Genomic DNA, 72,089 nt, shown 5'->3' with positions numbered 1-72,089 from the left:
GCATACATATGGACTTTCCATTCTTCCCACACCAATGGTCCAGGCTTCCCTGATAAAAGAAATTAATTCACAGGTCATCCAGCTGCGATGTAAAAGACATGCAAGCACTGATCATGAATCATTGAGTAGACACAGTATAATTAGTGCCATGCATCATCATTTCAGAGAAGGATACAGAAGCTTCCATTACAACACAACAAGCTGCAGATATAAATGGTCTGCAACTTTAAATTGATGACTTTGACAATAGGGACTGTAGAGACAATATCAGAATATGTGGGCTTCTAGAAGACATCCTTACACACAACTTGATTCATGCTCTTTGAAAAAGCTTTGGAGTAATTCTTGAGCTGGATACCAATGACTAAATTGAATCTGAGCAAGCATATAAGGTCATGACACCAAAGAGGTGCTCTCTAGTTAAAGACCAAGAGAAATGATTTGTAGACTACAGTTTTACTTAAAAGATTGTCAAGACCTAATACTTTTTTCAATTTCACTGTGGGTCCCATATTTGAATTTTGGACTGTTTTACTTAAACTCTTTCATCAGGATCCTGAAACATTGACACACCACGGGAGTGTACGAGTAATTTATTCCAGTGCCGCCGCTTGTCCGGCATATCTGCTCCACCTCTGGTCCAGAGAGTGGTAATCGGAAGGCACCGATGCAAACAGTCTTCATAAAGGTGGAGTGCCGGCTCCCAACATACATATATATATATATATATATATATATATATATATATATACCAACAAATATAAAACCACAGCACTCACCACCCCAGAAGCGGGGTGCAGTGTCTGCCCATGGCCACCTACTTACAAATATACAAACAGAAAGTTCAGCACTCACCAAAGTGAGCTTGCTTTGGTGAATGCTGAACTTTCTGTTTGTATATATATATATATATATATATATATAGTGGTAGCAGTAGAGTATGCACACCGGCTCATATACATGTGGCGGTATAGGGGTGGTGGTGCAGTGCTACTAACAGAGTCACTGGACTATAACTCTGTCTCTCATATACTTCTGTGTGGAAACGCAGATCTAAGGAGAACGTGCAGCATTTCTTGAGGGAGGCTTCCAAATGCAGCATTTTAGAGTGATTGGGGTAAATTTACTAAGATGGGAATTATGTTTAAGGTGGGATGCTGCCCATAGCAACCAATCAGATTCCAGGTATTATCTTCTGGAAGGTGCTAGATAAATGAGAAGTAGAATCTGATTGGTTGCTATGGGCAACATCCCATCTTAAATAGAACTCTCATCTTAGTAAATTTACCTCCTTTTCGCCAGCGCATGAAGGATGCATAATCAGCATGTAACAAGCTATAGTTATGTAACACAGTACTTCACACATATGCAGGCCCAATGATCACTGTAAGTCACTTACCACATTCTCTCTATGGTACGATGATTGAGCACTCAGATCCACAGACACACACAGCAGACTTGGTAGGATAACCTTCTGCCACTGGGCATGTGCAGCAGCTCCATTCCACCTTTTATACACCATGTAGTGGCTGCTGGTGATTCCGTAGGGATAGGGAGTTTCTGGGAAATTTTAACCCCCCTGCGTTTGCTTATGAGTCTCTCAGGAGCACATTTTATCTTATTCAGGGGATATTTAAGTTCTTCTCCCTAGAGGTCATACCCATTTTCTTTTCTTTTTCACTTTTTATAGTCTTCCGGTCTTCACATGGGCCCCTTCTATAATTGTGGTTGGAAGTTGGAGACTTGACTTATCTTACTCTGTAGTTATAGGTTCCCATACTTCAATTACCATACCTATCTGAATTCCTTATGCATTTGCCCTCCTTTCTTATTTCTTGTTAATGTGTCTTTATTTCTGCATTATGGGCCTAATTCAGCATGGATCGCTCGCTACTCAGGGAAATTGCATTTGTCTGTGAGTAGAAAGGCAACACCCCGACAGGAAGAAAATGCGCCCTTTGCAGATCGCTATCCATACGCAGATGCATACGCAATTCCTGGAACATTGAAGAAACTTTTACGTATGAGCAAATGTGAGGAGGTCTGAGACTGCCACTAATCTGCAAATGCGATGGCCTGGAAGTGGTCTGCGGTGACGTCAGGGACCCTTCCCAAAAAACGCCTGGGCACGCCTGTGTTTTTTCTGACACACCCAGAAAACGTCAGGTTCTGCCTAGAAACGTTGGCTTCCTGTCAGTCAAACAGCGGCTACATTGCGATTACGATCTGTACGCATTTTCTATCACTTTTACCCCTTGCGCGTGCAATTTCTCTGAATAGTGATCTGTGCCCTATGTTGGTTATTGTACCCTATAATTACTCGGGCGGCATTTGATATGCCGGCTGTCGGGATCCCGGCGCTCACCATACCGGCGCCGGGATCCCGACAGCTGGCATACCGACAACTATTCTCCCTCTTGGGGTGTCCACGACAACCCTGGAGGGAGAATAACTGAGCCCTCAAGGGGTTCTTCTGCGCTCACCCCACTGACTGCATGCTGGCGGTCGGGATCCCGGCGCCGGTATGCTGGGCGCCGGGATCCCAAGCGCCGGCATAATGTACTACACCCAAAAACTCTATCTATAGCCTACTGCAAGGTGGACATGTTTCTCTACCATTCATACATTCTGGATCTGTAAGCTGCTTTTCATTCACATATTTTCTGCTGCTGCATATTGTGATGTATGATATCGTCATATTCCTTGAAACCCCTGTTGCTGTTGCGTGCTTTGGTTTTGGAAACTTAATAAAGAAAGTTTACTAACATATTTTTAGCTGCAATTAAGAAGTTCCCCAGTAGAGTAAATAATACAAGCTGTCATAAGTAACTTTGTTCAATTACTACTTTATTCAGGAACAAAACTATTAAAGGCTTAGTCACAAACTAATAGAATGTAAAGTACATGCTGTATATCAACATAATAGCTTACTAAGAACATCAGAACAACCTACAGTAAATTCTGCATTGTACTCAAACACTGTGGGGTTAATTCAACTGTTATCGCGCCCTGATCGTCCTTCTAAAGTGACGGGAGATCGCAGGGGTCATATTCAATTGACCCCCCGTTATCACGATGATTGCGGCCATTAGTGTCAGGTTTAGCCACATAAAGAGTTAAACCCCACTAAACTAATGGGCACAATCTCAAAAAGTGCTGTTTGGGCTCCCAGACAGGTCACTTTTCACCAGTGACGTGTGGTGAGGTGAGGCAGGTGTAGCAGAGCCTTTCCTGTCATACTAACGTTTGTGCCAGAGTTTTGACTGTATAAAGTATATGAAAAATACACAGAAAATGTTAGAAAATATCTACTTTGTATTATTCTAATAATTTTTATAGTCAAAACTCTGAAGTAAAAAGTCTATGGTAGGTGAGGCACTGCCTATCTTTTTCGCACATCTCTGATCAAAATTCACCAAATTTCCAGGAGTTTATACTGCTGCACCTGTGTATAACGTCCACATGAATCCTTGGTTTAATATATTGTGTGTAAATCTGGCTCTGGTGCTAGCCAACGCCTCCTCAGCCTTTTACCTCACAGCACGTCCCTGCTTTTCCCACATTTCAGCTAGTACTGGGGAGGGGGGGGGGGGGGCGATCTGAAATGTCAGCACTGGTAGCCAATCGTGCCCAAATGGAGGTACAATTGAATAGCTTCATTGGGCGCCATCTGCTGGCTGCCGGCGAAAGTTGCGTTTGAAATCCACCCAGAATGTATTGAAAGTGCTGTACAGGAAAATTGAAAATGAGCTAATAAAAAAAGAAAAATAGACTGCACAGGATTCATACATCATAATAATAACCATTTTATTTTAACCAACGTAATTGCTAGATTTTCCTATATACGAATATAGCTTATAATTGGTGGTGCTCCCAGAATTAAGAACAAGTACATGATTCCAATTCCCACCTGACTCCTTCTAAGTACTACCTGTTGTTGACCTGTCCCTGTATTCTGATTTCTTGTAATTTCTGTTCCGTTTTCCTGGATGCTTCTGGGGATTACTGATCTGATCTATTTCTGCCCGTTAGCCTCTAGTGTTTCCTGATACATCCAGTGACATCAATCTCATACTGACATACTCTCCCGAAAGTTGCAGGAAACTCAGGATTTTATGACTTGTTCCCATCACCCCAAAAGATAAGCGGATCTCCTGCTTCTTGCCCGCTGCCTTATGAAGCAGGCAGTATGCAGATATAATCATGGGAATTGCAGCTGCATATGGAGATGGTGGGGCTAAATGACATGATATCAAGTCTTTTAGTCCCACCCCTTCCATGCGGATAGACAAATCGTAGCATTCTGATGCTACAGAGGTGTCAGCCCCGCCCCCCCAAAGTGGCCAGCATTGTCTCCTCTCTAGGCTGCTCATGGAGAGGAGACCTAAAAGTAGGCAAGTACGGCCAAGCAGGGATCTCTCTCTCAGTTCTTAACCTGACTCTCTGACAGCTTTCATCTTTCTCAGATTGTTGTCATAGGTGGTCTCCATCAGGATCCGGTCACGATCCTGACGACTGGGATCTCGGCAGTCGAAATACCAACCCCGGAATCCTAACACAGCTCCGAATGCCGGCAACAGCATCCTGAATTGGATCACAATCCCAGCACCAGAATTCCAACTGCCGGGATCCCGAACGTCTGTTTGCCAGGCCACCTGAGAGGTAAGCCGAGGTTTAGGAAAGGTTAGGTTTAGGCTATGCGGGAGGATTAGGCTGCGGGGAGGGAGGTTAGGTTTAGGATGCAGGGACGGGGGGGGGGGGCGGGTTAGGTTTAGGCATCCCTAGGGGAGGGTTAGGCTGCAGGGGGAGGAAGGTTATGTTTATGCTGCGAGAAGGAATGGTTAGGCTTAGGGGGTGAGAGTTAACATATGGTATACTAACCATTGGGATGTTACGGTCGGTATTCTGACCGCTGCATCCCGAATGCTGACATATCAGCCCCAACCCTCTTCATCTCTCTCATCTATCAACCTACCTACCTCACAAAACTGACTCTCTTAACCTATTTCTCTCTTTCTAAGTCTTTTTATCAGCTCTCACAAATGCAATATTTCCAGACAACTGCATGTCTTTATTCTTCTGTGGTACTGTCTGTTATCCAGTCAGAATGTGAAATTACCATGTCGACATTCATGTTGAAACCACAATGTTCACTCTAGAGAGTCGACATGGTTCTGACAGAGGAGAGTTTAGGGTACAGTATCCCTTGCATCCCCCCTTAATCTGATTATACTGCCGAACACAGCTAATGCAGAGACTAGCCCTACAGGTAGTGTGATTTCTATGTGGATATCTAAATAATATTAATAAGCAATGCGGCAGGACATGTGTCATGTGCAGCACTTGTCCTGTTACCTTGGGATCACAACAAAACACGAAAGTTGATAAAACTCTTTTCACTGGTCAGTATTTTATTTTTTTTGTTTACTGTTTTTTTCCTATTTTTCTTCCAGTTCTACTGGCTGCACAAGTGGGAACTGGATAGTTAGGCTGAGTATCCATACACTATACGGTGCAAGGTGCCCAACGCGATTGAGATGCACAGAGAAGAGTAGAGTACTGGATTTTATTTAAAGTTTGCATCTTATTCGCATTCCAGATGCATCGAAAAGCCACTCACAGTATACTGTGACTTTAGCCATGTATGAATTGGTTTTACAAAGTTGCAGATGAAGCATAATGGAACTTGGGGGGTCATTCTGAGTTGTTCGCTCATTATTTTTTTCTCGCAACAGAGCGATTAGTCGCTAATGCGCATGCGCAATGTCCGCAGTGTGACTGCGCCAAGTAAATTTGCTATGCACTTAGGTATTTTACTCATGGCATTACGAGGTTTTTTCTTCGTTCTGGTGATCGGAGTGTGATTGACAGGAAGTGGGTGTTTCTGGGCGGAAACTGGACGTTTTATGGGTGTGTGCGAAAAAACGCTACCGTTTCTGGGAAAAACGCGGGAGTGGCTGGAGAAACGGAGGAGTGTCTGGGCGAACGCTGGGTGTGTTTGTGACGTCAAACCAGGAATGAAACTGACTGAACTGATCGCAGATGCCGAGTAAGTGTGGAGCTACTCAGAAACTGCTAAGAAGTGTCTATTCCAATTCTGCTAATCTTTCGTTCGCAATTTTGATAAGCTAAGATTCACTCCCAGTAGGCGGCGGCTTAGCGTGTGCAAAGCTGCTAAAAGCAGCATGCGAGCGAACAACTCGGAATGACCCCCTTGGTGTGAGGAAAAGCCACGGCTGCTTACTGCTCTCATCAGAACCCTTCTTACACTGATTCAGACTCAGATCAGTGGGGGTAATTCTGAGTTGATCGTAGCAGCAAAGTTGTTAGCAGTTGGACAAAACCATGTGCACTGCAGGGGAGGCAGATATAACATGTGCAGAGAGAGTTAGATTTGGGTGGTTTATATTGTTTCTGTGCAGGGTAAATACTGGCTGCTTTATTTTTACACTGCAAATTAGATTTCAGATTGAACACACCACACCCAAATCTAACTCTCTCTGCAAATGTTATATCTGCCTCCCCTGCAATGCACATGGGGGGTCATTCCGAGTTGTTCGCTCGGTATTTTTTTCCGCATCGCAGCGATTTTCCGCTCAGTGCGCATGCGCAATGTCCGCAGTGCGACTGCGCCAAGTAAATTTGCTATGCAGTTAGGAATTTTACTCACGGCTTTTTCATCGTTCTGGTGATCGTAGTGTGATTGACAGGAAGTGGGTGTTACTGGGCGGAAACTGGCCGTTTTATGGGTGTGTGCGGAAAAACGCTACCGTTTCTGGGAAAAACGCGGGAGTGGCTGGAGAAACGGAGGAGTGTCTGAGCGAACGCTGGGTGTGTTTGTGACGTCAAACCAGGAACGACAAGCACTGAACTGATCGCAGATGCCGAGTAAGTCTGGAGCTACTCAGAAACTGCTAAGAGAGGTGTAATCGCAATATTGCGAATACGTCGTTCGCAATTTTAAGAAGCTAAGATTCACTCCCAGTAGGCGGCGGCTTAGCGTGAGTAAATCTGCTAAAAGCAGCTTGCGAGCGAACAACTCGGAATGAGGGCCATGGTTTTGCCCAACTGCTAAAAATTTTCCTGCTGCGATCAACTTGGAATTACCCCCAGTGTATGCTAGCAATGTAGTAATGTTGCTTCTATGTATTTTAAGTATGCGAATAAGACGCACATGTTGTGTGAAACAAAGATACTTGGCACAGCCTTGTCACCCAGGACCTGGCTTGACAAGAGGAGTGCGACTGAAACAGCAGTACGAAAGGGCACATTTGTATTTTCTAAGACTGGTCTGGTTATCCCATGCTACTCTTTCATCGAGATTTTAACAAACCATTACAGTGTTAGGTGTTTTCCACATTAGACCATGTTGTTACTTAAAGGTATTGCTTACAACTGCCATTACTGCTCTTTTATTACGTGTTGTTATTGTCATTTGTTGTTTCTTCTAAGGTAATTGTTTATTTAATCTTTTTCAACTGCAATTTGATATCATTATCATTGTATTACCAGGTTACAGGCCTTTTAACAAAGTGCCAACTGGTTTATGGTATGCTCTTTTTCTGGTAGATGGTTGGACAGGAATTCCCCAAGTCTTCCTCTTGTAAACATCTACAGCCGTGAAGAGAGAACAGGAATCGGGTGAAGGCACTGGGGTATATTTACTAAGGTCCCGATTTTGACCGAGATGCCATTTTTTCTTCAAAGTGTCATTTTGGTAATTTACTAAGCAAAAATCTCGGCAGTGATGAGGGCATTCGTAATATTTTGGAAGTCTTAGGAATAAATCACGAATCAATACACCATCGGTCAAATACGCCTGCAATTTGGTAGAAATCGGTAATTTACTAAAGTGCAAATCACAAACACTGCCGACAATAGACAAACACTGCCGTGCAGAAATACAATTCGTGAAAAAGTGCTAAAAAAAAACAGACCTGCTTTTTTATCCCGTGTTTGGATAGGCATGCACGGATCCATGAGATCCGTGCATGTTTATCAGTGGGAATGGGATGGGAAAGTGTTTATTTTTTGAAAAAAAATTGCGTGGGGTCCCCCCTCCTAAGCCAAACCAGCCCCGGGCTCTTTGAGCCGGTCCTGGTTGCAAAAATATGGGGGAAAAAATGATAGAGGTTCCCCCATATTTAAACAACCAGCACCGGGTTCTGCGCCTGGTCCTGGTTCCAAAAATACGGGGGACAAAAAGCGTAGGGGTCCCCCGTATTTCTGAAACCAGCATCGGGCTCCACTAGCCAGATACATAATGCCACAGCCGGGGGACACTTTTATATAGCTCCCGGCGGCCCTGGCATTACATAACCAACTAGTCACCCCTGGCCGGGGTACCCTGGAGGAGTGGGGACCCCTTCAATCAAGGGGTCCCCCCCTCCAGCCACCCAAGGACCAGGGGTGAAGCCCGAGGCTGTCCCCCCCCATCCAAGGGCTGCGGATGGGAGGCTGATAGCTGTTGTGTAAAAAAATGAATATTGTTTTTAGTAGCAGTACTACAAGTCCCAGCAAGCCTCCCCCGCAAGCTGGTACTTGGAGAACCACAAGTACCAGCATGCGGAGGATAACACACACATTGAAAGTATAACTTTAATACATACATACACACCTCCATATACACATACTTACCTTATGTTCACACGAGGGTCGGTCCTCTTCTCCATGTAGAATCCATGGTGTACCTGTGGAAAAAATTATACTCACAAAATCCAGTGTAGAAGCCTCTTCTTCTTGTAATCCATTTGTAATCCACGTACTTGTCAAAATAAAAAAACGGATACCCGACCTCGCACTGAAAGGGGCCCCATGTTTTCACATGGGACCCCTTTCACTGAATGCCAGGAACCCCCTCTGACTTAAGTCTAAGAGGGTTCCATCAGCCAATCAGGGAGCGCCATGTTGTGGCACCCTCCTGATTGGCTGTGTGCTCCTGTACTGTCTGACAGGCGGCACACGGCAGTGTTACAATGTAGCGCCTATGCGCTCCATTGTAACCAATGGTGGGAACTTTGTGGTCAGCGGTTGACCGAAAGTAACCTCACCGCTGACCACAAAGTTCCCACCATTGGTTACAATGGAGCGCATAGGCGCTACATTGTAACACTGCCGTGTGCCGCCTGTCATACAGTACAGGAGCACACAGCCAATCAGGAGGGTGCCACAACGTGGCGCTCCCTGATTGGCTGATGGAACCCTCTTAGACTTAAGTCAGAGGGAGTTCCTGGCATTCGGGGAAAGGGGTCCCATGTGAAAACATGGGGCCACTTTCAGTGCGAGGCCGGGTGTCCGTTTTTTTATTTTAACAAGTACGTGGATTACAAATGGATTACAAGAAGAAGAGGCTTCTACACTGGATTTTGTGAGTATAATTTTTTCCACAGGTACACCATGGATTCTACATGGAGAAGAGGACCGACCCTCGTGTGAACATAAGGTAAGTATGTGTATATGGAGGTGTGTATGTATGTATTAAAGTTATACTTTCAAGGTGTGTGTCTTTTATGTTTTTATTGGGGTATTTTTTTAGTAGTAGTACTACAGGTACCAGCGGGCCTGGTTTTCCTCCGCATGCTGGTACTTGTGGTTCTCCAAGTACCAGCTTGCGGGGAGGCTTGCTGGGACTTGTAGTACTGCTACTAAAAACAATATTCATTCTTTTACACAACGGCTATCAGCCTCCCATCCGCAGCCCTTGGATGGGGGGGACAGCCTCGGGCTTCACCCTTGGTCCTTGGGTGGCTGGAGGGGGGGGACCCCTTGATTGAAGGGGTCCCCACTCCTCCAGGGTACCCCGGCCAGGGGTGACTAGTTGGTTATGTAATGCCAGGGCCGCCGGGAGCTATATAAAAGTATCCCCCGGCTGTGGCATTATGTATCTGACTAGTGGAGCCCGGTGCTGGTTTCAGAAATACGGGGGACCCCTACGCTTTTTGTCCCCCGTATTTTTGGAACCAGGACCAGGCGCAGAGCCCGGTGCTGGTTGTTTAAATATGGGGGAACCTCTATCATTTTTCCCCCCATATTTTTGCAACCAGGATCGGCTCAAAGAGCCCGAGGCTGGTTTGGCTTAGGAGGGGGGACCCCACGCAATTTTTTTTAATTTTAACACTGTTTTTTTTTTTTTACAAGGTGCACAATGAAGCCCAGCACGGATCTCTCAGATCCGCCCGAGATTCATTGTATTAAAGTCGGCAGTGTTTTACAAGTCACTCACGTAAAACACTGCCTAAAAAAACGAATGACATCGACATCGGTAAAACCGAAAATGCAGAATACGGCAGCTTAGTAAATTAGTCGTACTAATTTCAAAAAGTTGCATATTTACACTTTCGATGTCATTCGTGATTGAACTTTGACCTCAAACGGGAAAATACGATTTTTAGTAAATATACCCCACTGTGTGAGAAATTGAGAAAAAAAGTGAGATTACTGTACATGCTGTATGTGGTTGGTGGAAGTTGCATCATTGCCATTCACTTATTATACAGAAAGTGTTATACAGAAAGTGCATCTGCTGCCATTTTTCCACATGTATGCAGCTAGTAAAAACAAACTTCTGCAGGTCTACAGAATCCTGTGTTGATTTCATGGTTGCTGACTTTCTGGTTGCCACCTGCAGGAGGGGTGAGCCAGGTCAGCACAGTAACGTGCAGTGTGGGGGCATGGCTTCAAATAGGGGGCATGGAGGGGGTGTTAAACGATGGGAAAGGCAATTTATGGGGGTGTGGCTGCGCTATTGCATCCTCGTGACCATGTCCCCCACTATGCAATTCCAAGGTTGTACAGGGGGACGTGGCTACGATGTCACAATTCAGCGTGAATAGGATTCAGAGGATCATCAGTCACCCGGTTCGTCCACTTTACTCAGTACGTGGGCGGCTTGGGGGCAGGGTGTGGCTGGATCCAGGAGACTTGCTTACTTTGCCAAGGGAGAGGGGGGGCGGGGGCTGGGAGCTTCACCCGATTTTCAGGAGCCTCCTGGCCATTCTGGGACAGTAATACCCCTTTTCCACTAGCGTAGCACGGGTCACAGCCGTGTCGCCTGACACGTCTGCGACCCGTGCTACAGCCCCCTGCAGACAGCGCTCACCAACCCGGCAATTACACGGCTCCCGTTCACACTAGACAGCTAGCCGGGATGAACACGTGTTCAACCCGGCTAGCTACCAGGGTAGGATTCCCGGATCACTTGATCAGGGAATTTGCCGGGGGACCCGTTCCCACTAGGGAAAAACACGGGTAAATGCGCACCCCCGTGCATTTACCCGTGTTTTAACTAAGGAGCTAGTGGAAAAAGGGTATAAGTAAGTATGTGTGATTTGTATACAGACATTTTACAATTTCCCTGTCAAATGTAGGGTTCCTCTTCCCATCAGCTGCAAATGTAACCGGCAGCACAGGTGCTCCAAATGTTTAAATATTTTTTTTCATGCAATATTTGTAATTTATTTTGAACTTTAAGTATGGTACTGAAAGCCTAAAAATGAGCTCTCGTTTCTACACCTTGCTTGTTCAGAATTTAGAGACTGGTTTGTCAAATTGGTAATTTAATATTGTACTGCACACATAATAAGCCCGCACTATTATACTAGTTCCTGAAATACACAATACACATTAAACTCTGGCAACCCTATTCACCCAGACATAAATTACTCGCAAGTGCCCAGAATAGTCTTATCCTCTGACTACAGTGTGTGATTGTATAGTTGTTAACGAGATAGAAAAAATTATTCTGTGCCGCTAGAATGACATGGTCCTTATAATGCAAACAAAATTTATATGAAATACAGAGGGCCGGCTCCAGGCATGTTCCTTAGGAGTGGCTGCGGAGGGCGCTGATTCCGTCAGCCAATCAGAGCTCACGGACCAGCAGCGGAAGCTGCTGCTGGACCGCAAGCTTTGTCTGGCTGATGGACCAGCAGCTTCAGGCAGGGGGCCACCATAGATGGGAGTGAGGGGCAGGAGAGGCACACGCTGCGCTCTCCTCCGCTCACACAGGCACTGGGGTGGGCATGTGGATCTGGCATTGTGGTGGGCACATGTATCTGGCACTGTGGGGGGCACGTGTATCTGGCACTGTGGTGGGAACATGGATCTGGCACTGTGGTGGGCACGTGTATGTGGCACTGTGGGGGGCATGTGTATCTGGTACTGTGGGCACGTGTATCTGGCACTGTGGTGGGTATGTGGATCTGGCACTGTGGTGGGCATGTGTATCTGACACTGTGGGGGGCACACATCTCTGACACTGTTGTGTGCATGTGGATCTGACACTGTGGGGGGCATGTGTATCTGGCACTGGGGTGCACAGGTGTATCTGACACTGTGGGGGACATGTGTATCTGGCACTGTGTTGCATAGTATGTGTATCTGACACTGTGGGGGCATATTATGTGTATCTGACACTGTGAAAGCATATTATGTGTATCTGGCACTGTGGTTGCATATTATGTGTATCTGACAATGTGGGGGCATATTATGTGTATCTGGCAATGTGGGGGCATATTATGTGTATCTGGCACCGTGGGGGCATTTTATGTGTATCTGGCACTGTGGGGACATATGTGTATCTGGCACTGTGGGGGCATATTTTGTGTATATGACACTGTCGGAGCATATTATGTGTATCTGGCACTGTGTGTGCCTATGTGTATCTGGCACTGTGGGGGCATCTTATGTGTATCTGACACTGTGGGGGCATATGTATATCTGGCACAGTGTGGGCATATGTGTATCTGCCACTGTGTGGCATATGTCTATCTGGCACTGTTGGGGGCATATGTGTATCTGGCACTGCTGGGGGCATATGTGTATCTGGCACTGCTGGGGGCATATAATGTGTATGTGGCACTACTAGGGGTGTATGTGTATTTGGCACTATTGGAGGCATATGTGTATCTGGCACTGCTGGGGGCATATAATGTGTATCTCGCACCACTGGGGGTGTGTATTTGGCACTACTGGGGGCGTATGTGTATCTGGCACTGCACTACTGTGGTCATTATGTGTATCTGACACTATACTCGAACATTATGTGTAAGGAACACTACTGTGGATGTTGGGGGTCATTCCGACCCGATCACTCGCTGCAGTTTATTGCAGCGCAGCGATCGGGTTGGAACTGCGCATGCGCCGGCGCTGCAGTACGCCGGCGCATGCCGGATGGCTGGAGGCCGTCGTTCCCTAGCGATCGCCTCTGCCTGATTGACAGGCAGAGGCAGTCACTGGGCGGGAGGGGGCGGCACGGCTGTGTTTGGCTGCCGTTATTGGGGTGCGGTCTGGCCAACGCAGGCGTGGCCGGACCGTGCGGGGGGCGGGCCGCAGCGGCTGTGACCAGGGGCAGCGAAGATGAACTCCTGGCCAGCCGCAGGAGCTGCGCTGGCCGGGAGTTACTCCACAAGTACAAAAGCATCGCCGCTGTGCAATGCTTTTGTACTTGTGCGGGGGGAGGGGGGGGCGGACTGACATGCGGGGCGGACTGACATGCGGGGTGGACTAGCCCTGTGTTGGGCGTCCCTCTGCATGTCAGGGAAGATGATTGTAGCTACGATCAACTGGGAATGACCCCCGTTATGTGTAAGGCTGCTAATTGTGTTTGTAGAGGGGGTGTGAAAAGATATTTATATACAGTTTGATAATATAAAGTTGAAAGGCTATGCCCACTTTTCCAGGAGCACATGGGGGGGGGGGGGCACTGCGAAATTTTCTTGTTCGGGGCGCTAGTATGCCTGGAGCCAGCCCTGGAAATACATAAAATATTGGTAAAATATAAACAGCTGTACAATAGTAAGAAGGTAAAGTTGCCTAAAAATAGGATTTTAATTACCTACCGGTAAATCCTTTTCTCGTAGTCCGTAGAGGATACTGGGGTCCATTTAGTGCCATGGGGTATAGACGGGTCCACAATAGTGTGCGCTGGTTCCTCCCTCTATGCCCCTCCTACCAGACTCAGTCTAGAAACTGTGCCCGAGGAGACGGACATACTTTGAGAGAAGGATTTAAAAGGACAGTGGTGAGATTCGAACCAGCACACACAACTAGAGGAAAGCCATGCTGACCGAACTTGAACTAGAACAGCAACAGCTGAACCAACAATAACACTTAACCAAGTAACAGTGCAGGAAAACATGAAGCACTGGGCGGGCACCCAGTATCCTCTACGGACTACGAGAAAAGGATTTACCGGTAGGTAATTAAAATCCTATTTTCTCTTACGTCCTAGAGGATACTGGGTCCATTTAGTACCATGGGGATATACCAAAGTTCCCAAACCTGGTGGGAGAGTGCTAAGGTACCTGCAGAACTGATTTATCAAACTGAAGGTCCTCAGAGGCCAAAGCATCAAACTTGTAGAACTTAGCAAACGCGTTCGAACCTGACCAAGTAGCTGCTCGGCAGAGCTGTAAAGCCGAGACACCCCGGGCAGCAGCCCTGGAAGAACCGACTGACCTGCCGTAGAATAAGCATGTGTTACGCACACCAGTGCTAACAGGAGTATACCGGTGTATGAACAGAGAGGGAAGCGAAGCAAACGAACTCACAGACAGTATAACATAACATACACAGGAGGTGATGGAATAACTAATAAACACAAAGTGAACGGAGAAGCCCAAAGGCTCAGGAATTGGGTGTCTCCCTAGTGTCAGGAATGCTCAGATGGAATAGAACGGACAATGAAGTGAGGTGTAGTGATTTAACATGTGGAGCACCTGAAATGATGTTGCTAAGAGCAACAGAAAAAACCCCAAAGGGTTACCAACGGGTGTGGGAATAAACTCCTTGGTCAGAGATAGAAATATAGACACAAGGAGAGTATCCACAATCCTAACCCCCACTTGCAGGGCACAGGTTCAGCTTACTGCCACTAAACTGACACCTGGACGCCCTGCACAGTGAGGGAGGATTAAGCAAGCATGTCTGAGAGTACTGCCGCAAACCTGCTGGGTTCACAGAATAGCAAAAGAACCCCAGCAGGTCAAACAACTGACTCCAGTCTTACTGCTAGGTCCGGATTGGCAGAATGAAGTACCGAATCCCAAGGCCTATTCGCAGTAAGCAACAAGTAAATACAAAGTCACACAGTACTAGCTAACTCTCTGGAACTGACTAACAAACAAAGATTCAGCAGCATTTGCCTAGCCTGAGAAGATGGTTTATATAGCAGGTGCTGTCCACGCCCCACTCAGACCTCACAGACTGTGAGCACAAAACCAGCGCCGGATTCCCTGCCTTGCACAGAGCCTGTAACCACTACACAGTAAAAACCCGGACCGGAGTATCAGCTGCGCTCAGGTTACTTCGCTAACACTTGCCTCCCGGTTGCCATGGCGACGTGGCAGCACAGAGCAGGAGATCCTAACAGTACCCCCCCACTGACGAGGGGTCAAAGAACCCCTACCACCGGGTTTATCGGGGAACTGCGAGAAGAAAGAGCGTATCAGTCTGGGGGCATGAAGATCACAACTGCGCACCCACGACCGCTCCTCCGGGCCATACCCCTTCCAGTGCACCAAAAATGACAGCCGACCCCGAACCATCTTGGAGTCAAGAACCCTTTCAACCACAAACTCCCTCTGACCCCGTATCAGAAGAGGAGAAGGTCTTCCACTGGAAGAAGGATTACTAACCGCCAGTTTTAAAAGGGAACAATGAAATGTTTTATTGATACCCAATGAACGGGGCAGATCTAACTGAAATGCCACCGGATTGATAACCCTGGTGATCTTATAAGGGCCGATGAACCGGGGGCCTAACTTATGAGATGGCTGTCTCAACTTCAAATTCTTGGTGGACAACCAGACGAAGTCTCCTAATTTGAAGCTGCAGGGTCTTCTCCGCTTATCAAAAACCCTTTTGGTAACTAATGACACAGACACAAGGGCTTTCTTCACTTTCCTCCAAATATCCCTAAGGACCGAAACAACAGAGGAACCACCAGGCGTGGAATCCAGGGGGTCAAAAGAATTGGCCTTAGGATGATGCCCATACACACAAAGGAAGGGAGAGATCCCTGTAGCAGAGTGAGCCGCGTTGTTATAGGCAAACTCCGCCATGGACAGATGAGCAACCCAGTCAGTATGACACTTGGAGACATAACACCTAAGGAACTGCTCCAAGGACTGGTTCACCCTCTCAGTCTGCCCATTAGACTGTGGATGGTAGCCTGACGACAAGCTCACAGAAATCTGGAGATCAGAACAAAATGCCCTCCAGAATTTGGCCACAAACTGGGATCCACGGTCAGAGACCACATCAAGTGGCAACCCGTGGAGGCGCACAACATGCTGCATAAATAACTCAGAAAGGCGTCTGGCCGATGGCAACCCAACCAGTGGAACGAAATGCGCCATCTTCGAAAACCTGTCAACGACAACCCAGATGGCTGTCATCCCCGAGGATTTGGGCAAGTCCACCACAAAATCCATGGAAATGTGGGTCCATGGCTTAGACGGAATAGAGAGTGGATGTAATGGGCCGACAGGAACCCCTCTAGGAGTTTTATTTCGGGCACAAACGTCACATGCCCGAACCCACTGATCCACATCCGTAGCCACCGAGGGCCACCACACCGCCCTAGACAGCAACTCCCGAGTTCTGGCAATACCCGGATGCCCTGCTGACCTCTTGGCATGGAATTCCAGGAACACTCGCTGTCTTAACCTAGGAGGCACAAACAAGAGACCTACCGGAAGGTCTGGAGGAGCCTGCTCCTGTGCTCTAAGGACTAATGACAAGAGGTCCTGGGTAATGCCCACTTTAATACATGATGGGGACACAATGGGCAATGGCTCCTCGGTGGTCTCTTGAACTGGAGCAAAACTCCGCGAGAGCGCATCAGCCTTGATGTTTTTTGACCCAGGGCGATATGTTATCAAAAAATTAAAGCGAGCAAAAAACAAAGCCCATCGTGCCTGCCTGGCATTGAGCCGCTTCGCTGACTCTAAATATGCCAGATTCTTATGGTCGGTGAGAATTGAGACCACAAACTTAGCCCCCTAAAGCCAGTGTCTCCACTCCCCGAGTGCATCCTTTATAGCCAACAATTCCCGGTTACCCACATCATAATTCATCTCGGCAGACGAAAATTTACGGGAAAAGTAAGCTCAGGGATGAAGGCGATTATCAGACACCCCCATCTGAGAGAGCACTGCCCCAATACCCATCTCAGAGGCATCCACTTCTACCACAAAAGGACGCTCTGGATCTGGGTGTCGCAGCACCTTGGCCGAGACAAATGCCCTTTTGAGACGGGCAAAGGCCGCTTTGGCCTCACAAGACCAGTGAGCAACATCCGCCCCTTTCTTAGTGAGTGCCACCAAGGGGGCCACTATAGACGAAAATCCAGCGATAAACCGCCTATAAAAATTTGCAAAGCCCAGAAAACGCTGAAGCGCCTTCAAACTAGTGGGCTGCACCCAATCCAGGACTGCCTGTACCTTAGAACCCTCCATTTGGAAACCTTCTGAGGAGATAATATACCCTAGAAATGCGATTTGCTGGACTTCAAACTCGCACTTCTCCAGCTTCGCCCCAAGCTGGTGGTCTCTGAGTTTCTGGAGGACTAAGCGTACATGCTTCCGATGTTCCTCTAGGGAATGAGAGAAGATTAGGATGTCATCTAGATAAACAACTAAGAATCTATCCAAATATTCCCTGAGCACATCGTTCATGAATTCCTGGAAGACTGCCGGGGCATTAGAGAGCCCAAAAGGCATCACCAAATATTCATAATGCCCTGAGTGGGTATTAAAGGCAGTCTTCCATTCATCCCCCTCTCTTATTTGGATTAGATTGTAAGCACCGCGTAGGTCAATCTTAGAAAAAATGGTGGCAGTACGAAGCTGGTCAAACAAAACCGAAATGAGAGGCAGTGGGTACGAGTTTTTAATCGTGATACGGTTCAATTCCCTGAAGTCGATGCAGGGTCGCAACGAACCGTCCTTTTTACCCACGAAGAAGAACCCCGACCCAACTGGGGACTGTGAAGGTCTGATAAATCCCTTAGCCAAGTTCTCCTGAATGTACTCTGCCATAGCCTGAGTCTCAGGACGTGACAGGGAGTACAACCTGCTCTTGGGAAGCTTAGCATCCGGCAACAAATCAATGGCACAGTCATAGGGGCGATGGGGAGGTAGTACCTCCGCAACTTTTTGGGAGAACACATCCGCAAAATCTGCATAACATCCTGGCAATCCTGGCAAACTTAGCTGCGAGAGCCTGACTGGAAGGCTCAAGCAACTCCTGAAACAATCACTACCCCAACTAAGAATCTCCCCAGAGACCCAGTCAAATTGAGGGTTATGGGCCCTTAACCAGGGTAACCCCAAAACCAATGGGGCAAAAGAACAGACAGTCACATAAAAAGACAATTTTTCAGAGTGTGTGGCTCCAATAAACAAAGGAATTTGGCTGGTGCAGGAGGTAATTTTACCCTGGGACAATGGTTCCCCGTTTAACCCACAGATCTCAATCTCTGATGCCAAAGGTACTGAGGGAACAGAGTGTTCCAGGGCGAATTGACGGTCCATGAAAACCCCATCGGCCCCACTGTCAACAAAGGCCTCAGTCTTGACAGTTTGACCGAGGATCTCCAAAGTCACCGGAATGAGAAAAGTCTTTTTGGGAAATTCTGACTTCTGGCCTGACAGGATATTTCCCATCACCCTCAGGCCCTGAAGTTTTCCGATTTTTCTGGGCATGATACTACAACATGACCTTTATTCCCACAGTACAAACACAAACCCTGCTGTCTCCTTCGCGTCTTCTCACGCGAGGAGAGGCGGGTAGCCCCAATCTGCATAGGCTCCTCGGAATATTCCTCAGAGTCTGAGGTTCCCTTGGGAAAAAAGGAAACTGCGGTCTCCCTTTCAAGCCTACGCTCTCTCAGCCGTCTATCCATCCGGATGGATAACTGCATGAGCTGATCTAAGCTATCAGGCGAGGGATATTGTACCAGTTGGTCCTTTATCTGGTCAGAAAGGCCCCTTCGGTACTGGTTTCTCAGGGCTGGGTCATTCCACTGGGTATCATGAGCCAACCTCCGAAACTCCGTACTATAAACCTCAGCTGGCCGTCGCCCTTGCTTAAGAACCGTAATCTGAGCCTCGGCTGAAGCCATCTTGTCAGGGTCGTCATACAAAATGCCCAGTGCCGTAAAAAAAGCATCAACACTTTTAAGCGACGGACAGTCAGGCTGTAACCCATATGCCCAGACCTGTGGGTCTCCTTGTAGCAAGGAAATCACCATGCCCACCCGCTGAATCTCCGACCCAGAAGACTGGGGCCTAAGCCTGAAATATAGCTTACAGCTCTCCTTGAAACAAAAGAACTGCGAGCGATCTCCAGAAAAACGATCCGGGAGATTTACTTTCGGCTCCTTAACCCCTGAACTTGCCGCTGCTGCTGCGGGAGCTCCGCTAGCGGCCTGCGGGGTGTTCATTTTAATGGACATCTCATTAAATTGTCGAGTCAGGACCTGCACCTGATCGACCACCTGTTGCAAAGTATTTTGAGGGGTATGCTCCATATTCCCACAAAATTTCAACAGGAGTAGGGCTGCTGAATATGTTATGCACACCAGTGCTAACAGGAGTATACCGGTGTATGAACAGAGAGGGAAGCGAAGCAAACGAACTCACAGACAGTATAACATAACATACACAGGAGGATATGGAATAACTAATAAACACAAAGTGAACGGAGAAGCCCAAAGGCTCAGGAATTGGGTGTCTCCCTAGTGTCAGGAATGCTCAGATGGAATAGAACGGACAATGAAGCGAGGTGTAGTGATTTAACATGTTGAGCACCTGAAATGATGTTGCTAAGAGCAACAGAAAAAACCCCAAAGGGTTACCAACGGGTGTGGGAATAAACTCCTTGGTCAGAGATAGAAATATAGACACAAGGAGAGTATCCACAATCCTAACCCCCACTTGCAGGGCACAGGTTCAGCTTACTGCCACTAAACTGACACCTGGACGCCCTGCACAGTGAGGGAGGATTAAGCAAGCAGGTCTGAGAGTACTGCCGCAAACCTGCTGGGTTCACAGAATAGCAAAAGAACCCCAGCAGGTCAAACAACTGACTCCAGTCTTACTGCTAGGTCCGGATTGGCAGAATGAAGTACCGAATCCCAAGGCCTATTCGCAGTAAGCAACAAGTAAATACTAGAGATGAGCGGGTTCGGTTCCTCGGAATCCGAACCCGCCCGTACTTCAGCTTTTTATACACGGATCCGAGCGACTCGGATCTTCCCGCCTTGCTCGGTTAACCCGAGCGCGCCCGAACGTCATCATGACGCTGTCGGATTCTCGCGAGGCTCGGATTCTATCGCGAGACTCGGATTCTATATAAGGAGCCGCGCGTCGCCGCCATTTTACACGTGCATTGAGATTGATAGTGAGAGGACGTGGCTGGCGTCCTCTCCGTTTAGAGAAGAAATAGATAGGAGAGTGAGAGTGAGACAGTGACACTTCATTTACTGGAGCTTAGGAGGAGTACTCAGACAGAGAGTGCAGAATTTTGCTGATAGTATTAGTTAGTTATACTAGTGACTGACCAGTGACCACCAGTGCAGTTTTATATTATTTAATATAATCCGTTCTCAGCCTGAAAAAACGATACACAGTGACTCAGTCACATACCATATCTGTGCTCAGCCCAGTGTGCTGCTGCATCATCTATGTATAATATCTGACTGTGCTCACACAGCTTAATTGTGGGGGAGACTGGGGAGCAGTTAGGTTATAGCAGGAGCCAGGAGTACATATTAAAATTAAACAGTGCACACTTTTTTTCTGCAGGAGTGCCACTGCCAGTGTGACTGACCAGTGACCTGACCACCAGTATATAGTATACTATATTGTATTGTGAATGTCTGCCTGTAAAAGTTAAACACACGTCGTGTGACTTGTGTGGTGTTTTTTTATTCTATAAAATAAAAAACTCATTCTGCTGACAGACAGTGTCCAGCAGGTCCGTCATTATATAATATATACCTGTCCGGCTGCAGTAGTGATATATATATATTTTTTATATCATTATTTATCATCCAGTCGCAGCAGACACAGTACGGTAGTTCACGGCTGTAGCTACCTCTGTGTCGGCACTCGGCAGTCCATCCATAATTGTATACCACCTACCCGTGGTTTTTTTTTTCTTTCTTCTTTATACATACTACATCTCATTATCATCCAGTCTATATTAGCAGCAGACACAGTACAGTACGGTAGTCCACGGCTGTAGCTACCTCTGTGTCGGCACTCGGCAGTCCGTCCATAATTGTATACCACCTACCCGTGGTTTTTTTTTTCTTTCTTCTTTATACATACTACATCTCATTATCAACCAGTCTATATTAGCAGCAGACACAGTACGGTAGTCCACGGCTGTAGCTACCTCTGTGTTGGCACTCGGCAGTCCATCCATAATTGTATACCACCTACCCGTGGTTTTTATTTCTTTCTTCTTTATACATACTACATGTCATTATCATCCAGTCTATATTAGCAGCAGACACAGTACAGTACGGTAGTCCACGGCTGTAGCTACCTCTGTGTCGGCACTCGGCAGTCCATCCATAATTGTATACCACCTACCCGTGGTTTTTTTTTCTTTCTTCCTTATACATACATACTACATCTCTTTATCAACCAGTCTATATTAGCAGCAGACACAGTACGGTAGTCCACGGCTGTAGCTACCTCTGTGTCGGCACTCGGCAGTCCATCCATAATTGTATACCACCTACCCGTGGTTTTTTTTTCTTTCTTCTTTATACATACATACTACATCTCTTTATCAACCAGTCTATATTAGCAGCAGACACAGTACGGTAGTCCACGGCTGTAGCTACCTCTGTGTCGGCACTCGGCAGTCCGTCCATAATTGTATACCACCTACCCGTGGTTTTTTTTTCTTTCTTCTTTATACATACATACTACATCTCTTTATCAACCAGTCTATATTAGCAGCAGACACAGTACGGTAGTCCACGGCTGTAGCTACCTCTGTGTCGGCACTCGGCAGTCCATCCATAATTGTATACCACCTACCCGTGGTTTTTTTTTCTTTCTTCTTTATACATACTACATCTCATTATCATCCAGTCTATATTAGCAGCAGACACAGTACAGTACGGTAGTCCACGGCTGTAGCTACCTCTGTGTCGGCACTCGGCAGTCCATCCATAATTGTATACCACCTACCCGTGGTTTTTTTTTCTTTCTTCTTTATACATACATACTACATCTCTTTATCAACCAGTCTATATTAGCAGCAGACACAGTACGGTAGTCCACGGCTGTAGCTACCTCTGTGTCGGCACTCGGCAGTCCGTCCATAATTGTATACCACCTACCCGTGGTTTTTTTTTCTTTCTTCTTTATACATACATACTACATCTCTTTATCATCCAGTCTATATTAGCAGCAGACACAGTACGGTAGTCCACGGCTGTAGCTACCTCTGTGTCGGCACTCGGCAGTCCGTCCATAATTGTATACCACCTACCCGTGGTTTTTTTTTCTTTCTTCTTTATACATACATACTACATCTCATTATCATCCAGTCTATATTAGCAGCAGACACAGTACAGTACAATAGTCCACGGCTGTAGCTACCTCTGTGTCGGCACTCGGCAGTCCATCCATAATTGTATACTAGTATCCATCCATCTCCATTGTTTACCTGAGGTGCCTTTTAGTTGTGCCTATTAAAATATGGAGAACAAAAATGTTGAGGTTCCAAAATTAGGGAAAGATCAAGATCCACTTCCACCTCGTGCTGAAGCTGCTGCCACTAGTCATGGCCGAGACGATGAAATGCCAGCAACGTCGTCTGCCAAGGCCGATGCCCAATGGCATAGTACAGAGCATGTCAAATCCAAAACACCAAATATCAGTAAAAAAAGGACTCCAAAACCTAAAATAAAATTGTCGGAGGAGAAGCGTAAACTTGCCAATATGCCATTTACCACACGGAGTGGCAAGGAACGGCTGAGGCCCTGGCCTATGTTCATGGCTAGTGGTTCAGCTTCACATGAGGATGGAAGCACTCAGCCTCTCGCTAGAAAACTGAAAAGACTCAAGCTGGCAAAAGCACCACAAAGAACTGTGCGTTCTTCGAAATCCCAAATCCACAAGGAGAGTCCAATTGTGTCGGTTGCGATGCCTGACCTTCCCAACACTGGACGTGAAGAGCATGCGCCTTCCACCATTTGCACGCCCCCTGCAAGTGCTGGAAGGAGCACCCGCAGTCCAGTTCCTGATAGTCAGATTGAAGATGTCAGTGTTGAAGTACACCAGGATGAGGAGGATATGGGTGTTGCTGGCGCTGGGGAGGAAATTGACCAGGAGGATTCTGATGGTGAGGTGGTTTGTTTAAGTCAGGCACCCGGGGAGACACCTGTTGTCCGTGGGAGGAATATGGCCGTTGACATGCCTGGTGAAAATACCAAAAAAATCAGCTCTTCGGTGTGGAAGTATTTCACCAGAACTGCGGACAACATTTGTCAAGCCGTGTGTTCCCTTTGTCAAGCTGTAATAAGTAGGGGTAAGGACGTTAACCACCTCGGAACATCCTCCCTTATACGTCACCTGCAGCGCATTCATAATAAGTCAGTGACAAGTTCAAAAACTTTGGCCGATAGCGGAAGCAGTCCACTGACCAGTAAATCCCTTCCTCTTGTAACCAAGCTCACGCAAACCACCCCACCAACTCCCTCAGAGTCAATTTCCTCCTTCCCCAGGAATGCCAATAGTCCTGCAGGCCATGTCACTGGCAATTCTGACGAGTCCTCTCCTGCCTGGGATTCCTCCGATGCATCCTTGCGTGTAACGCCTACTGCTGCTGGCGCTGCTGTTGTTGCTGCTGGGAGTCGATGGTCATCCCAGAGGGGAAGTCGTAAGCCCACTTGTACTACTTCCAGTAAGCAATTGACTGTCCAACAGTCCTTTGCGAGGAAGATGAAATATCACAGCAGTCATCCTGCTGCAAAGCGGATAACTGAGGCCTTGACAACTATGTTGGTGTTAGACGTGCGTCCGGTATCCGCCGTTAGTTCACAGGGAACTAGACAATTTATTGAGGCAGTGTGCCCCCGTTACCAAATACCATCTAGGTTCCACTTCTCTAGGCAGGCGATACCGAGAATGTACACGGACGTCAGAAAAAGACTCACCAGTGTCCTAAAAAATGCAGTTGTACCCAATGTCCACTTAACCACGGACATGTGGACAAGTGGAGCAGGGCAGGGTCAGGACTATATGACTGTGACAGCCCACTGGGTAGATGTATGGACTCCCGCCGCAAGAACAGCAGCGGCGGCACCAGTAGCAGCATCTCGCAAACGCCAACTCTTTCCTAGGCAGGCTACGCTTTGTATCACCGCTTTCCAGAATACGCACACAGCTGAAAACCTCTTACGGCAACTGAGGAAGATCATCGCGGAATGGCTTACCCCAATTGGACTCTCCTGTGGATTTGTGGCATCGGACAACGCCAGCAATATTGTGTGTGCATTAAATATGGGCAAATTCCAGCACGTCCCATGTTTTGCACATACCTTGAATTTGGTGGTGCAGAATTTTTAAAAAAACGACAGGGGCGTGCAAGAGATGCTGTCGGTGGCCAGAAGAATTGCGGGACACTTTCGGCGTACAGGCACCACGTACAGAAGACTGGAGCACCACCAAAAACTACTGAACCTGCCCTGCCATCATCTGAAGCAAGAAGTGGTAACGAGGTGGAATTCAACCCTCTATATGCTTCAGAGGTTGGAGGAGCAGCAAAAGGCCATTCAAGCCTATACAATTGAGCACGATATAGGAGGTGGAATGCACCTGTCTCAAGCGCAGTGGAGAATGATTTCAACGTTGTGCAAGGTTCTGATGCCCTTTGAACTTGCCACACGTGAAGTCAGTTCAGACACTGCCAGCCTGAGTCAGGTCATTCCCCTCATCAGGCTTTTGCAGAAGAAGCTGGAGACATTGAAAGAGGAGCTAACACGGAGCGATTCCGCTAGGCATGTGGGACTTGTGGATGGAGCCCTTAATTCGCTTAACAAGGATTCACGGGTGGTCAATCTGTTGAAATCAGAGCACTACATTTTGGCCACCATGCTCGATCCTAGATTTAAAACCTACCTTGGATCTCTCTTTCCGGCGGACACAAGTCTGCTGGGGTTGAAAGACCTGCTGGTGAGAAAATTGTCAAGTCAAGCGGAACGCGACCTGTCAACATCTCCTCCTTCACATTCTCCCGCAACTGGGGGTGCGAGGAAAAGGCTCAGAATTCCGAGCCCACCCGCTGGCGGTGATGCAGGGCAGTCTGGAGCGACTGCTGATGCTGACATCTGGTCCGGACTGAAGGACCTGACAACGATTACGGACATGTCGTCTACTGTCACTGCATATGATTCTCTCAACATTGAAAGAATGGTGGAGGATTGTATGAGTGACCGCATCCAAGTAGGCACGTCACACAGTCCGTACTTATACTGGCAGGAAAAAGAGGCAATTTGGAGGCCCTTGCACAAACTGGCTTTATTCTACCTAAGTTGCCCTCCCACAAGTGTGTACTCCGAAAGAGTGTTTAGTGCCGCCGCTCACCTTGTCAGCAATCGGCGTACGAGGTTACATCCAGAAAATGTGGAGAAGATGATGTTCATTAAAATGAATTATAATCAATTCCTCCGCGGAGACATTGACCAGCAGCAATTGCCTCCACAAAGTACACAGGGAGCTGAGATGGTGGATTCCAGTGGGGACGAATTGATAATCTGTGAGGAGGGGGATGTACACGGTGATATATCGGAGGATGATGATGAGGTGGACATCTTGCCTCTGTAGAGCCAGTTTGTGCAAGGAGAGATTAATTGCTTCTTTTTTGGGGGGGGTCCAAACCAACCCATCATATCAGTCACAGTCGTGTGGCAGACCCTGTCACTGAAATGATGGGTTGGTTAAAGTGTGCATGTCCTGTTTATACAACATAAGGGTGGGTGGGAGGGCCCAAGGACAATTCCATCTTGCACCTCTTTTTTCTTTTATTTTTCTTTGCGTCATGTGCTGTTTGGGGAGGGTTTTTTGGAAGGGCCATCCTGCGTGACACTGCAGTGCCACTCCTAGATGGGCCCGGTGTTTGTGTCGGCCACTAGGGTCGCTTATCTTACTCACACAGTCAGCTACATCATTGCGCCTCTTTTTTTCTTTGCGTCATGTGCTGTTTGGGGAGGGTTTTTTGGAAGGGCCATCCTGCGTGACACTGCAGTGCCACTCCTAGATGGGCCCGGTGTTTGTGTCGGCCACTAGGGTCGCTTATCTTACTCACACAGTCAGCTACCTCATTGCGCCTCTTTTTTTCTTTGCGTCATGTGCTGTTTGGGGAGGGTTTTTTGGAAGGGACATCCTGCGTGACACTGCAGTGCCACTCCTAGATGGGCCCGGTGTTTGTGTCGGCCACTAGGGTCGCTTATCTTACTCACACAGTCAGCTACCTCATTGCGCCTCTTTTTTTCTTTGCGTCATGTGCTGTTTGGGGAGGGTTTTTTGGAAGGGACATCCTGCGTGACACTGTAGTGCCACTCCTAGATGGGCCCGGTGTTTGTGTCGGCCACTAGGGTCGCTTATCTTACTCACACAGTCAGCTACCTCATTGCGCCTCTTTTTTTCTTTGCGTCATGTGCTGTTTGGGGAGGGTTTTTTGGAAGGGACATCCTGCGTGACACTGCAGTGCCACTCCTAGATGGGCCCGGTGTTTGTGTCGGCCACTAGGGTCGCTTATCTTACTCACACAGTCAGCTACCTCATTGCGCCTCTTTTTTTCTTTGCGTCATGTGCTGTTTGGGGAGGGTTTTTTGGAAGGGACATCCTGCGTGACACTGCAGTGCCACTCCTAGATGGGCCCGGTGTTTGTGTCGGCCACTAGGGTCGCTTATCTTACTCACACAGCGACCTCGGTGCAAATTTTAGGACTAAAAATAATATTGTGAGGTGTGAGGTATTCAGAATAGACTGAAAATGAGTGTAAATTATGGTTTTTGAGGTTAATAATACTTTGGGATCAAAATGACCCCCAAATTCTATGATTTAAGCTGTTTTTTAGGGTTTTTTGAAAAAAACACCCGAATCCAAAACACACCCGAATCCGACAAAAAAAATTCGGTGAGGTTTTGCCAAAACGCGGTCGAACCCAAAACACGGCCGCGGAACCGAACCCAAAACCAAAACACAAAACCCGAAAAATTTCCGGCGCTCATCTCTGGTAAATACAAAGTCACACAGTACTAGCTAACTCTCTGGAACTGACTAACAAACAAAGATTCAGCAGCATTTGCCTAGCCTGAGAGGATGGTTTATATAGCAGGTGCTGTCCACGCCCCACTCAGACCTCACAGACTGTGAGCACAAAACCAGCGCCGGATTCCCTGCCGTGCACAGAGCCTGTAACCACCACACAGTAAAAACCCGGACCGGAGTATCAGCTGCGCTCAGGTTACTTCGCTAACACTTGCCTCCCGGTTGCCATGGCGACGTGGCAGCACAGAGCAAGAGATCCTAACAGCATGCTGGATAGTAAGCCTGATCCAGCGAGCAATAGACTACTTTGAAGCAGGACACCCAATTTTCTCTTAAGTCCTAGAGGATGCTGGCGACTCCAAAAGGACTATGGGGTATAGACGGGATCCGCAGGAGACATGGGCAGACTATAAGACTTTGAATGGGTGTGAACTGGCTCCTCCCTCTATACCCCTCCTCCAGACCTCAGTTAGATTCTGTGCCCAGAGAGACTGGACACACACTAGGGGAGCTCTCCTGAGTTTCTCAGAAAAGACTTTCTGTTAGGCTTTTTATTTTCAGGGAGACCTGCTGGCTACAGGCTCCCTGCTTCGTGGGAGTGAGGGGAGAGAAGTCAGACCTACTTCTTCTGAGTTAAAGGCTCTGCTTCTTAGGCTACTGGACACCATTAGATCCAGAGGGTTCGATCACTTGGTGCACCTAGCTGCTTGTTCCCGGAGCCGCGCCGTCATCCCCATCACAGAAGCCAGAAGAAAGAAGCCAGGTGAGTATACAGAAGAAAGAAGACTTCAGTGACGGCAGAAGACTTCAGTAACGGAGGTACAGCGCAGCGGTCGTGCTGCGCTCCAGGCTCCCACACATACACCAACGGCACTCACAGGGTGCAGGGGGGGGGGCGTCCTGGGCAGCAGGTTACTGAAGTTGTTAAACTGGCAAAAGAGCATATTCTCTTCTCTTCTGTGCTTCCCTGCTAGTCTGTTATGGGTGGCGGCGTGAAAGTACGCACACCGTGGTGGGGCTTGTGAATATTTCCCTCAGGATCTCAGTGTCCTGTCAGTGGGGAATGGGACCATTAACCCTATAGGAGGTTGGTCCATTCCCCCCCCCCCTAAGTCTCACGAAGCAGACAGGCTGATGCCAACCAGCCCTGTCTAAAAATAACAATCAGAGAAAATAAATGCAGAAAATTCTTCAGTAGCTTCCCTATGTATGACCGGCTCCTGCGGGCACATTTTCTAACCTGAGTCTGGTAGGGGGGGCATAGAGGGAGGAGCCAGAGCACACTATTGATTTCTGTGAATGCTCATTATTTTACAGGACAAAAGCAACACCTTAATACACTTAAATTTGAGCCGCTGCGGCCACTGTAAGTAATCCTTACCCTACGTACTTTTTACCCAGTTAGCGTACAAGAGCCCGTACCATGTACGCACTTTGCGTACACATGCCGCGACGGACATACAAAGTACACGCAGTGTATACACACACGACACGCTGTTAGCACAATGCAGATACACGTGTGATAGAAATACACCTTAAACCTTTAGCAGGAAATGGGACACGACACCAATTGTATTTCAAAAACTATGTTGGGGTCCAACCCACCAACGGTTATTTTACTTAGCAGGGGGTTACAACAATAATACAATACAACAAGAGAAAAAGGCTACAGTCAATGGTACATACGCTTGTTCACCTGCGCTTCCCGGTCCGGTCCTCAGTCATCAAGGTAGATGACCTTCAGAGATTGTGTGTGACCGGGCCTGCAGCTGGCTTTTTATACATTTGTCCAAAACCTAACACAATGGAATATGTAATCTCTTCATCTATTGGTCACTGGGAAGGTCGTTTACAGTACAGGAGAGGTCATAGGTCGGTTTGAATAGGTGGGCGATGTCTGGTCCAGGTGCACTTGCAGATGTTCTCCACTTGGTTCCCGCCAAATATCAGAAGTACAGTAAATACAGTTAATATTAATATTCTGCTCCTGCACATATCTACTCGCAGGAGCGTGCTATCTTCCGCAAACCAACACCGGAATATTGCTCTTAAAATACCCTACAGCTGGATACCAAACACCACCTCCTAACCTAATTCTGTCCCCTCATATTCTGTAAAGGTGAATTCCTTTGTTATTATACCCTTTGAGCAAGTGTAACTCGCTGGTGTGGTGTATGCTGGCTATGTGTAAATCGTGCACTATGTGTATTAAATATGAGAAGTGTCTTTATGGCTTTTCCATGCGATCACAAATACTACCGTAATTACTCATACCACGCACTAATACGCAGGACCGCGTGAGCGGTCATACACAACTTGCGAATATGTGCACGCACGACAGAAAAAGTACACGCACGGAGGCCATCTGTGTGTAGTTTGTACGTGACGTGTGTACTGCAATCTTTTCGACTTCGACAGTCCACCCTTTGGCAGTCATGAATAATTGCCACACGACTACTAAACAGAAAATATTATCTACACCATATATACAAGTTTGGATGATCGGGGGAGAGTTGTAGGTGGGAAATGTATGGCCTAGTGGGATAGTAAAAAGCATGTATGTATGAATCAATGTCTGAGGGGCATGTATCATTGTGCCGTATATGTAGTAAGCTTCAAAGTATTGTGAAGTATACATTAAATCCTTCTCATCCCGTATTAAGGGTCTTTAAATGGGCAAACAAACACTACCGAGCTCTTTTCGGCTTCTTATTCCAACAAATGGGGAGCACATTTAGTTGATGATACATGGAGGGGGAACATATGTGAGTGCTAGTAAGGTAAGACACATATTTAGAAATGCATTCACATAAACATTTGGGTAGGGCTGACGTCTTTTCCGGTTGAATGTTTTCTGGGTAAAGGGGGAAACAGAGAAAAATGGTGAAAGAAACAGGCCATGAAATTCATTTGCAATCCTTATCACAACGCTGTCTCTATGGATGGATCATAAACCAAATCTGCTGCTGTAACAACGCCCTCGCTCCTTAGACTCATCAAATTTGTGCCGTGCTTGCGCCGTGTTAGAATTCGAACACACTTAAATATCAAGCCAATAATTATGATGACATCCAGAATACAAAGGAGAAACTTTCCTACACTTGCAATTACATTCTGTACCCACTCTCCCTACCCAGAAAATCATTTGCATGGATTTAACCATGAGACCCAGCCGGTCAATTCATTACCCACAGCCGTCAAGGTGAGATCTCATCCATCCTTTGATCGATGATCTCCGTGGTGTCGTCAGTGCTGTTCGTAATGTAAGTACAGCACTTCACACCATATTGAGTTGCCAAAGTGACACAATATCCACCCGTCACTGCCGTGACATAATTCAGGACCATCCTGTGCTGGACCAACTACATCTTGTAGGCTTGTAACTCCCTACCCGTATACCTAAAGGTGTCATCATACATCTCAGTGATATTATCTATCAAGTTCGCAAGCGCATGGATGTACTTAAAATGTATAATTCCTCTGGCAGTACGGGTGATGCCTAATGCGAGAAGAATTTGAATCCTGGTGGATTCATGGATCAAATCAGAGGCTGCGTGCTCTGCTCTATCTATGATGTGTCTCTTGATGATGTGTTCGTAGTGAGTAAGAGTATAAGGAGTCTGAGCGTTGCGGTGAATGTCTTTCATTTTATCGTGCTCTAAGGTCATGACCTCAGGCAGTACCCTTCCAATGTAACACAATCCCACAGAACTCGGAGTGAGCCACTTGTACGCTTTCCTCCCACATATGAAATAGGCATCATCTGGGAGAACATAGGGGACAAAATGTAACAACACCATATTGCAAATTTTCCAGGCAAAGAAACCAATCCCCAGTTCTCTCATCTGCTCAGTACACGTATCAGGCTGGATGATGTTGGCACAATACCCTGGTGATACTTTTCCAACCCACATGGTCTTGCTCCCACGTGTATACCTATACCGAAAATACCTCCCACTGTTGGCTATCTTGCGTACAAGTTCAGAGTCAATAGGTATCCTATCAACTCTGTGTGAGAAGGACATTGTCTTGTTATTCCAGGTTACTTCCCAATTTCCGGGTTTTCGGAGATTGGAGACATTAAAGCATATTAAAGATCTATCTACATGATACTGGTGGAGCTTCAAGCTGGGAGCCTAGATATATTGAATTTCTTGTCCGCCGGTCTCCCACCCCGTAATTCGAGTACCTCATCTAACGTTAAAGGATATGGCACTAATCCCGACTTACTCTGTCCTTGAGGTACTTGTGAGCACACCCAGCATTCTGTCTGGTTTAAGACCTTACCCACTAATGAGTGGTAATCACTCAACGGATGTCGGTACATATCGATATTACTGTTGGACTGACATCTCTGGATGCACCCGTCTTCGACTATGTTCTCGCAATATCTACAAATACAATATTCATCAGACAATAACCCCTCACATTGCCTTCGAGCTCCATGACTACCAGAGCGCTTACTGATACCAGCCTTTACTCGAGTGATGTGCTGCTCCTGAGATCCTACAAATTCGTACTCGCCATCAGAACCCATTCCAGATCCTTGCTCGACCTCTCTGGGACCCTCACCAAAACAAATTGTACTGAGCAAAAACAGAATTACTAGCAGAACTCTAAACGCAGTCTTTGTGATAGATCCATTTCATTAGGGGAAAGAAGAAAAATAAGGAGGAGAAAAGAAAGGAACATGTAGTGGGGAGGTGTTAGGGTCTCCTGCCCTGTGCTGCCACGTCGTCATGGCAACCGGGAGACAAGTGCTAGCGGAGTAACCTGAGCGCAGCTGATACTCCGGTTCGGGTCTTTTGCTGTGCAGTGGTTACAGGCATGGGATCCGGTGCTGGTTTTTGTGCTCACAGTCTGTGAGGTCTGAGGGGGGCGTGGACAGCACCTGCTTTATAAGGCCTCTTCTCAGGTTAAGCAGATGCTGCTGAATCTTTGTTGGTTAGTCAGTTCCTGAAAGTTAGCCAGTACTGTGTAGCTTTGTATTTTGTTGTTGCTTACTGCAAATAGGCCTGGGCATTTGGTACTACACTCTGCCAATCCAGACCTAGCAGTAAGACTGGAGTCAGTCGTTTAGCCTGCTGAGGTTCTTTTGCTATTCTGTGAACCCAGCAGGTTTGTGGCTGTACTTTCAGACCTGCCTGCATAATCCTCTCTCACTGTGCAGGGCGTCCATGTGTCAGTTTAGTGGCAGTAAGCTGAACCTGGGCCCTGCAAGTGAGAATTAGGATTGTGGAGACTCTCCTTGTGTCTATTATTCCATCTCTGACCAAGGAGTTTACTGCCACACCCGTTGGTAACCCTTTAGGGTTTTGCTGTTGCCCTTAGCAACAGCATTTCGGGTTCTCTACGTATTAAAACACAACATCTTGCTTTTTCCATCTGAGCATTTCTAATACTAGGGAGACACCCAGTTTCTTAGCCTCTGGGCTTCTCTGTTCACTCTGTGTTGGTTTTGTTACCCTATCACCTTCTGTGTACGTTATGTCATATTTCCCAGTCTGTCTGTGAGTTCATTTGTTTTGCATCCCTCTCTGTTCAAACACCAGTACATTCCTGCAGGCACTGGTGTGCATAACATATTCAGCAGCCCAATACTCCTGTTGAAATTTTGTGGGAATATGGAGCATACCCCTCAAAATACGTTGCAACAGGTGGTCGATCAGGTGCAGGTCCTGACTCGTCAATTTAATGATTTGTCCATTAAAATGCACACCTCCCAGGCCGCTGGCGGAGCTCCCGCAGCAGCAGCACCTTCAGGGGTTAAGGAGCCGAAAGTAAATCTTCCGGATCGTTTTTCTGGAGATCGCTCGCAGTTCTTTTGTTTCAAGGAGAGCTGCAAGTTATATTTCCAGCTTAGGCCTCAGTCTTCTGGGTCAGAGATTCAGCGGGTGGGCATAGTGATTTCCTTGCTACAAGGAGACCCACAGGTCTGGGCATATGGGTTGCAGCCTGACTGTCCGTCGCTTAAAAGTGTTGATGCTTTTTTTACGGCACTGGGCATGTTGTATGATGACCCTGACAAGACGGCCTCAGCCGAGGCTCAGATTTCGATCCTTAAGCAAGGGCGAAGGCCAGTTGAGGTTTACTGTACGGAGTTTCGGAGGTTGGCCCATGATACCCAGTGGAATGACCCAGCCCTGAGACACCAGTACCGAAGAGGTCTTTCTAACCAGATAAAAGACCAACTGGTACAATATCCCTTGCCTGATAGCTTGGATCAGCTCATGCAGCTATCCATCTGGGTGGATAGACGGCTGAGAGAGCGTAGGCTTGAAAGGGAGACCGAGGTTTCCTTCTTTCCCAAGGGAACCTCAGACTCTGAGGAATTTTCCGAGGAGCCTATGCAGATTGGGGCTACCCGCCTCTCCTCGCGTGAGAAGACGCGGAGGAGACAGCAGGGGTTGTGTTTGTACTGTGGGAATAAGGGTCATGTGGTAGTATCATGCCCAGAAAAGCCGGAAAACTTCAGGGCCTGAGGGTGATGGGAAATATCCTGTCAGGCCAGAAGTCAGAATTTCCCAAGAAGACTTTTATCATTCCGGTGACCTTGAAGATCCTCGGTCAAACTGTCAAGACTGAGGCCTTTGTGGACAGTGGGGCCGACGGGGTTTTTATGGATCGCCAATTCGCCCTGAAACACTCTGTTTCCTTAGTACCCTTGGCGTCGGAAATTGAGATTTGTGGGTTAAACGGGGAACCATTATCCCAGGGTAAAATTACCTCTTGCACTAGCCAGATTTCTTTGTTTATTGGAGCCACACACTCTGAAAAATTGTCCTTTTATGTGACTGTCTGTACTTTTGCCCCATTGGTGTTGGGGTTACCCTGGTTAAGGGCCCACAATCCTCAATTTGACTGGGTCTCTGGGGAGATTCTTAGTTGGGGTACTGATTGTTTCAGGAGTTGCTTGAGCCTTCCAGTCAGGCTCTCGCAGCTAAGTTTGCCAGGGTGTTATGCAGATTTTGCGGACGTGTTCTCCAAAAAAGTTGCAGAGGTACTACCTCCCCATCGCCCCTATGACTGTGCCATTGATTTGTTGCCGAATGCTAAGCTTCCCAAGAGCAGGTTGTACTCCCTGTCACGTCCTGAGACTCAGGCTATGGCAGAGTACATTCAGGAGAACTTGGCTAAAGGATTTATCAGACCTTCACAGTCTCCAGTTGGGTCGGGGTTCTTCTTCGTGGGTAAAAAGGACGGTTCATTGCGACCCTGCATCGACTTCAGGGAATTGAACCGTATCACGATTAAAAACTCATACCCACTGCCTCTCATTTCGGTCTTGTTTGACCAGCTTCGTACTGCCACCATTTTTTCTAAGATTGACCTACGCGGTGCGTACAATCTAATCCAAATAAGAGAGGGGGATGAATGGAAGACTGCCTTTAATACCCACTCAGGGCATTATGAATATTTGGTGATGCCTTTTGGGCTCTGTAATGCCCCGGCAGTCTTCCAGGATTTCATGAACGATGTGCTCAGGGAATATTTGGATAGATTCTTAGTTGTATACTTAGATGACATCCTAATCTTCTCCCATTCCCTGGAGGAACATCGGAAGCATGTACGCTTAGTCCTCCAGAAACTCAGAGACCACCGGCTTGGGGCGAAGCTGGAGAAGTGCGAATTTGAAGTTCAGCAAATCGCATTTCTAGGATATATTATCTCCCCAGAAGGTTTCCAAATGGAGGGTTCCAAGGTACAGGCAGTCCTGGATTGGGTGCAGCCCACTAGTTTGAAGGCGCTTCAGCGTTTCCTGGGCTTTGCAAATTTTTATAGACGATTTATCGCTGGATTTTCGTCTATAGTGGCGCCCTTGGTGGCACTCACTAAGAAAGGGGCGGATGTTGCTCACTGGTCTCGTGAGGCCAAAGCGGCTTTTGCCCGTCTCAAAAGGGCATTTGTCTCGGCCAAGGTGCTGCGACACCCAGATCCAGAGCGTCCTTTTGTGGTGGAGGTGGATGCCTCTGAGATGGGTATTGGGGCAGTGCTCTCTCAGATGGGAGTGTCTGATAATCGCCTTCATCCCTGTGCTTACTTTTCCCGTAAATTTTCGCCTGCCGAGATGAATTATGACGTGGGTAACCGGGAATTGTTGGCTATTAAGGATGCACTCGAGGAGTGGAGACACTGGCTTGAGGGGGCTAAGTTTGTGGTCTCAATTCTCACCGACCATAAGAATTTGGCATATTTAGAGTCAGCGAAGCGTCTCAATGCCAGGCAGGCACGATGGGCTTTGTTTTTTGCTCGCTTTAATTTTTTGATAACATATCGCCCTGGGTCAAAAAACATCAAGGCTGATGCGCTCTCGCGGAGTTTTGCTCCAATCCAGGAGACCACCGAGGAGCCGTTGCCCATTGTGTCCCCATCATGTATTAAAGTGGGCATTACCCAGGACCTCTTGTCATTAGTCCTTAGAGCACAGGAGCAGGCTCCTTCAGACCTTCCGGTAGGTCTTTTGTTTGTGCCTCCTAGGTTAAGACAGCGAGTGTTCCTGGAATTCCATGCCAAGAAGTCGGCAGGTCACCCGGGTATTGCCAGAACTCGGGAGTTGCTATCTAGGGCGGTGTGGTGGCCCTCGGTGGCTAAGGATGTGGATCAGTGGGTTCGGGCATGTGACATCTGTGCCCGAAATAAGACTCCTAGAGGGGTTCCTGTTGGCCCATTACATCCACTCTCTATTCCATCTAAGCCATGGACCCACATTTCAATGGATTTTGTTGTGGACTTGCCCAAATCCTCTGGGATGACAGCCATCTGGGTTGTCGTTGACAGGTTTTCGAAGATGGCGCACTTCGTTCCACTGGTTGGGCTGCCATCGGCCAGACGCCTGTCTGAATTATTTATGCTGCATGTTGTGCGCCTCCACGGGTTGCCACTTGATGTGGTCTCTGACCGCGGATCCCAGTTTGTGGCCAAATTCTGGAGGGCATTTTGTTCCGATCTCCAGATTTCTGTCAGCTTGTCGTCAGGCTACCATCCGCAGTCTAATGGGCAGACTGAAAGGGTGAACCAGACCTTGGAGCAGTTCCTCAGGTGTTATGTCTCCAAGTGTCAGACTGACTGGGTTGTTCATCTGTCAATGGCGGAGTTTGCCTATGACAACGCGGCTCACTCTGCTACAGGGATCTCTCCCTTCCTTTGTGTGTATGGGCATCATCCTAAGGCCAATTCTTTTGACCCCCTGGACTCCACGCCTGGTGGTTCCTCTGTCGTTTCGGTCCTTAGAGGTATTTGGAGGAAAGTGAAGAAAGCCCTTGTGTCTGTGTCATTAGTGACCAAAAGGGTTTTTGATAAGCGGAAAAGACCCTGCAGCTTCAAATTAGGAGACTTCGTCTGGTTGTCTACCAAGAATTTGAAGTTGAAACAGCCATCTCATAAGTTAGGCCCCCGGTTCATCGGCCCTTATAAGATCACCAGGGTTATCAATCCGGTGGCATTTCAGTTAGATCTGCCCTGTTCTTTGGGTATCAATAAAACATTTCATTGTTCCCTTTTAAAACGGGCGATTAGTAATCCTTCTTCCAGAGGAAGACCTTCCCCTCTTCTGATACGTGGCCAGAGGGAGTTTGTTGTTGAAAGGATTCTTGACTCCAAGATGGTTCGGGGTCGGCTGTCATTTTTGGTGCACTGGAAGGGGTATGGCCCGGAGGAGCGGTCGTGGGTGCGCAGTTGTGATCTTCATGCCCCCAGACTGATACGCTCTTTCTTCTCGCAGTTCCCCGATAAACCCGTGGTAGGGGTTCTTTGACCCCTCGTCAGAGGGGGGGTACTGTTAGGGTCTCCTGCCCTGTGCTGCCACGTCGTCATGGCAACCGGGAGACAAGTGCTAGCGGAGTAACCTGAGCGCAGCTGATACTCCGGTTCAGGTCTTTTGCTGTGCAGTGGTTACAGGCATGGGATCCGGTGCTGGTTTTTGTGCTCACAGTCTGTGAGGTCTGAGGGGGGCGTGGACAGCACCTGCTTTATAAGGCCTCTTCTCAGGTTAAGCAGATGCTGCTGAATCTTTGTTGGTTAGTCAGTTCCTGAAAGTTAGCCAGTACTGTGTAGCTTTGTATTTTGTTGTTGCTTACTGCAAATAGGCATGGGCATTTGGTACTACACTCTGCCAATCCAGACCTAGCAGTAAGACTGGAGTCAGTCGTTTAGCCTGCTGAGGTTCTTTTGCTATTCTGTGAACCCAGCAGGTTTGTGGCTGTACTTTCAGACCTGCCTGCATAATCCTCTCTCACTGTGCAGGGCGTCCATGTGTCAGTTTAGTGGCAGTAAGCTGAACCTGGGCCCTGCAAGTGAGAATTAGGATTGTGGAGACTCTCCTTGTGTCTATTATTCCATCTCTGACCAAGGAGTTTACTGCCACACCCGTTGGTAACCCTTTAGGGTTTTGCTGTTGCCCTTAGCAACAGCATTTCGGGTTCTCTACGTATTAAAACACAACATCTTGCTTTTTCCATCTGAGCATTTCTAATACTAGGGAGACACCCAGTTTCTTAGCCTCTGGGCTTCTCTGTTCACTCTGTGTTGGTTTTGTTACCCTATCACCTTCTGTGTACGTTATGTCATATTTCCCAGTCTGTCTGTGAGTTCATTTGTTTTGCATCCCTCTCTGTTCAAACACCAGTACATTCCTGCAGGCACTGGTGTGCATAACAGGAGGTGAAAAAAGAAAATGGTGCGACAACCGTCCTTGATCTTGTTGCTCTCCGCGCTCAGGTGCCGTTCAACAGTCCTGCCTCTCAGCTTTCCCGGAATAGACTCTCTAGTGATATGAGGTTCTCTTCACCTTGCTCTTTGTCACGAGTTTTCTCCGGGTCAGCGACCTTCTTGCAGTGCGACGAGTGGACCCAAGTATCTCTTTCGGCAACCTTCAATGCTGTTGTGCTGGTTAACAAGACTTGGTACGGTCCTTCTCACCTGTCTATGAGGCCACCTGAGAGTAGAAAATTTCGAATCATCACATAATCCCCAGGCTCAATTTCATGACAACTACTGTTCGGTAGGTCAGGAATCACCAGCTTTAGATTTCTTTGTTGATTTCTCAACTGCTGGCTCATCCTAACCAAATATTTCACAGTTATTTCATTATTGCACTTCAAATCATCCTGGGGGTCTATCATTACATATGGTTGTCGACCAAAAAGAACTTCAAAGGGTGATAAGTTAAGCAGGGACCTGGGAGTGGTTCTGATGCTGTACAACACTAGTGGCAAAGCTTCTGGCCACAGCAATCCAGTTTCAGCCATCACTTTGCTGAGCTTGTTCTTAATAGTGCTGTTCATTCTCTCCACCTTCGCACTCGCCTGTGGTCGGTACGGAGTATGCAGCTTGCTATTAATTCCCATCAGTTTGCACATGACCTGAAAGACTTCACCTGTAAAGGGGGTACCCCTATCACTTTCAGTCATTCTAGGGATACCATATCTTTACACAAATTCCTGCACGATTTTCTTTGCAGTGATCACAGCAGTATTTGTGGCAGCGGGGAATGCTTCTACCCAGTTGGAAAACACATCAGTACATACTAACACATATTTCAAATTCCTACAGGGTGGTAACTGTATGAAGTCGATTTGTATTACCTGAAAAGGTCCGTCTGTAGGAGGGATATGGGATGGCTTCGTTGGTATTGCCTTACCAATATTCTTATCAAGCAAGTAAGACATGTCATTGCTTTCTTACCTGCGTGAGAAGAGAATCCTGGCGCACTCCAGTATGCTCTTACCAGCTTGCACATACCCTCTTTGCCCAGATGAGTCAGACCGTGTGCCGCCTCAGCTAGACTTGGAAGATATGCTCTGGGGACCACTGGCTTACCGTGTCCATCTGTCCAAAGTCCTGAGGACTCCTGACCATATCCCTTCACCTTCCAGACTTCCTTTTCCTGTAGGGAACACAAATTTTGCATTTCAATTAACTGTTGTGTGTTGACCGTGTTAAATGTCATCAGTGGTGTGATGTTCGTTTGTATGGTGGTGCTTGCTGCTGATTTAGCAGCTTCGTCTGCCCGGCTGTTACCAAGTGATATTGGGTCTTGGTTGTAAGTGTGTGCTTTACACTTGATAACAGCCACTCTGTCTGGTTCTTGTATTGCTGTCAGGAGCCTTTTGATGTGGGACGCATGCGCTACAGGTGTGCCAGCTGCTGTCATGAAATTTCTGAGGCGCCATAGGGCCCCAAAATCATGCACCACTCCAAAAGCATACCTAGAATCTGTGTATATATTAGCTGACTTACCTTTGCCAATTCACATGCTCTGGTTAGGGCGACCAGCTCAGCGACTTGCGCTGAGTGTGGTGGGCCAAGGGGTTCAGCTTCTATGATACCTTTGTCATCTACAACTGCATATCCGGTGCACAAGTCTCCCGATTCCGTCTGTCTGTGGCAACTACCGTCAGTGTAGAAGGTAAAATCTACTCCTTCCAGTGGGTTGTCACTGATGTCAGGTCTCACAGTGAAAGTGTGGTTCAGTTATTCCATACAATCATGCGTATCAGTATCTGCACTAAATCCTCCTTCACCATTGTTCTCATCCTCTACCCTTTGTGCATGACCAGGCACACTTGGCAAGTAAGTTGCAGGATTTAGTGAGCTGCATCTCTTAATGGTGATGTTTACAGGGGCCATCAGTGATGATTCCCACTTTGTAAATCGAGCAGATGAGACATGTCTGGTTTGGTTTGGGCGGAGTTCAGCAAGGCTGATACGGGATGAGGTGTATGGATAGTCAAGTCGTGTCCTAACACTACGTCCTCGCTTTTACTTACCAGCAAAGCTATCGCTGCAACACTTCACAAGCAAGTGGGGAGAGACCATGCTACAGTGTCCAACTGTGCACTGTAGTAAGCTACCGGTCTGCTGGCATCACCATGTCTCTGAGTTAAAACTCCTGCCGCGCACCCTGCACTTTCTGTACCGTACAATTCAAAGGGCTTCTCATAATCTGGCATACCTAATGCAGGTGCTTGTGATAAACACTGTTTGAGTCTCTCAAACGCCAGTTCAGACTCATCTGTGTGAGAGACCCGTTCCGGTTTGTTCAAAGAGACCAGTTCTTGCAAAGGTAAAGCCAGTATGGAGAACCCCAGAATCCAGTTACGACAGTACCCACACATTCCGAGGAAAGTGCGGATCTGTTGCTGAGTTTGTGGCAGAGTCATGTCGCGAATTGCCTGTATTCTATCAGCGGTGAGGTGTCTAAGTCCTTGCATCAAGCAGTGTCCCAAGTATTTAACCCTGGTCCGGCACAACTGCAACTTATCCTATGAAACCTTATGTCCTGTCTGGGAAAGATGAAACAGAAGCTGTTTCGTATCTTTCAAGAATGATTTGAGTGAGTCAGAACACAACAACAAGTCATCAACATATTGTATTAGCACTGATCCACTCTCAGGTTGAAAGGATTGCTAACAGTCATGCAAGGCCTGGGAGAAAATACTTTGGCTATCAATGAAACCTTGGGGGAGACGAGTCCAGGTGTACTGTACTCCTCTGTACGTAAAGGCATAGAGGTATTGGCTGTCAGGGTGAAGAGGGATAGAAAAGAAAGCAGAACAGAGATCAGTGACAGTGAAGAATTTTGCGGTAGGGGAAATTTGCATGAGGATGACAGCTGGATTGGGCACTACGGGGAATTGGCTCTCAACTATCTTGTTTATCCCCCTTAGATCCTGTACTAGCCTATAACCCCTCCCCTCACTCTTTTTCACAGGGAAGATGGGACTATTGGCGGTGCTGAACGTCCTGACTAGGATGCCCTGCTGTAGCAGCGGCTCTATGACGGGGTACACTCCTAATTCTACCTCTGGCTTCAAAGGATATTGAGGGATTTTTGGAGCTATCCTACCATCTTTTACTTGTACTGCTACTGGAGCTACATTCGCCATCAATCCAGTGTCCTGTCCATCTTTGGTCCAAAGGGAACCCGGTATTTGCGAGATCATTTCCTCTACCTTTGATGGACATGTGTCTATAACAGTAGAATGCGACATTAGCCTTTGAGGGGTGTCTAATATATCTTGTACTTCCTGTGCATGGTTTTCAGGTATATCTAAAAACACACCCTCAGGGGTACAATATATTACACACCTCATTTTACACAATAAATCTCTGCCAAGTAGTTTAGTCAGAGCCGATGCAGCCAACAGGAAAGAATGTTTGGTTTGCAAGGGCCCTATCGTAACCTCTGCAGGTCTACTCAAAGGGTATTGTTGCACCGTTACTGTTACTCCCATTGCTGAAATCATTTTTTCCATGGTTTTCACACCTGATGTGGAATTCAATACTGACCTGGCTGCCCCTGTATCTACAAGAAAAGGTAATGGTACACCAGCTACATCAACTATGACCTCAGGTTCCTTTCCAAGGCTAGCAATCAACTTCACTGGCTGTAGACTACAGGTGTGGCCTGACCTCTATTGTGTAGTGGGACCTTCCCGCAGCGCATTGGCAGCTACGATATGTGAGGGGGATAACTGAGAGTTTTCGGAGGTCTGCCAATCCCTCCTAGGTGGGTACCTCCGTGTTTCCCCTCTATCAGGGGTCTGAAGTTTTGGCTGATGGGACTTTCCTGTAAGTGCCTGTATACTTACCATCATCAGCTTATCCCCTTGCGACTCCCTGTGTTTTGTGATATTCCGATCATGTTCTATAGCGGACTCTCTCAACGCAGCCACCAAGATACCTCTCCAGTTAGGTAGAGAGGTTTGCACCCTAGTCCTCAGTGTTTCCTTTAAATCATCCATTAACACCGAGACTGCTACCTCCCTGTGATGTGCATTATCCTTAATGTCCTCGATCCCATTGTATCTAGCTATTTCCTGCAGTGCTCTATGGAAATATTCGGATGCCGTTTCACCTTCCTTTTGTCTTATGGAGAAGATTTTATTCCATTTAACAACAGTAGGGAAATATACTCCTAATTGCAGATTGATTTGCTTTACGTTCTCCTGATTGTACTCATCAGTGAGAGGTACTTCTGCATCTAACTGACAATCCGTTATGAATTTTGTGATGTCAATATTTGAGGGTAAGCACACCCGTAGCACTGTTCGCCAATCTTTATTTGTGGGTTCATGGGCATTACCTAACTCTAACGAATTTCTGGCATCCGACTAGATCTTTTCTGGGATCGGGGAATTCTGACATAATTGACCTTAACTCTGCTAGGGATCAAGGACAATGCATGGTAATGTTCCTGATGGGAGTTACTCCCTGACTTTCAGTTCTCCCATTGGGAACTGCAATCACCCTGACAGGATTTAATTCAACTACATCATTTTGGCTTGACTCTATAATGCGGGGAGTTATCGTTTCTGCATAGTGCATGGTGCCGTACTTACCTGTTGACACAACCTCACTTACCCCTCCGCTGGGGGGCATTGCTACAACCCTTGGTGGTTGGGCCGTGCCCACCTGAGTATTCTGTATGGTGGCTGCTAGAGAGAGTGCCGATATCGTACTGGGCTCATCTTCCTGCTCACAGTCCTGGGAAAAAATAGGATTTTAATACCTACCAGTAAATCCTTTTCTCTTAGTCCGTAGAGGATGCTGGGGACTCCGTAAGGACCATGGGGTAGAGACGGGATCCGCAGGAGACATGGGCACACTATAAGACTTTGAATGGGTGTGAATTGGCTCCTCCCTCTATGCCCCTCCTCCAGACCTCAGTTAGAAAACTGTGCCCAGGGAGACGGACATTTTGAGGAAAGAATTTATTGTTTAAACACGGTGAGTGTCATACCAGCTCACACCACGAACATACCGCAGAACGTGGCATTCAATAGAATACCAGCCAAACGGCATGAACAATTCACAGCCACATGCTGAGAGAATATGCAACTCAACCAGTATGTCAACACAACCAATAATAAGACACCGCATGGCATGACATGCACAATGTCAGCAACAGCCTGACAGAAAAGAAATACCACAAGTGTGCAACCATAACCAATAACAGTAGACACAGTACGCACTGGGACGGGGGCCCAGCATCCTCTACGGACTAAGTGAAAAGGATTTACCGGTAGGTATTAAAATCCTATTTTCTCATACATCCTAGAGGATGCTGGGGACTCCGTAAGGACCATGGGGTTTATACCAAAGCTCCAGACCAGGCAGGAGAGTGCGGACAACTCTGCAGCACCGAGTGAGCAAACATGAGGTCCCCATCAGCCAGGGTATCAAATTTGTAGAGCTCAGCAAAAGTGTTTGAACCCGTTCAAGTATCTGCTCGGTAAAGTTGAACTGCCGAGACTACTCGGCATCCGCCCCAAGAAGAGCCTATCTTTCTAGTAGAATGGGCCACCACCGACTTCGGTAAAGGCAATCAAGCTGTAGAACGAGCACGCCAAAACATATCACAGATCTAGCGTGTAACAGACTGCAAAGACGCAGACCCCCCAATCACGCTGGGAGCATACCGGACAAACAGAGCCCCTGTTTCTCCAATCTGAGCCAAATTGGTGAAATAAACATGCAAAGTCACGACTACATCGAGACTTTGAATCAACCAATGCTTAATTAACCACAGGCATCAAATAGGCTGGTTTCTGCAAAACACGACACCACTTTTGGCAGAACTATTATCCGAGTTCTCAATTCCGATCTATCCACCTGGAGATCAAACCGGGCTCTTGTGAGACTCAGCCACTACTTCCGACATCCGCCTTGCAGACGCCAAAGCCAAAAACATGACCACATCCAAGAGAGAAATTTTAATACAACCTTTCATAAAGGTCCCAATCATTGGCCCTCATTCCGAGTTGATCGGTCGCAAGGCGAATTTAGCAGAGTTACACACGCTAAGCCGCCGCCTACTGGGAGTGAATCTTAGCTTCTTAAAATTGCGACCGATGTATTCGCAATATTGCGATTTCTAACTACTTAGCAGTTTCAGAGTAGCTTCAGACTTACTCTGCCTGTGCGATCAGTTCAGTGCTTGTCGTTCCTGTTTGACGTCACAAACACACCCAGCGTTCGCCCAGGCACTCCCACCGTTTCTCCGGCCACTCCTGCGTTTTTTCCGGAAACGGTAGCGTTTTCAGCCACACGCCCCTGAAACGCCGTGTTTCCGCCCAGTAACACCCATTTCCTGTCAATCACATTACGATCGCCGGAGCGATGAAAAAGCCGTGAGTAAAATTACTTTCTACATAGCAAAGTTACTTGGCGCAGTCGCAGTGCGAACATTGCGCATGCGTACTAAGCGGATTTTCATTGCGATGCGATGAAAAATACCGAGCGAACAACTCGGAATGAGGGCCATTGTGACACAAGAAAAGGCAACCCCACGTCAAGGTCCCACGGTGCCAATGGAGGCACAAATGGAGGTTGGATGTGCAGTACTCCTTCCGCGAAGGTCCGAACTTCCGGCAAGGCTGCCAATTCTTTCTTGAAAGAAAATTTAGAAGGCCAAAACCGCACTTAAATGGAGCCTAACTTAAGGCCTGAACCCACACCTGGTTGCAAAGAATGGAGAAGAACGACCCAACTGAATTTTCCGCAGTAGCCTTCTTGGATTCACACCAAGAACCATATTTTCTACAAACACGGTGGTAAGGCTTTGCCGTTACTTCTTTTACAGCCTGAAGAATTGTGGAACCAACTTCACTGGGAATAACCTTTCTTGCTAGGATATGTCGCTCAACTTCCACGTCGTCAAACGCAGCCACGGTAAGCCTTGATACACACCCGGATCTTACTGTAACAGTTCCTCCCATAGAGGAAGAGGCCAGGGATAGTCTATGAGTAAATCATGAAGAACTGGATACCAAGCCCTCCTTGTTTTTGACTGGAACAATGAAGATCACCTGAATCTGTGTTCTTCTTACATTCATCACCTTCCAAAGAGTGAAAACGGAGGGGACACATAGACCAATTGAAAGCACCCAAGGTGTCCCGATGACGTCCCCTGCTAGAGCTTGAGTGTCCCCTGACCTGGAACAATATCCCTGAAAACTCTTGTCGAGGGGAGACGCCAAGATGTCCAATTGAGGCACTCCTCCGGACTTGTCGCTTCAGTGCAAACTTCTTGATGACGACTGTATTTCTCCCGGATGGAGATCTCTTACCTTTTCACCTTCCACTTTCTGCACAGAAAAGGAAAAAAGAGAACGGTATCGAACCTGTTAAAATGACTGCATCCCACAAAAGAATGCGTCACCAACCGTTGTTAAGGAGACTAACTCACGTAGTTAGATTTTCCAGGAGTATCCACCGAGAGTGACTGAACTGAGGCATCCCCAATTAGTGGCACACTGCCCCAGGACGAAACACCAGTACCTCTCGGAGTCAGCCTCAGCATTCCTCCGGCCACACCCCCTATATCTGCACGGCAGCCTGCCGCAATTAATAGAGAAGAACCAACATAAGGAACCTCCCCACTCTCTTTAGGGTAAAGCTATCGGATGCCTTTCCGAATAAAAACACTCCCCCATGTGCATGTAATGCATATAAGTCCAAAGCATAGAAATAAAATATCACTTAGCTTCCTGTATACGATCCTTTGTGACAAGGCCCCGTGTCGACCAGGAGTTGACCTTCACAGTATTCTATCCACGGCGGGAAACGAACAAACATTCGGACTCCTTGAGAGGATCTGAGACCAACTCGTCACGGTCGACCTAGAGCCTTATCAACAGAGCGACCAGCACATGAGAAGGAACGCTATTACTTCAGCATTCAGTATAAATCATAATATGAATATACATAATGTAATATTATTATTATTATTACATTTTATTTATATGGCGCTACATGTGTTTCGCAGCGCCGTACAAAGGACAGTACAGGGGACAAAACATTGCATTACAGTAAATAAATAACAGAAATAGAGTACAGGTAACAGAGCACCACACATTCTCAAGACATAGTACAGCTAAGATGTAAGTATTGAGGGAGTGATCATCGTACTACTAGAGGCTGGTGGTCATAGATGAAGATGAGCCTTTACTAGCAGGATAAAAATGGTCGTTGAGTAGGGGAGAGCTGTGAGTGAAATGTGTTGAGACTAGGGCTTAGATAACAAGAGGAAAGAGGGCCCTGCTCTGAAGAGCTAACAATCTATTGGGGAGGGGCGACAGACAGATAAGAGGTGCAGGCAAGCGGGAGGTAGCCTGATGGCAGTATGCAAGCAAAGCTGAGCTGTTCACGGAATGAGGCAGGGGGTGGAGGCGTGGCTTCAGCTCTGGGTTATGCATTAGAAGGGTACGCTTTGATGAATAGGTGGGTTTTTAGAGCCCGTTTGAAGCTTTGCAAGGTTGGGGAGAGTCTAATGGAGCGGGGGAGTGCGTTCCACTGAAGGGGTGCAGCACGTGCAAAATCCTGAACTCGTGCATGGGAAGCAGTGACCAGGGTGGTGGAGAGGCGACGGTCATTAGTCGACCGTAGGGGGCGGGAGGGAGTATGAAGGGAAAGGAGGTTGGAGATGTAGGGAGCAGTGGAATTAGAGATGGCCTTGTATGTGAGGGTGAGGAGTTTGAAGAGGATTCTGTAGGGGAATGGGAGCCAGTGTAGATTTTGTTGAAGGGGAGTGGCAGATGTGGTGCGTCGGGAGAGGAAGATAAGCCTAGCTGCGGAGTTCAGGACAGATTGGAGGGGAGCAAGCGAGGCCAGTGAGGAGGACATTGCAGTAATCAAGTCGTGAGATGACCAGTGAGTGGATGATGAGTTTAGTTGCACTCTGGGAGAGATATGGCCTGATACGAGCAATGTTGCGTAGCTGGAAACGACAGGATTGTGCCAGGGCTTGGATGTGGGGTGCAAAGGAGAGGGAGGAGTCAAGAGTGACGCCCAGGCAGCGGAGTTGGGGAACGGGGGAGATGGTGGTGTTGTCAACAATGATGGAGATATTGGTTGGGGGTGTTGCTCTGGATGGGGGGAAGATGATGAGTTCCGTTTTGTCCATGTTGAGCTTTAGAGAGCGTTCAGACATCCAGGAGGAGATTGCAGAGAGGCAGCTGGAAACCTGAGAGAGGACAGAGGGGGACAGATCAGGAGATGAGAGGTAGAGTTGTAATAATGTAATACACAAATACGCACATATCCTATATATATATATATATATATATATATATATATTAAAAAAATATATGTATATATATATATATATATATAAATATATATATATATAACATACATATAAGCGGATTGTCCTGAACCGTCGGGTCCCTAGTGACATTAATGTGTTCTTAATGTGTATGACTATGTACTGACATGCCCCAGTTGTGGATCTACCAGGAACTTATGACCGACAGAAAACCTAGTATTCGTCGACAGAAGGGAGCAGTAACCAGGCAAAATAACATTCTTGCAACCCCGAGGGGTCCGAGGGAAGCATACGTGTATAATTTAATAACACTCCCCCACATATCCCATGGAACCGTACCATACCTATAAATATATATACAGGTATAAGGCAGTTACAGCATGTTAATTTACACCCAGTAATAACAGTTGGTGCCGACAGGGTCACCGACATACTACTGTTTCTCCCATACAGTGTTTACTTTGGACAAGGCAACATTACCGACCTGCTGATACTGCCTCTCCTTAATCAATTACCCACAGACGTCGGCGATGCCGACAGTGATCCCCACAGCAGCACCATTGACAGAGCACTCACGCACATCTACATATGTTGCCTAAAAAGCTATAGTGGGCAAAACTGACAGGAACAACAGAGATATATGTACAACCATAATGATTATACGCCCATTATCAAAATTAATGCTATTTTTCTCTCAATATAGCACTAAAGCACTGTGCCCCCCCTCGTTCACTGCTTTGGCGGGGACATGGAGAAAAATGGCGCTGACTCTGTTGTGAGGGCTAAGCTCCGCCCATTCCCGGCGCGCTTCAGCCCCGCTACTAACATATATAGTTTTAAGCTGGCGGGGGTCTATATATATATATAGTATTTACACACTACTGTATATACCTGCTCTTTGTATATATTGCTGCCCAGGGCGCCCCCCCTGCGCCCTGCACCCTCGGAAAGCTGTTGGTGTGTGGGAGCAATGGCGCGCAGCGCGACCGCTGCGTTACACAGGCGGGGGTATCGTACACGGTGCTCGGGCACCGAATATGCCTCACTTGCCAGCGGATTTTACCTTCAGTAACTTGCTGCCCAGGGCGCTCCCCCCCAGCCGTTGGAGTGTGGGAGCATGGAGCGCAGTGCGACCGCTGCGCTGTACCTCTGCTACAGAAGTCTTCTGCTGTCTGATGTCTTCTTGTCTTCTCATACTCACCCGGCTTCTGTCTTCTGGCTTCTGTGAGGGGGGTGACGGCGCGGCTCCGGGAACAAGCAGCTAGGCGAACCAAGTGATCGAACCCTCTGGAGCTAATGGTGTCGAGTAGCCTAAGAAGCAGAGCCCTTGAACTAAGAAGAAGTAGGTCTGACTTCTCTCCCCTCAGTCCCACGATGCAGGGAGCCTGTAGCCAGCAGGTCTCCCTGAAAATAAAAAACCTAACAATAAAACTCTTTTAGAGAAACTCAGGAGAGCTCCCCTAGTGTGTGTACAGTCTCTCCTGGGCACAGAGTCTAACTGATATCTGGAGGAGGGGCATAGAGGGAGGAGCCAGTTCACACCCATTCAAAGTCTTATAGTGTGCCCATGTCTCCTGCGGATCACGTCTATACCCCATGGTCCTTACGGAGTCCCCAGCATCCTCTAGGACGTATGAGAAATTTAAAACGGGATACAGCTGGTTAGGGTTAGTACATTGATTAATTACTTTCTTATCCTTTACCAATGCACCATTGTTTGTAGCCAATTTCTCCCCATCAACATATGGTGGTGGTGGGAACCTGCTGTGTGAGCCATTTCCCTTTGCACATCCCCCTCTTTCTGCCACAAGTTTAAACAATCTGTATGTCTTATCCTTTGTTTTCTAGATTTTATCAGACATATCCTAATACTTATGTTCTGTAATACCTCTGGCTCAAAGCTGCCCATGCTAGGTAATGATGCCCTATCTTCCGCAGTTATATGTACCCATTCACAACAAAAAGTCTCTGCGTGTGGACCATATTTCCCACATATAATAAACCTTGCTTACCCTCTCGGCCGCAATTCTTCAGCCTGAACCCTGGCTGCCATACGTCTCTTACTTGAGCAACTGGCTCCCATTGTGGGTCCTTTTCCCACAAACACCACCAAAATACACAATGCAAGCAGACGGTGAAAGTTCTCTGAGCGCTCTTCACCCGCTCTCGCCGACGTTGGCCAGTACTACGATACACTGTTGATAGTGGAAGGCAATGTACCCAACTTAGGGCCCTAACTGGCTTCTATTCACTGGAAGTTTTTAGGAGTGACTTACCTTTTCCAGTGAATATCTACCGTTGGAGATTTTCCTGAGAGAGACCAGCAAAAACTCCCTATACACTTATACACAAATCATGCTTGCGTATGCTCTACATGGCGCTAATGATACCGCGGTTTTTGCGCCAAAAAGTTTGCACAAGGGTATCAAGTTGCGTCACATATTGCACCCACAAACGCGCGGTCCAATCGCACAGCGTATAGGTACTTGTTACCTATCCGCTCTAAGACCACTGGAGTCGAATATACAAGCTGCGCTCCTCAGCCGGAGCGTAACAAAAAAACCTTTACTTCAATACTACACAATGCACAATTCCCTATTACGCTCCTCTGCAAATCTCCTCACGATTTGCGTATTTCACTATCTGTATTAACGTGAGTCAGCCGCCTCACGCCGCCAAGCCTCCATTTACTTGGTGTACCAACGACGGGATCCCGATGTCCCGGGGTTCAATACACTCACTCTTACTTTCAGCTCACACAAATACACAGTGTTTTTCTGTACAGAAAATTTCCACTCTTTCTGATTGGCAGCTTTACCCAAGAGGCACTTACAGTTTAAACAAAAGTCTTACACTAATCTGCTTTTGAGATCAGATAGTTATGTGCTATTTGTATTTAAGGTATACTATCCCACCTTTAATTGAGCAACTATTGTGTGATTTGTACTTAGCATCCGCACTCCTATGCAACCTTGTGTAAACACGCGACCGTGTGTGCCTTTTACACCGCGTGCGCGGCCCTGTACTTTGTCTGGCCAACGTGTACAAATGTGCGTCCGCAATAATACAATCCACACAATCTCTATAAATGTGAGCAATACAAACTATAATTGCCCACAAACACAACCCACACTTGTTCTGTGTGAACCTTTACAACCAGGCCAGAACTGCATTTTGTGTCTTTATAATTACTCCCTTAACACACTAATTCAAATGTATCTATATAGCAAACCACTGTATCCGATTTCACACAGATCTAAACTGAATTAAAAATCTATACCTTGTGGCAACAATATGTGAGAGGGTATGCAAAGTATAGGTACGCCCTGTGTGCGCTTTTTCGCGCCAAACATTACACTTAGACAATAAACAGCTTCTTTCCTGTATCCCTCCGGGTTCTTTCAGCACCTCTGCAGACCAGACAGAGCAGACGCAATCTAACAGCACACAAATAGGGTTTTAAAACATCCAAGCAACCCGAAAAAGGTTTAACTTAAAGATGTATTTCCACCCTTGGCTGATAGATTAAAGTCTGCTATGATCTTCTAGCCCTTGAGTGTGTGAATAACCGGATCGAGCCCCCAATTGTGAATGCTGATTATTTTACAGGACAAAAGCAACACCTTAATACACTTAAATTCGAGCCGCTGCGGCCGCTGTAAGTAATCCTTACCCTACCTACTTTTAACCGGTTAGCGTACAAGAGCCCGTACCATGTACGCACTTTGCGTACACACGCCGCGACGGATGTACAAAGTACACGCAGTGCATACACACACACCGACATGCTGTTAGCACAATGCAGATACACGTGTGATAGAAATACACCTTAAACCTTTAGCAGGAAATGGGACACGACACCAATTGTATTTCAAAAACTATGTTGGGGTCCAACCCACCAACGGTTATTTTACTTAGCAGGGGGTTACAACAATAATACAATACAACAAGAGAAAAAGGCTACAGTCAATGGTACATACGTTTGTTCGCCTGCGCTTCCCGGTCCGGTCCTCAGTCATCAAGGTAGATGACCTTCAGAGATTGTGTGTGACCGGGCCTGCAGCTGGCTTTTTATACTTTTGTCCAAAACCTAACACAAAGGAATCTGTAATCTCTTCATCTATTGGTCACTGGGATGGTCGTTTACAGTACAGGAGAGGTTATAGGTCGGTTTGAATAGGTGGGCGATGTCTGGTCCAGGTGCACTTGCAGATGTTCTCCAGTGGGTTCCCGCCGAATATCAGAAGTACAGTAAATACAGTTAATATTAATATTCTGCTCCTGCACATATCTACTCGCAGGAGCGTGCTATCTTCTGCAAACCAACACCGGAATATAGCTCTTAAAATACCCTACAGCTGGATACCAAACACCACCTCCTAACCTAATTCTGTCCCCTCATATACTGTAAAGGTGAATCCCTTTGTTATTATACCCTTTAAGCAAGTGTAACTCGCTGGTGTGGTGTATGCTGGCTATGTGTAAATCGTGCACTATGTGTATAAAATATGAGCAGTGTCTTTATGGCTTTTCCATGCGATCACAAATACTACCGTTATTACTCATACCACGAGCTAATATGCAGGACCGCGTGAGCGGTCATACGCAACTTGCGAATATGTGCACGCACGGCAGAAAAAGTACGCGCACGGAGGCCATCTGTGTGTAGTTTGTATGTGACATGTGTACTGCAATATTTTCGACTTCGACATTTCTTAAAGTGCCCAAGGCTTTTAGTGGACCTGTTTATATCCTATGGTACTAAATGGACCCCAGTATCCTCTAGGACGTAAGAGAAATGATAGAGGACAAAATTGTGGAGCCCTAAATATCATGATAGCCTATTCCAGTCCTTAATATGTAAGGATGAATACATAAGTAGTAGTATACATAAGGCAAAATAACTAGCTGTACAATAGGGGGAGGTAAAGGTCCTAAAACAACAGAGAGAAGAACAAAATGATGCAGCGATTGTGTAAGTTGCGTCAGGTGTTTCTAGCTAGATATAAATGACAAAGTTATGGTCGGTATGAATGCCAAGCAAAGGTATGTTTTCTAGAAGGAAAATGAATTGATAAGTATTAAATAGTAAATAATTGAAACAATACAAACAGTAACAAAATATAAATATACATACGTATTTCTGTAAAATGATGTATAGTGATCACGCAGACACAGTAAATTGTAATCAGGTGTAGACTCACTGGTAAAGCAGGCCTTACTCCTCCCGCCAATCACCTGGGCTCCTTATACATCCTACTGTATGACTGCCACTACCATTCTCATAGAAGCCTATGAATGGAAGCCACATTGACAGTAAACAGTTTCCTCCAGTCTGCTTTTTGCAGGTATGTGCATTACAAATGGGTTGTATATTAATCTAAGCTAAAGGTTGTAAACCCAACTTAGCATGTGCCCCAGTTAGTATTACTGATCTTTGAAGAGGATGCAGTTAATTTGCTGGCTGTCAGGATTCCTGCATTCAGGATACCGATGCCGAAATCCCACCAGCCAACAATGCCACCAGCCGAAATTCCTGCCCACAAGGACTATTCCCACTCAAGGGTGTCCACGGCACCCATGGAGTAGAAATAGATCCTGTGGCAAGCGCAGCGAGCCACCGAGCAGACAAGGGGACTCTTAGCGCTTGCCCTGCTGCCGGTATTCTGGCGTGCGTGATGCTGCTGTCAGGATATGGACAGTCGGCAACCCGTCCGCCGGTAATACATATCGAACCCCTCTAAAGAACTACTAGTATTATTCTTAATATTATTATTATAATTATTATTATTTTATACGTGCAATTTCATCAACCCAAATATATATATTTTTCCTATTTTACTTTGGTCATAAAATAAAAGGTTATTTATTTAAAATATTTATTTGTTTCCTCCTTGAAACTATTTACTATATTCCTCTGTATATTATGAAGCAAATAGGTTTATTCTCAGATATCAGACATATTGAAAATGCATTGGTCGGAAGGGGAATGAAAACCCTCTATTGTTTTATATAGCAGAGGCATATTGGCAGAGGGTACGGTGAGGAACAGGGATATCTCAGTATCCACGAGGCATCTAGCACATTAGTCCGAATTATAATATAATAATTTTCCCCTCATTATCTTCCTAATCATATAGCTGTCTTGGTAAATACTTTCTGAAACCATATTAAAGAGCCTATCAGGGACGTGCAGTCAGGGGAGGCAGGGGAGGCACTGCCTCTCCTGTCATTCATTAATGATTAAAATAATACAAAAAGATACATATGACACATATTCTGTGTCGTATGTATCCTGTTCATATTATTCTAATCATTTTAGTGTATTAAACTAGATTGGGAGGCACTGATGTCAAGTGCCTCCCGAGACAGCGTGTAGACAGTGGGAACGGGGGATAATGCTGGGGGCAGGGCCAAGCGCAGGGCTGAAAAAGCCCATTACAAAATACAATGAAAGCGGCACTTATGTAAGTGCCTCGCTGGCAGGGAAAGCACACCCATGCTGGCGAGGCACATTTGATTGACAGCGGATCCAGTGCTGGATCCGCTGGCCCAATCATCAATACGCAGTGGCAGGACAAGGAAGGGACTCAGAGCTCCCCTCTCTTCCTCTCCCGCCAGCACCCGCCATCACCTGCCAGCACCCGGTGATTTAGAGGTAGAAGAACTGGGGACAGCGGCGGCGGTAAGCCCAGACCCAGGGAGGAAATTGTGCGGCGGCCGGCGCTCTCCTCCCCCGCTCTCTCTCTCAGGCAGAAACCCCAATGCCTACTGCAATATCCTGGCGGTGGTTTCTGTACGGGTCCCAGCTCTGCCTGCTCCAGCCCAGACTGCTCTTCCATGTGATCTCTGGAGAGGGCCCACCGTCACAGATCAGGTACTTCCATTTGTCCCTACCTGGATCCCCAGACTTCATATTTGCAGCCTTATCTGGGTGTCAGTGATGCCGGAGAGAGGATGGGGGGGGGGGGGTGCTAAAAAGTGAGCTGCTCCTGCACTCTAAACAGCCTGGGTCTGCCTGTGGTACCGCTCATCAAGTCATATATTACTGCTGTAATGTGTAAAAAGGGGGAAGCTGTCTGCTGTAATGTGTAACAAGGGGGACGCTGTCTGCCGTAATGTGTAACAAGGGGGACGCTGTCTGCCGTAATGTGTAAAAAGGGGGACGCTGTCTGCCGTAATGTGTAACAAGGGGAACGCTGTCTGCCGTAATGTGTAACAAGGGGGACGCTGTCTGCCGTAATGTGTAACAAGGGGGACGCTGTCTGCCGTAATGTGTAACAAGGGGGACGCTGTCTGCCGTAATGTGTAACAAGGGGGACGCTGTCTGCCGTAATGTGTAACAAGGGGGATGCTGTCTGCCGTAATGTGTAAAAAGGGGGACTGGCTGCCGTAATGTGTAATAAGGGGGACGCTGTCTGCCGTAATGTGTAAAAAGGGGGACTGGCTGCCGTAATGTGTAAAAAGGGGGACGCTGTCTGCCGTAATGTGTAAAAAGGGGGACGCTGTCTGCCGTAATGTGTAAAAAGGGGACGCTGTCTGCCGTAATGTGTAAAAAGGGGACGCTGCCTGCCGTAATGTGTAAAAATGGGATGCTGTCTGCCGTAATGTGTAAAAAGGGGGACTGTCTGCCGTAATGTGTAAAAGGGGCTCTACCTGGTGTAGTGGCGCTGCTGTGCAGCGTAATTTGAATAATGGAGACTACTGTGCACCGTAGCATGAATTGGTATTATTTTGTAGCCATGCCCCTTCCCCATGAAGCCACGCCCCTATACATTTTTCACGCGCCTACGGCGCGCACTGCGCCTGTCTTGCATGGGAAGGGGGGGGGGGGCGCCATTGCCGTTTCTTGCACACAGTGCTAAAATGCCTAGTTACAGCACTGATGGAACGCAGCTACTACACCTATGCCCTGAGCACAGCACTGGCATCCAAGAGCCCGTGAGCTCTGGTTCTGCAGGGACCATGGAGAAGCAGCAGGTAGGGAGGGCTGGGGGCCCCAAATTGGTGGTGGGAGATTAGAGGAGATTGTACAGTATAGCATTTAGCTTTTTTTGTTTGGTCCACTTGTAGTGAGGGATTCAGTATGAGATGCCAGCGCTTGGGATCCCAGCAATAAGAAGACAGACGCAGGGATCCTGAAGTTTACAATGCCGAAAGGGGTGAGTTGAGGGTGTTCTCCCATAACCTTCCCTTCCCACAGCCTAACCCTAACCTCCCCCTATAGTTCCTAACCTCCCTGTGGCGTTACCTAAACCTAACCCTCCCACCCAGCAGCCTAACCCTAACCTCCCTGCGGCGGTACCTAACCCTCCCTCCCCGCACACTAACCTCCCTGTGACGGTACCTAACCCTCCCTCCCCGCAGCCTAACCCTAACATCCCTTTGGCGGTACCTAAACCTAACCCTCCCTCTCCGCAGCCTAATCCTTCCCGTTGATGCCTAACCCTAACCTCCCCAGGGGTCGGCTAAAGTACTATGTGTAAGACTGTAGGAGGTGATGATAATACAGTATATATATTTAAAATTTGATAATATATAATTACGAGGCTAGTCCCACTTTCCGAGGAGTGCGCGCACCTTCATTGCGCACTTTGGGGGGAGAGGGGGTGCTTCAACAGATCTAGCTCAGAATGCCAGTAGTTTTTGACCCAGGCCTGGCTGCTCTCTGGGTACTTTGCGATCTGTCCTGTAATCACAGTACTGTATATACACAATTTCTGCAGTACCAGACCACCCTCCCGTGCACTCTAATGTATTTGTTTTCCCTAAAAAGTGAGCTGAGGTTTGTGTTCTTGTGCGACTGGGGATGTACTTGAGAAGCCAGTGCCTCCCCAGCCATTGACTTCACCGCACGTCACTGTGGGCGGCGGCTATGCAAAAGAGCTTAACAGCCGCTACAAACCAGGTGAAGATGCTTGAAGCCCTGGGACAGCGGCAGCCATGCAAAAGAGCTTAAAGGCCGCCGCCTCCCAGGTGAAGACGCTGGAGGAAGATGCCGGAAGCCCTGGGGAGGTGGCGTTACCCCCAGATGAAGACGCCGGAAGCCCTGGGAAGGCGGCGGCCACGCAAAAGAGCTTAAAGGCCGCCGCCCCCAGGTGAAGACCCTGTGTAATAAAACTTTTTTAAAGACCGTGTTGTGTTTTTTTTTTTGTATTTTCTTTACAGTTGGACTACAGGTGCCAGCGGGCCCTTTATGTCCGGGCATACTGGCACTTGTGGTTGTTCAAGTGCCAGCACGCTGGGGCAGGCTTGCTGGGACCTGTAGGCTACCTGTAAAGAACAATATTAGCATATAATGAAACCCGCACCAGGGGTGGAGGGCATAGCACTGGGCTATCAGCCCAGTGCTGGTTGTTGCTCGGAAGTGAGGACCCCATTTTAATTTTTTGGGGGCCCCACTTTCCGAGGAATTCCAGCCCTGGGCTGACTGGCTTGGGGGGCACTTTAATGGCATGGCAGGGGGACCCCACACTGAGTGTCTCCCCTGCTATGGCATTACCCCCCCTGGCTGGTTCTGCCTGGTGCTGGTTTTAGTGGTGTGTGGGGGCACTACATTTCCCCCCCCCTCAATGCGGGGGGGGGGGGGGGGGGGTTTAGCTGCCAGTGCCTCCCCAGCCAGTGAGCTCACCGCACGTCACTGGAGCCTATATATCACATCCCGCATTTCTCAGTGGTTGGGGTGTGCTAATGTCAACTAAATTGCTACTAAGGGTTATCCTGTATTCTTGTATTCTGGAACTTGGTACATCTCACAGTCAAGGCTGCTATCAGAAATTGCTGAGTACAGTACAGGTGTAACAAGCAGCGCCCCCCCCCCCCTCCCCCCACACACACACACATACGATAATAACATACACCTCATGCACCACAGTCCTCTGCACATTCACAGTAGATTGAAAAGTTAATTATGTTTTTTTTAACTAATACAGGGGTCTGAGTGGTGGGGGGTATGGCGCCACAGGTATGTTTGAGCAGATAATTATTAAAAGATAATACAGTGGTTAGAGACACCCCTTTAAAAATGTAAGGTGTCGGCTAACCCCTAAGTACTCAGCAGTGATAAGCTGCCTTTAGAGTTAAGGTGTGGAAGGGGGGGGGGGGGGATAGGGGTACCAGCGACTTGCAGTGTCTAATATATTAAAATAACTATGAAGAATGTAGCAGGACACGGTTTGTTTTAAAAAAGGGTAACAAAATATTTATTTATACAATTTGAGATATAATGATGGTATAAAAAGTAGGCAAAAAGCTTGATAGTACAAAAACGAAGAAAAAAAAATAAATTTTTTTTTAAGACAATAAAAAATACTAAAAAGTATAGATAAAATTATATAATTAAGCTAGAACCCATAATCACGTAAAATCAGTAAAAATGATTTTATACTGATAAAAGTATTTTAGGATAAGAAAATGATGCTTATCTTTAAAAATGGAGAGTCAGTAGAGGTACACCCAACGCGTTTCGTCCTCAGACTTCATCAAGGGGTAAAGGACTAGTGTGCAAACACTCTTATTTATAGCAGCAATGATTAAGGAAGAATGTCTATGACATCACTTCCTGTTAGTGCTAACATACAGAAATCTAGCACAAAGTTGATTATAAATGTAAGTAAGGGGTAAGGCTATTTATAATGTGCCTAAATGTAATTTGTACCGTGAAAAACGAGAAATGTACATGGAGATATAGTTAAAAAATCGGACAGGACGCTTTCCGCGTCACTTCCGCCCCACTTCCTGTGTCCTCAGTGTCTCATTGCGCATGCGCGCCATGCGCTACTTCCGGTAAAAACGTCCTCAGAATGTATTGGTTTTGCCCTTCTTCCGGTTGGGCGTAGGCGTCCTTTTGCCCTTCTTCCGGCTGGGCGGGTGCGTTATGTCTTGTCACGGCTAGTCCCAGCATCTCCATGGTGATTTGTGGTTAGGGGCTTGAGATACAGGGATGCGGCGGCCATCTTTGGAGTGGTTTTAAACTGTGTTTTCAGCCCACACGGCAGCCATCTTCAAGGAGCCTTTGAATCGCGGACACTTCCTTGTATTTGAGGTGCAGAAGCAGCTCAAATAAATAAATAAAACAAACGCACATATTAATATTTGTTAGTGTAATGAGCTTAAAAAGACTATTATTAAAGAATACCATATAAGTATATCAATTGCGTAGTGGACCCAAAATGGATTATATTATTTATACCCAGGTTTGACATAGTGCTATTTCTGACTTCTGGATATTTGTTAAACTTAGTATTGCTGCGCAAAGAGTACTATATCTATTCAGACCTTTAATTAAAGGAAAAGATAGATACATATATGTATTAGGGGTATGTTGGGTGAATAGTGGTATAAAAGAGTCAGTATAATATTACATAAAATACAATAAATATATAATATAATTAGATCATTACAGGGGTCTATTCATGATGCAGTGAAAGTGTGAAGAAGTGCGCCAGTGGAAAAGTTGCCCATGGCAACCAATCAGCATTGAAATAACATTTATAATTTGCATACTATAAAATTGTATGGAGCGGCTGATTGGTTGCCATGGGCAACTTCTCTACAGGCTCACTTCTCCACTCTTTTCACTGCTTCATGAATAGACTCCACAGTCATTACTTTAACAGCACCCAATGGCCATTTCAATCACAGCTCCTTAGTAAAATCATGCAGTTGCCGCAATTGAAACGGCCACAGGGCAGCTGTTTCGCAGAGTTTTGCTATTTTGGTGTCACCTTAGTGGCGCCTCCCCAGATGGAATCCTCTGCTCTTCTATGAGAGGGGGTCTGGGGCATGTACAGTGCATCCGGATAGTATTCACAGCTCTTCACTTTTTCCATATTTTGTTATGTTACAGCCTTATTCCATAATGGAATAAATGAATTTTTTCCCTCAAAATTCTACACACAATACCCCATAATGACAACGTGAAAAAGTTTTTTTGAGATTTTTGCAAATTTATCACATGTACATAAGTATTAACAGCCTTTGCTCAATACTTTGTTGATGCACCTTTGGCAGCAATTACAGCTTCAAGTCTTTTTGAATATGATGCCACAAGCTTGGCACGCCTATCTTTTGGACAGTTTCGCCCATTCCTCTTTGCAGCACCTCTCAAGCTCCATCAGGTTGGATGAGAAGCGTTGATGCACAGCCATTTTGAGATCTCTTCATAGATGTTCATTCGGATTCAAGTCTGGGCTCTAGCTGGGCCACTCAAGGACATTCACAGAGTTGTCCTGAAGCCACTCCTTTCATATCTTGGCTGTGTGCTTACGGTCGTTGTCCTGCTGAAAGATGAACCGTCGCCCCAGTCTGAGGTCAAGAGCAGGTTTTCTTCCAGGATGTCTCTGTACATTGCTGCATTCATCTTTCCCTCTATCCTGACTAGTCTCCTAGTTCCTGCCACTGAAAAACATCCCCACAGCATGATGCCACCACCATACTTCACTGTAGGGATGGTATTGGCCTAGTGATGAGCGGTGCCTGGTTTCCTCCAAACATGACGCCTGGCATTCACACCATTTTGGAAAACTCCAGGTGGGCTGCAATGTGCTTTTTACTAAGGAGTGGCTTCCGTCTGGCCACTGTACCATACAGGCCTGATTGATGGATTGCTGCAGAAATGGTTGTCCTTCTGGAAGATTCTTCTCTCTCCTCAGAGGAATGTTGTAGCTCTGACAGAGTGACCATCGAGTTCTTGGTCACCTCCCTGACTAGGGCCCTTCTTCCCCGATCACTCAGTTTAGACAGCCGGTCAGCTCTAGGAAGAGTCCTGGTGGTTCCGAACTTCTTCCATTTATGGATGATTGAGGCCACTGTGCTCATTAGGACCTTCAAAGCAGCAGATATTTTTCTGTACTCTTCCCCAGATTTGTGCCTCGAGACAATCCTGTCTTGGAGGTCTACAGACAATTCCTTTGACTTCATGCTTGGTTTGTGCTCAGACATGCACTGTCAAGTGTGGGACCTTATATAGACAGGTGTGGAAACAGGATGCACCTGAGCTCAATTTAAGCTTCATGGTAAAGGCTGTGAATACTTATGTTCACGTGATTTCTATTTGTAATAAATTAGCAAAATCTCAAAAAAACTTTTTTTTCACGTTATCATTATGGGGTATTGTGTGTAGAATTTTGCGGGGGAAAAATTAATTTATTCCACTTTGGAATAAGGCTGTAACATAACAAAATATGGAAAAAGTGAAGCGCTGTGAATACTCTCCGGATGCACTGTATCTCCCATGCCCCCAGCTAAATATTCCCGTTCTGTAGCTGCTGCTAATCACAGTGACTGATAGGGGGCCCACAGTCATACCTCCCAACTGTCCCGAATTTTGCGGGACAGTCCCGTTTTTTGGGGACTGTCCCGCTGTCCCACCCGCGGGCAGCAGTGTCCCACGGTGGGGGGGAGGGGGGGCAGTTGGGAGGCTCTGTCTCTCGCTGCCCTGCTTAGCAGAGCAGCGGTGAATAGACACAGCATCAATTCACTCGAGTCAGAGGGAGAGGGGGCATGCCAGCAGCTCATAGAGCGCTGGGCATGCCCCCTCAGTGATGAAAATGGGGGCGTGGCTCGCGCCCGCGGTCCTCCCACGAAGTCACGCCCCTTTTCTTAGACCACGCCCCCTTTCTAGGAGTGTGTCCCTCTTTATGGAGATAAAAACTTGGGAGGTATGCACAGTGCACCAGTGATCCTGGCTGCAAACTACTTTTTAGTCACATGCATTTGACTATGAATAAGTAGCGGTGTCATTGGTGAGCTGTGGGCCACCATGTAATCCTGGGCCCGATACATTAGTACCCCATGTTAGTGGTCATGCTTGCAATAAAGCAGCCACATTGAAAAAACAAAAACTAACCCCATAGGTTACCCCCTAGATACATACTGGGGATGATTTAAATTTACCATTACGAGTGTTTTTGGTGGAAATCCACCACATTTCTATTAATAATAAATATGCCTCTGTTTAAAGACGGAGGTGCATATAATACTCCTGGACATAGCCCCACTGCTGTGGCTGTAATTACAGCTTTGCTGTTTGCTGTAATTATTTGCTCAGCAGAAAGGACAGTTTGGAAGTCACACTTTGCCTATAGAAATTCTGCACTTCCTGAAATATTGGTCTAGGAAGAAATAACATCACTGTGCCACTAACAGTATAGGGGAGAAAGGTTAAAGCTGAAATTGTATATATAAAAACTGGTTATATTTGTGCTTTTACCAGTATATTATAAGAACAAGACATGGCATTTCCGCTATGTGCTACCATAAAAACAACTGTGAATGTCTATGAGAACAAAAATTGGTATTACAGAAATAGGAAGGGCAGTTAACACTTTTTGGGGTAAATTTACTAAGATGGGAGTTCTATTTAAGATGGGATGTTGCCCATAGCAACCAATCAGATTCTACTTCTCATTTTATCTAGAACCTTCTAGAAGATAATACTTGGAATCTGATTGGTTGCTATGGGCAACATCTTAAATAGAACTCCCATCTTAGTAAATTTACCCCTTTGTGTAAACTTTCTAAACTTACCAAAGCAGTGGTTCCCAAACTGGGTGCAATGCCACTCTAGGGTGCTGCAGGACATTTGCAAGGTTGCCACAGGCTGGTGGTATAGGACCAATCAAATTATTTATGGCCAATGTGATAGGCAAAACCAGTGCTGGTGACTGGCAATCATAAAATGTGTGGAGAAGCAAAACCCTGCCTACCACCACCACCACCACCACCATATAAATAAACCAAAGGATGGCAGGTAAGCACAATTTTTTTTATATATATATTTTTATTTCTCAGTAAGAAACTTATGGGCTAGGGGTGCCATAAAAAGAATGCTGATACTCTATGGCACCGTGATTCACAAACGTGTGGGAACCACTGTGCTAGAGAATATGAATTACTATAGAGCTGCTCAAAATGACAGAAGAGCAGGAGAGGTTTCTCAATAAAGAGCAACTATAGGCTCAGGGCCTAAATTCAGAGGTGGATGCTGCTGTGTCCACAACAGCATACCTCCCAACTGTCCCGATTTTCGCAGTGAACCCGCAAGGGGTTTTCTAGCACTCATCCCTCTGCCGGAATTCTGTTGGCCGGGATCCCGGGATAGGTATTCTGACCTTCGGGGGATTCCCTGCCGCCGGTATTCCAATACCAACCCATCTAAAGAAGCACACTGATGAAAATCTACTGTCCTAAGGGGCCAATTCAGACCTGATCGCTAGGCTGCGTTTTCTCACAGCCTGCGATCAGATCTGAACTGCGCATGCATATGCACCGCAATACGCAGGCACAACGGACCGCAGCAACGGGGATCACCAGTCAGCGACGGGATGGTGCGAAATTTTAGAAAAAACAGGCGATAGTAAGGAGATTGACAGGAAGAGGGCGTTTGTGGGTGGCAACTGACCGTTTTCTGGGAGTGTTTGGAAAAACGCAGGAGTGTCCAAGCGTTTGCAGGGAGGGTTCCTGACGTCAGTTCCGGTCCCAGACAGGCTGATGTGATTGCAGAGGCTGAGTAAGTCCTCGGCTGCTCAGAGACTGCACAAAATCAATTTGTGCAGCTCTGATACACATGCGATCGCACACTTGCACAGCTATAATACACTCCCCCTGTAGGCGGCGACTGTCTGATCGCACCAGTGCAAAAATCGCTGCCTAGGTCTAACTTATCCCCTAAGATGCTGCATGTGCACGTCTCAGTTGTTAAAAATCAGATACTAGGGGGTCTATTTACTAAGCCTTGGGTGGAGATAAAGTACCAGCCAACCAGCTACTAACTGTCACTTTTCATACCCAGCCAGTGACATGTTAGTTAGGAGCGAATTGGCTGGTACTTTATCTCCGTTGACTTTATCTTCATCCAAGGCTTAGTAAATAGACCCCTATGCAGGGCCGGCGCTTCCATTAGGCAGCTTTAGGCAGCTGCCTATGGGCGCCAGAACCTGAGGGGGCGGGTTGCTGTCGCTGGGGCATGTGGCTGTCTGTGAAAAAAAATTAAGTATGAGTGAGCGGCCTCCCCGGCAAATGTGACGGTCACATTTTCCGTCAGCTCCGCCGGCTCCCGCTCTACTGCAGTAACTGAAGGGAAGTCCCTCAAGCGCCGCCTCTGCCCTGTGAGTTAAGAGCCCCTGTAAGCTGCTCTGGGCTGCTCCACTCACGCTTTCCCGGGTGCCGCTGTCCGTGTTCGCCTGCTGCCGCCCGTCTCTACGTCCCGCTGGTAACATCTCCGGAGGGGGTGATCAGCTTGAGCTGCTCTCGGTAAGTGAGAGACAGCGGCTACAGAGGAGACTGCAGGCGGCCTCCTGCTGTTGTTGTTCCATGCGTGGATCACCAATTCCTGCAGCCTGCAATCTGTTCTCCTTGGCCTGGCCCCCACTATACATTTTCATGGGCTGATTGTAGTGATTTTGGGTGTAATATATATATATATATATATATATATATATATCTGTGGGGATATACTGTACACACACATTATATATATATATATATATATATATATATGTATGTATGTATGTATATATATATATGTATATGTGTACAGTATATCCCCACAGCTCTATATATATATATATATATATATATATATATACATACATACATACACACACACACACACACACACACACACACACACACACACACACACACACGTCGAAGTGGGGCTGTATACAGTGGTATGGTATGCCGCCACTTCTTCCACTGACCCGGAAATGAAAATGTGCAGCAGGAGGCGAGGGAAGTCGCCATCCTGCTGCACATTGTGCTCCTGTCCCTGCTCGATGGCCAGCGGCTGTGTAGAGTGCTGTTGTAGCTCACAGCCGCCCAGCCGCCCTCCACCCGCTGCCGCCAGCCCGGCTCACGCGTGACACTCCACGGCTCAAAGCTGCCCAGCCGCCGCCAGCCTGGCTCCCGCCACCCTGACAGCGCAGCTGCCCAGCTCAGTCTGGAACTGATGTAAGAGAGTGTCAGTGTGGGGACGTGTGTGTGTGTGTGTGTGTGTGTGTGTGTGTCTGTGATGTGTGTGTGTGTGTGTGTGTGTGTGTGTAAATCTGGCTGCGTGTGTGTGACTGTGAGTATGTAGATATGTGGCTATGTGTGTATAAGTGATATAATGTGTGTGTGTGTGTGTATATGGCTGTGTGTAAATGTAGCTGGGTGTGTATTTTTATATATGTAAGTGTGTGTATGCGTGTATATGTGGTTTTGTGTGTATACCTGAACTGGACCGAGTGGGGGGGCAATATGATCTTTTTCGTCTCTGGCCGTCCGCCACTAGCCACTCACCGCTGCCAGCCACCAGCTGCTCACCGCCGTCAGCCGCTCACCGCCACCAGCCACTCACCGCCACCAGACAACAGCCGCCCGCTGCTCACCGCCGCCAGCCGCTCACCCGCAACAAATGGCGGTCAGAGGGACCTAACCCACCAAAGGCCTCCTTATCACTGCCGCTGCCCATGGGTGCCTCCGCCGACCACAGTCAGGTAATGTTCCCCTGCTGTCACCCTCTCTTCCTGTCCCTACTGTCACTCTCTCTCTCCCTGCTATCACTGTCGTCACTCTCCCTGCTATCACTGTCGTCACTCTCTCTCCCTGCTGTCACTGTCATCACTCTCTCTCTCCCTGCTGTCACTGTCGTCACTCTCTCTCTCCCTGTCGTCACTCTCTCTCTCCCTGTCGTCACTCTCTCTCTCCCTGTCCCTGCTGTCACTCTGGCTGTCACTGCTGTCACAATTTCGGCTCATTCAGTGTGCTATAATGTGAATTTCGCCTAATTCAGTGTGCTACAATGTGATTTTCGTCTCATTCAGTGTGCTACAATGTGAATGTCGGCTCATTCAGTGTGCTACAATGTGAATTTCAGCTCATTCAGTGTGCTACAATGTGAATTTCGGCTCATTCAGTGTGCTACAATGTGAACTTCGGCTCATTCAGCGTGCTATAATGTGAATTTCGGCTCATTCAGTGTGCTGCAATGTGAATGTCGGCTCATTCAGTGTGCTACAATGTGACTGTCGGCTCATTCAGTGTGCTACAATGTGACTGTCGGCTCAGTCAGTGTGCTACAATGTGACTATCGGCTCAGTCAGTGTGCTACAATGTGACTGTCGGCTCAGTCAGTGTGCTACAATGTGACTATCGGCTCAGTCAGTGTGCTACAATGTGACTGTCGGCTCAGTCAGTGTGCTACAATGTGACTGTCGGCTCAGTCAGTGTGCTACAATGTGACTGTCGGCTCAGTCAGTGTGCTACAATGTGACTGTCGGCTCAGTCAGTGTGCTACAATGTGACTGTCGGCTCAGTCAGTGTGCTATAATGTGAATTTCGGCTCAGTCAGTGTGCTACAATGTGACTATCGGCTCAGTCAGTGTGCTATTATGTGAATTTCGGCTCGTACCGTGTGCTATAATGTGAATTTCAGGTCGTACCGTGTGCTATAAGGTGAAAGGGGCACCAGTACTAGATAGTATAAGGCAGGCATGTCCAAACTGCGGCCCTCCAGCTGTTGTGAAACTACATATCCCAGCATGCCCTCACACAGTTTTGTTTTCGGAGAATGCTAAAGCTATGTCAGGGCGTGCTGGGATGTGTAGTTTCTCAACAGCTGGGGGGCTGCAGTTTGGACATGCCTGGTATAAGGGGTTCTACTACACTGGACACGCCCCATTTTAGGTGACCACGCCCCCTTTTCCTGGAGCGCGGGCGCCTTTGGCGCGCACGTAATTGCATCCTTGACTTTTGCATACCCCCACTTCAAAATTTCCACTTCGACCACTGTATATACACACACTCTCTCTCTCTCTCTCTCTCTCTCTCTCTCCGCAAGTGGGAATAGTCCCTGCTAGTCGGCATGCCGACTGACAGGATTTAGAGGGGGGCGGGATGTAGCCGGGGATGTAGCCGTCGGTAATGTGATCGGCAGTCTCGTGACCACCGGTCACATAACTACATCCCTATAAATCTCTCTCTCTCTATATATATATATATATATATATATATATATATATATACATATCTCCATATAAAAATCTGAATATACCCCCCAGTTCCTGCACACATATCTGTCTGTCTATGTATGTAATGTATGCATCTATCTATCTATCTATCTATCTATCTATCTATCTATCTATCTATCTATCTATCTATCTATCTATCTATCTATCTATCTATCGTACATATCCTGCTGAGTTGTGTTCCCCCTTTCCTCCCCCATACACCACTACTACCTGCCTGGAGTCACCGCAATATGTCACACATAGTGTGGTTTTTCTTCCATATATTTTTGGAGGGGCAGTTTGTGGGTTTGGGCAAGGGGGGGAGGGGGGGCAGTAGGAAGACATTTTGCCTAGGGTGCCGAAAAACCTTGCACCGGCCCTGCCCCTATGTTAGCAAAAAGACTCAGGATCAGCCCCTGAATGCCTCATAGAGCTGAGCACAAGTTATGTCTATGAATGGACTGCAAACTTGTGCTCTTATGTTTGTATTTTTAGTGCTATATATTTTAAAATATTTGCCAATACCAATGGTCTGATGCCAGTTTAAAATACACAAAAAGATCTTGTCTCATAACACATATGCAGATTTACTTGAATGTGATATTTGTGCCCACTTGCACCTTTAGAGGCAGGATGGGGAGGCGATAGCCAGGGCCGGCGCTTCCCACCCAGCAAGGTCTGCAAAGCAGGGAGATTCTATCTATCTATCTATCTATCTATCTATCTATCTATCTATCTATCTATCTATCTATCTATCTATCTATCTATCTATCGTATATCTTGCTTATCACCCCTACAAATCCTGCATTTGTCCTTGGACATACGCCCCTTCCACCCTACCCCATGGACATCACATCTGCTGTAAATATGGTAGGGGCCCTTGTGCACTGCTTTGCCCAGGGGCCTATACTGTCGTTAAGAGGGCCCTGGTCCTGCCGCTCCCCAGTACCCCCTTAAGTCTTCATATACAGGCTGTGCCTGCCTGCTATCCTCCGCAGAGCATGAGGAAAGGACAAAGGCAGGCTGGACGACTGGGGCAATATAGATTCGCAGTTCGATGGCCCAGATGTCAGTAAGTGCGGCCTTTATGAGGAGTATGTGTAAGGGTCACTATTACTGTGGGCATTATATGTAATGGGCACTACTGTGGTCATTATGTGTGTAAGCACCACTATTGTGGGTATTATGTGTAATGAGCACTACAACTGTGGGCATTATGTGTATAAGGGACACTACTACTGTGGGCATTATATATAAGGGGGCAGTGGCACTACTGGAAACATTGTGTATAAGAAGCACTACTGTGTGGCATAATGTGTATAAGGGGTACTATTGTGTGGAGTAATATGTATAAGGGACACTACTGTGTGGTGTAATATGAATCAGGGGCACTGAGTGGTGTAATCCAAATAAGATTGTACTACTAAGTGGCCTGATTTGACAGTTTGATGTTGTTTGGGGACGGCAATGGCCTCTGTTTCTCCAAACGGAGGAGTGTTGCCACTGTTGCAGGGGAGGGAAGAGACCAATGATCTCCGTCTGAGGATGGAGATTTCCTAGTCTCAAGGTAGGAGCTGTGGCGGACAGATTGTGCAACCCCATTGGTCATGCAGCTAGCCAATGGTATCAGAGATCCAATACTGCATCCTAGGATGCAGTTTGGATCAGTAATGCAGCAGAGGTGTGAGGCCTCCTGCTGCATTACCATATTAGCTATCACTGCTGCTTCATAGGAGCAGCAGTGATAGCTACTACAACAACTGAATGAGGGCCAATGAGCAGTAACAGTAAGCATATAGGGGGACATTTACTAAGCAGTGCTAAGAGCGGAGAAGTGAGCCAGTGGAGTTGCCCTATCAACCAATCAGCAGTTCTGTATAATTTTATAGTATGCAAATTATAGATGTTACTTCAGTTCTGATTGGTTGCCATGGGCAACTTATCCACTGGCTCACTTCTCCGCTCTTATCACTGCTTAGTAAATGTCCCCCTAAAGGTGCATACACACGGAGCGATATAACTGAGCGATTTTGACTATATAGTCAAAATCGCTCAGAAAGTTAGTGCATATCGCTCTGTGTGTACGCAGCCAGCGATGCGCGTCCCCGCCAGGTCGCTATCGCTGCTAAAAATAGACTGTGCAGGCAAGTCAATTTTGGCTATGTCGCTGGGAAAGAAAAAGCATCCCCTTGCTTGAATGAGTTAGCCAAAATCGCCCATAGCCAAAATCGCTGGTAAAGTTAGTCAAAATCTCCTACTTCCAGTTCAAGGGAAATCGCTCAGTCAAAATCTCTCATAGTCAAAATCTCTCCGTGTGTATGCACCTTAAGTCTCATAATTGTAAACATGCATACCTGCACAGAGATGTATCTGTCACAGCCATGAGAGCTGGTGCATGCTGATGATGATGACAGTTACCAGCACAAGCTAGCTGCCTCTAATTGGTTGATTGCAAGTTCTCTGCTGAAGCTGATCAGCGCTGTTTTCATTGCTCGAGCATATATTATATGGTTTTGCAAGGGAATTTTAACAAGAAGGGATCTGTCATATAAGAGATGCTTATTTAATTTTGTTCAATCCTAATATTCACTTTCAGAATCACGATGCAGATTTCATTATCAAAACATATGCTTACTAAATTAGGTGTGTTTCTGATGTATTTATAGTAGAGATGTGTGGGTTCGGATATACCCGAATTTAGCCGGATCTCAAAACGGCATCTTATTGGCTCTCAGATGTCACGTGATTTGGATAACCATTAAGCAAATCCGAACCCGCACATCTCTAATTTATAGAGGAGTACTTTATAGCATTCACAAGACACAATTTCCCTCCTACACTGAAAGGGAATTATTACAACTCATAACAAAGGATGTACTTGGCATCCCCACGTATGGGATGCCAGTGGTCAGGAGACCGGCGCTGGAATCCCGACAACCTGTCAGAATTCCGATGCCGGAATCCTGACCATCAATTTTTCTAGATATTGGGGCTAATTCAGATGTGGATGTAATGGCTATCACAGCGATAGCTCTGTATGGTAATGCAGCAGGAAGTGTCTATTACAAGGAGATGCCTCCTGCTGTATTAGAAAGCTGACCTGCATCCTAGGATGCAGCCATCTGATTACTGACTCACCATTGGGTGGCTGGTATCATCCATGGGGAAGCAAAGGTTGTCTGTCGTAGAGGCCAGGAAATCTCCATCCAACGACCAAGATGCCCGGCCTCTTCCCTCCCCCTAAACGGCGGCGATATGCTTCCATTTTCACAAACTGATGCCACCTTCGCCACCTCCCTGCTCCCCAAATGGCATCATACTGTCAATCACTGACAGATGGTCTGCTTCCTTCAAGGCAGGACCCATTTGTGCACACGCATAATGGGCCCTGCACATGTGCAAAGTACCGAACATTGGTACTTTGCACTTCAGGAAGCAGATCCAACGGGATCTGAATGAGGGCCATAGTTACTTATTGGAGGTAAGCTTCTAAAAGTTAAGCTCTTCAGAGTTTGTTAAATAGCAACTTGAGAACTATGAGGACAGATATTCACGGGACAGTCCATTTTTTTAGGCCTGTCACAATCTCTCACCCACGGGCCGAGCAGAGCAGAGGCAACAGCGTCTGTTCACAGGAGACAGTTGGGCTGGGGGCATAGCCAGCAGCTCACAGAGCACTGGCCATGACCCCAGAATGCTGAAAATGGGAGGCGTGACTCGCTAGTGCAGCATTCTCACAAAGCCACACCTCCTTATGTCAAGGCCACAGGCCCATTTGGGCACGCTCGCCTTCACAGGAGTTCCAAGCCTGCTCCTTCTAATGTTGGGAGATACAGAAATTTCACAGATATCTCAGGCATAATAGCATTACTTAACGTCAATTTCTTTATTGTTACTATAATCCTTTGATTTGTGGTAAAATGCATGTGCACAGCTAAATAAATTGGCCCCTAAAACACTGCACAGCCTCAGCACTTGAGACATATCCTAAATGCTGGTTAGAAATGCTTCAAATGGGAAAATGTTTCTCTAGAAAAAAAGAGAGTATTTTGGAGTTTTATTTTTCATGTGATGAAAGTGATTTATGAGGTAGTGGGGACTTTGCTCGTGCAGTAACGTAAAAGGATTCAAATTTTTTTTTTTTTTCAAAAACATTAAATAACGTTGCTTTTATAATTCAGCATTTGTGAAGTCAATATTCATGTTTTATTTGGCTTGTGATACCGATAACCCTTTGCTATTTGCAAGAACAGTCTTTTTATATAGTAAGCTTCCATCTTCTGACACTGAAATGGTTACATTTCTCCAGTTCTGAAACAACTCAACCATTTACCAAGCAGGAAGCACAGAGCCACATTCTGCACTGAGACTTGGTATTCTAAACTTTGCAGTCCTGTTATTGCCTCTTGGGAAATGAAAAAATGTAAAACTCTCTCTTACCTTAAATGTCATTACAACTACAAGGTAGTAACACTCCCAACATTATATATGTATAAAATTCCAGACAAAGATAACCTAATCGCTGATGTTTATAAAGCTTATTATAAATATAAACACCCTAAATTAGTCATATTTTTAATTAAAATAGAAAAATTATTTGTACACCAGCGCTCAACCTAATAAAAGTTATAACAGTAGTCCCGAGCTCTGCTGTATATTTGTGTCTAGTGGAGCATTCTATCGCTGTGTGTATAGTGGTGTAATAAATAATATGCTCTGTATTATATAGTATCTGGATAAAATATAATGCAGATGCAGGTATTTTTTAGCCAAAAAGTATGCCATGAACCTATATTTTGCGATGTGTCAAATTTTTTAGTTTATTATACTTATTTCATACCTCCCAACTGTCCCGATTTTCACGGGACAGTCCCGTTTTTTTTGGCAGGGGCAAACGCAGGATTTATTCAGGGGGTTTCTGTACGTGGGTATGTGTGCAGGTGTATATATATATATATATATATATATATACCAGATGCAGTGAGGATCAGAATTGCAGTGAAAATTCTGAAACGTTGACCTAAAAACGGGATCCTGTGTTTGATTCATAAGACGTGTGAGTGCCGTCCTTTGGACATTGTATATATATATATATATATATATATATACACACACACACACACACACACAGACACATATATATATTATATATTATACATACATACCTAGCACGCACATTCATACATACATACATACATACGCAAACACATACATGCATACATACATAAGCACACATACATACCTACAAATACATACTTTACACGCAGTATACATATATGGTGGCATACATACCACCAGGGTAGCGTCTAGATACCCTTTCACCAGGGGCTGGGAGGCGGAAGCAGCAGACTGGTTGTCCTGTGAGGAGGGAGGGAGCTGCTGCGGCTGAGCACGCGCAGCCAGCAGCTTCCCCCGGAATTTCTCTGTGCAGAGAGCTACGAAGTTCTCTGCTGCTGCTGCACCAGCAGCAGCTCCGCGGCCGTGATCACGGCTTTTGATGAGATGGAAACACTGCTGTCTCCTTCTCACAAATTAAACATTTGGCTCATCAGGAGGGGGGTTTCCAGGTACTCGGAAACCCCTCCTGCGTGTGCGCTACTGTTTGGGTCTGTCCCGCTGTCCCTCCCGCGGGCCGCAGTGTCCCGTGGTGGAGGGGGGGGGGCAGTTGGGAGGCTCCAGACACTTGCTGCTCTGCTCAGTTCAGAGCAGCGGTGAACAGACGCTGTGCGCATTCTATTCAAGAAC

The sequence above is a fragment of the Pseudophryne corroboree genome, chromosome 4 (genome assembly GCF_028390025.1).
Source record: "Pseudophryne corroboree isolate aPseCor3 chromosome 4, aPseCor3.hap2, whole genome shotgun sequence".
Taxonomy (NCBI): Eukaryota; Metazoa; Chordata; class Amphibia; order Anura; family Myobatrachidae; genus Pseudophryne; species Pseudophryne corroboree.
This window is presented reverse-complemented; position numbering follows the sequence as displayed.